The 72,089-nt window shown below is 40.8% G+C and overlaps 1 protein-coding gene across 1 annotated transcript; it reads left to right on the top strand.

Moving 5' to 3' along the window:
- Positions 1-21,768: 21,768 nt before the first annotated feature.
- Positions 21,769-64,782, top strand: LOC103591936 (tyrosine-protein kinase transmembrane receptor ROR1-like). The gene is made up of 4 exons (XM_008574512.1): positions 21,769-21,886; positions 24,037-24,108; positions 63,730-64,017; positions 64,748-64,782. The coding sequence occupies exons 1-4, from the start codon at positions 21,769-21,771 to the stop codon at positions 64,780-64,782; spliced, it is 513 nt and encodes a 170-aa protein (XP_008572734.1).
- Positions 64,783-72,089: the final 7,307 nt, after the last annotated feature.

Raw genomic sequence — 72,089 nt, 5'->3', positions numbered from 1 at the left:
GAAAATAATAGTGGAGTAGTGTGAAGAGCGTTGACTATCCAAGCAGATTCCTCGTTTACTAGATAAAACCTAGGCAAATTATTTAATCTTTCTGTTCCTTAGTTTTCTTATTGGTAAAATGGGAATAGTAATAATACCTACCTTGTAAAGCTATTGTGATGATTAAGTGAGTAATTGGAACTGTGCCTGCCATGTAGTAAGCACTCAGTAAAAGTCACTTCATGCTATTATTATGCTTTAGTAAGCACACAAAATATTCATGAACAACAGGAGAATAGAATGGTAAAGATACTAAATTAAGCTGTAATAATTAAGGGCCTCCAATGCGTTGGGTATCGTGCTCCATACTTTGTACGCATTGTCTCATTAATCATCACAACAACTGTCAGAAAGAGATTTTATTACCCCCTTCTGCATTTTACAGATATGGAAACTGAGGTCCAGCGAACTCTGTGTGATAATCTGAATTGCTCTCTAAGATTTCCTTATCTTTGCTACCTCCCCAAACTGCCAAAGCCTGGCAGCTAGTAGCAAGTCTTCTGTTCCTGGATCTAATTGATGTTGAAAATCAACAGAGAATCAACCAGAACTGTCTGGTGTCCTAAGACCCCTCCAGATGTGATGGCTGAGAAAGCTGAGACTGGCCTTTTGTGCCTTTTCAAGGTTCTAGAGCTGATTGATGATTACTATCCCCATTTAGGGCTATTCTTGAAGATGTTTTAAGCCAGATTTTAAAGTTTTAGAGATATTCAGTAGGGCAGCAGAGTGGGGCTAGTACCCTGCAATCCCTCAGGAATGGTCCGATTTCCATGGGTTGATTTAGAATGATATCACATCAGTCCACAACATTAAAACCTCCTTTAGCTGCCCATTGTCCAAAAGGAAAGTGTCCCGATTCTTTAATATCATGGTTGAACGGAATAAGTTTGGCCTTCAAAATCTAACAGACATAGGTCAATTTCCATGGGTTGATTTAGAATGATATCACATCAGTCCACAACATTAAAACCTCCTTTAGCTGCCCATTGTCCAAAAGGAAAGTGTCCCAATTCTTTAATATCATGGTTGAACGGAATAAGTTTGGCCTTCAAAATCTAACAGACATAGGTCTAAATCCTGGCTCTGTCACTAACTAGCTGAATGATTGTGAGCTGAGAGTAATTTCTCAGAGCCACAGTTTCCTTATCTACTAAATAATGCTCCCTTGCCAGGTTATTGTAAAGATAAAATAAGATGCAAAGGGATGCAAAATTCTCCACACCCTGTGTCTCTCACAGTAAGTAATGACTAAACATTACCATCTTTTTTCTTAGCAAGGCACACATAACCCTTTCTAAATAGGCCCCAGTCTATTTACTAATATACTCTCTCCATGTGTCCTATGTTCATGAAGTCCAAGTTGAAACATGCCATTCCCAGCTTCACCACAGAAATGAGATCATCCATGTGGAATTGCATAGTGTAATGCCTGGGACAAAATGGGCTCTAGAGAAGGTGGAATAAATAGGGTGGCAGAATGGTAGGAGACAGGGAGGTTGGTAATGTTTTCTCCTGAAGGGTCCCTGAGAACCTCAAATTCAGGGAAACCTCCAAAGAGGGATTGGGGGTTTAAGGGGTCTGGTCAATGAGAAACAGAGCTCTGGGGCCTGTATACTGTCCTTCCCCTGCTAAATAATTGTCTCTCACACCCCACAAGCCAGACCACAGCCAGTCACATTTAAAGCTTGTGGTTTGTCCATCCTTGGAAGGGTGCCATGTGGAATAGGATTAAATTAAGTGCATAGCAATTGCTTTGTGGCTCAGACAGAGAATTGTCTCTGGCTAATTCCACGTTGAATTCTAGTCCTGTAAATGTTATTAGGGTGTGTGAGATAGCTCCTCCTGTTGACTTAATATATCAAACATAAGCTCGGGAAAGAGTCCCTCCCTGTATAGAGGGCCATTTAAGGGCTCATGCAACCTTCAAAAGTTGGTTTGGGGATTCATGGGAATGCAGTCTCTCCTGGAATTGCATTTAGGATCCTGACTTAATGTGTATTTTCATTCTGATGTTTCTTTTGGTCCTTTTCCATGTGTTGGATAGCTGAAAATGGACAGATATACAATATGAAGTCTCTTTGGTTTCTACAGTAACACATTTTATCTGGCATTGTCAGCTCATTAGCTGTTCCACCTAAGTGAATTTTCCAACTAATTGAAACATTCCCCATTAAATGCCAAATGGTTTGCTGCTTAATGGAAATCTTTCTTAATGGACTGCCCACATACCTCTGTCTTCCTAAGGAGGGGTACCCTTTCACAATACTGCATGGTCATCATTGTGAGTTATTGGATGGTGCTGCTATATAGTACATGCCCAGAGGCTGTTGAACCCTGGACTAGTTCCCAAGATGTTAAGCATTTTGAGCCCTTAGAGACTTGAGTCTTTCTCCTCACAGGAGTTTCTAGTTTATCTGCCTCCATCTCCTTTCCTGATCTCAATTTGTTGTGTCTAGTCAACTCCAGACTGAGAAATCTGATAACTAAGCTTGTGAAAAGTACATATCAACAGCTTCTGAGTAAAGACCTTTTGAGCATTTCTAAGGAGGAAGAGCTTCAGTGCATCAGTTTGAACTGGCTCACCAAAACAGAAAGCATCCTGCCTTGGACACTATTTTGTCAGATATTTGTTTACATAGTCCGCCAAATTTGAGCCCTAGGAACCCAATCCAAATGTTGACTGGGAACTTCCAAATCACCGCAACCTAAGCATTTCCTTTAAGTGGGATTTTATAAGGTCTACAAATAGATTCATTCAATCATTTGTTATTTACTGCCGGATACTGAGATAAGCATTGGTTGTCTAGACACAGTCCCTGCCCTTGGGATGCTCAAAGTCTCGGTGGGGAAAAAAGTGTAGAAATAGATAAACTTGAAAACCAGTATGAAGGGGCGTATGACTGTAGCTCAGAGGAGGGAATGGCATCTGCTTGCAAGGCTGAAAGACAAGAGGAGACACTTTGCTCTCTCTCTACCTCCCTCCTTTCTGTCACCTATGTCTTCGTATATTTCTCTCATTCCTGTATTCAATAAGCATTTATTCAGCACCAACTATATTCCTTGCACTGAGATTACAGTATGAGACAAATATGATCCCTGTTCTAATTTGAATATAAAAGAATGAATGGGGATGAGGGGCAGAGAAATGGAAATGGGTACTCCAGTAAAGAGGACCAATGGACTGAAAGGGCAGAGTGTGTTTAGAACGGTCAGCTGTGATTTAGCATCCATGGAATGGTGAGAAACAAGCTTGTAAAGGACTTTGTGTGCTCTTCTGAGGACTTTAAACTTTATCTCATGTGCAAGAGATGCCCAGTGCAGGTTCCATCATGGGTTCTTAGAAAAGTGTAGCCATATGATAGGTAGAGAGTGACGTGGAAGGTGGACAGCAGCAGAGGAGAATCAAACCCCTAGTAAATTATGTGTAATTTTCATCATCACCATTAGGCCTTAAATTTTAGGATTTCTGTTTCAATTACCCAGAATCCATCAATGGCTTTTCTGTTGTCTCCGCCTTTACTCTTTTTTACCCCTAAATGCTGTTACACAGATCCAAGCAGTCAGAACTTGTAGAAGATACTAGGCTGTCTGACTCCAGGAACGGGCCAGTAGACGACTCAACCATGGATTTGCTGTGGAATGATTTCAATGGAATTTATTAATGGCTGAATTACCCATGTTGTACTGGTTCTTAAGCCACATCATAAGGATTAAATGAGATAATGAGTATGAAATTCTTATCCCTAACCCATAAGCACTAAACAAACAGCAGTTGTTTTTAACCATGCTTACTCTGCTTTGTCATGCTGCCTGCCAATTTAACACACTTTGCCTTTTTTTTTAGGTATGTGTTCTCTCAGCTTATCCTCCTTGTATTTTTAGCACCTCACCTGTGGGAACTGGGAATGTTCATCTTTGTATCATACTGATTTTTAATTTCGATTATTTAAACGTGCCATTCTGATCAGTCATGCAGACACACACATGCTTTCGGAGGCCACCAGAAATTCAGTTTTAATTTATCATTGCATTTAAGCTGGGAGAAAACCTGAGGTTTTAACGAGAACAACATTCTCTTTGCATTATCAATGTTCCTCAGTCCCCACTTGGCTGGAGCAACTACCTCTGGCTTCAGTTAGCTATTTACATTCCTCTATTTTTATATAAATTGTGCTATATTAGCATATATTTCACACTGTGACCTAGTGTTTCCCAGATCCTTTAAGCCAGGCTATTTGTACATTAGTCAACGTCAACGGAAGTAAAATTGCAAATTGAGTACAGACTATAGCCCTGCTACATTGCCCACTCTGTCATGCTGAAATGGATCCCTTGTTCTAAGAAGATTTGCTGTGAAATACAGTCTATTTACATTACAGAGACCTCTGTATATTTAAGGCATAATTGTTTCAGGGCCTTCATTAATTCTTGAACTGCAAGACCTAGATTTTCTTTTCTGTATCTTTTCTATAACAATGGAAGTCAGGGCTTTCCTAAAAAATAATAATAATAACAAATTGGACCTCATTAAAATGAACCTGGAAATGGTTTTCTGGTAATGTGCTTTACAAACAATGAGAAAATCTGATAGTAAATCAACTCCAAGACCCAGCTGTCTCAGGGTCTAGGCTGGGAAGCTCCAGGATAAAAGGTAGTCTCTATTTTTATGGGAAAATAAAACAATTTTTTACTTCTGTAATTGGTGAAGTGCTTATCTTGTCTTACAGTTGTAGAGTTGGAAGGAATCTCAGTTCATTTAATCCAGCCCCTTCCTGGAATAATAATCCCTTCCTCAGTATCTCTGACATATGAACATCTAATCTCTGCTCGAACAGTTTCAGCCATAGGCAGCTCACTCTTTTTTTGTAAGAAAATTGTGGTTAAATATACGTAGCATACAATTACTCTTTAAACAATTTTTAGGTATATAGTTCAGTGGCGTTAAGTACATTTCACATAGCTGTGCAACCATCACAACCATCCAGTTCCAGAACTTTTTCATCTGTCACAACTAATATTCTATACTCAGTAAACACTAACTCCCCCTTTCCCCCTTTTCCCCAGCCCCTGGCAATTGCAGTTCACCTTTGTGTCGCTATAAATTTGACTACTGTAGATACCTAATGTAAGTGGAATCATATAGTATTTGTCTGTTTGTAACTGGCTTATATCAGTTAGCATAATATCTTCAAGATTCACTCATGTTGGGACATGTGCTAGAATTTCCTTCCTTTTTAATGCTGAATAATATTATATTGTATAAATATAATATTTTGCTTAACCATCTATCATTGATATACATTTTAGTTGCTTCCATATTTTGGCAATTATAAATGCTGTTATAAACAGGGGTGTACATCTTTGAACCCTGCTTTCAATTCTTTGGGGTATATATACCTAAAAGCAATTCCACAACTGGAATTGCTGGACCACATGGTAATTCCATGTTTAATTTTTTGTGGAACCATCATATTGTTTTCCAGAGTGGCTATACCATTTTACATTCACACTAGCCTGCACAGGGTTCCAATTTGTCCACATCCTTGCCAACTCTGTTATTTTCTGTTTTGTTTTGTTTTTAACTCCTTTTTAACATTATAACATAGTTGTAAGAGCATGGACTTTGGCTTTGAAAACTGGCTCAGCCACATACTGACTGTGTGAATTCGGACAAATTATTTAATCTCTCTGAGCCTCAGGTGTTTGGTGTTTGTTTTTTTTTAATGTGGACAATAAAGGCAATAATATTAATCTTATAAAATTATGAGGATAAATTGAGAAAATTCATGTAAAAATACTTAGATCGGTGTCTGAAAATAGTAGGCTATCAGTGAGTACAAATATTTGCTGTTGGTTCTTTGGTGGTCATTGATTTTTGCCCTATTATATTTTGGGGCTTTCTATGGGTCAAATTTGTCCCCCAAAATTTATGTATTGGAAACTTAATCTTCATTGTAATGGTGTTAAGAGGATGGGAAGTCCTATTATGGTAACTGAAAGGTGGGGCCTTTAAGAGGTGAGTAGATGCTGAGGACTGTACCCTAATGAATGGATTAATCCATCAATGATTTAGTGTGTGGCCATGGATGTGGTTATGATGGCTTTATGAGGACAGTGAGTGAGAAGCTGAGCTCTCTCTTGCTCAGCCCATTCTTGCCATGTGATACCTTACATTGCTGTGGCGAGTCACCACCAAAACCAAGACCCTTACCAGACGCACCCTCTAGACTTTGGACTTCCCAGCCTCTGAACTGTAAGAAATAAATTTCATTTCTTTATAAATTACCCAGCTCCAGGTAATCTGTTATAAGCAACAGAAATGGACTAATACAGGGCCACTCTGTTAGGTTGTGTTCTTTATTTTGAATTAAAACCTACTTTGTTGTAACTTCTGTAACTTTGTAATGGTTGCCTTCAATTAATCAGTCCTCATTCTGCTCATTATGATGTCACAGGATAAATAATATCTTCCTTCCACATGTCACCTATCTGATACTTGATGGCAGCCATCAGTCATTCACCAGTCTTCTCTTGCTTTGGTCAAGCATTTTGGTTTCCTTCAACTATTTGCTAAGCAATGTGGTTTCTAGATCTCTCATCATGTGTATCAACCAACCCTGGACTATAGTTTGCCTGGTAGAATAGGGTAACTGGAAACCACACCATCTCTCCCGTTCTTTTGGCTTTCCTCCCTAACTGATGTCCACATGAAAGAACATATGTGTGAATAATGGCAAATCAGTTCAACAGACTTAGATCTTTGCCATGCTCCTAGCCCTCATTCATTCCCAACTTCTCTTTTTCTTCGTTACTCAAAATGCTTGATGTCTATAGCCCTTGCTTTTATTCAATTTAGGATCAGTCTTGCATCATTTCAAGTTTTCTACATTTTTTTTTCTATCCTAACTTTTAGCTCCTTAAGAGAGGGGCCAGGGACTACCCACTGCCAATACCTTCATCATGGTCCCACAAGCACCCAGAGGGCATGAGGGCTATACTTTTGAAATAAAATTTAGTTGCACTCTCAGACATGGAGCTGTGTCTTCTGACACAATCACAGGAAACGCTGAGGGGATAGGCTGGAGTATGAGCCTCTTCCATCGTGGAAGTAAACACCTAAAGACTTGCCCAGGAAGAGAAGGCTGGGGTTGGAGGGTATTTTGGCTGGAATTCCAAGGAGCACTTTGAACTGGGGTCTTCAGACATAAAAGTCTAGGGAGGGCTTCACCCCACCACACCCTGTCCTGTAATTCATTGACTCTCCAATGCCACGCGAAATTGCCAGTTTCCAAATTTGCCCTTAGAAGAGTGAATAGAATGCCTTGGAAATACTAGTGCTATTTCTGAAAGTTCCCAAGTAGTTGAAATAATTCTGCATTTTCTGATTTACTTGCCTAAATCATCTAAATATCTTTTCTTTATGAGCTTGTTGACATTCAAGGAGATTTTTTGGTTTTATTACGAGCCTTTCTACCCTTAAAAATAAAAATCCCCAACCTCTTTTCCTGAGAAGGGAAGTTATAATTTTGTCAAGAATAGAATATTTGAGTGCTGCTCTCTCCCAGCTCCTCAACTGTGTGTTTGAAAACCTAGTTTCTCATGTGTTATCCTCCCAAACACATGTCATATGTTTATGTTAAGAAAAGGTAAAAGCCAGATTCTCTTCCTTTCTTTAAAAACAAAACAAAACAAAAAAAGTGAAGGGGGGGGGAAGATAACTCACTTTCTTGGCATTTTAATAGAGTACCCAGAAGGAATCCTTCTAACATAAAACACCATTATAGTCAAAAAGCGTATTAAAACTATGTGTAAACTAAAAGCCCTGCCTTTAGTAAAGGACTGGTAGATTCACTTACAATTGACATGGATGAGCTTATGACATGGGTTGTGTGACTTTAACCATTCAGAACACTGGAAAACCTTGTATCTATAGTTCACAGCCATTTTTCAGATATTTGGAGTTGCCATATTGCTGACACACAGGTTTTATTTTCAAATAAGTGGTCCCTTCTTAGTTTTCCTGTTTGCCAAATATGCATTTGGAATGATGCTCTTCTGCCTGGTGATGAGCACCCCAGCACAGGCATTACCTCACAGTATAGAAAACCAGCCAATCACCGGGCAAAGGCAAGGAGAGGCAGGTCTTCTTTGCCCATGTGATCCCCATTGTCTTCCATGTCTAGTTTGGGCTGTGGTTGGTTTATCTGTGCGGCAGACTTCACTTTTGTTACATTAGTTGTTTGTGATATGCCACCTGGGGAAGTTAGTTAAAAAACATTATGAGTTAGGGCCTTTGAGTTTCTTTAACTTGAAGAAAGTAAGGGCTAGAAGGGGCTGGCTGGTTAACTCAGTTGTTTAAAGCGTGGTGCTGATAACACCAAGGTCCAGGGATCGATCTCTGTACTGGCTGGCTGCCAAAAAAACAAACAACAACAACAACAACAACAAAAAACCAAAGGGCTAGGAGTGCCCTTTCAATGAAGGTAGCTGTTCATGTTTAAGCATGCTAAAGGAAGCCAGTATACCATCACTAACATGGTTGTCATGTTTAGTGACACACATTTCACATTTCAGTGTGGAGAACATGAAATGACAACAGGAAAGGAGAATGTAAATAGTAATGTCTGTCCAGTATGATCAAAATTCCCTGACCTGTATTTTAATACTGTAGCTTTCAGGGAGAATTTCTTTTGATACTTTGTGTGTGTGTGTGTGTGTGTGTGTGTGTGTGTGTGTGTGTGTGTGTGTGTGTGTGTGTGTGTGTGTGTGTGTGTGTGTGTGTGTGTGTGTGTGTGTGTGTGTGTGTGTGTGTGTGTGTGTGTGTGTGTGTGTGTGTGCGTGCATGTGAACTTTAAAGAAAAACTCAACCCTCATACAGGTTAAACAGAGTCTATAATGTAAGTACTGTATGATTCGTCAAATGGTAGAGAATGGAACAATCATCTGTGGAATAGGTTAATTATGTCAGGCAGACCTCTACTCAGGATATTTGTGTTTGAAGAGATGGACTATATACACACATCCTAGTAAAAGGCTTTCAACGAGCAATGTTTAAATAGAAGCCACTGTACAGTGGGGGAAAGAACGATGGGTTCAAGTCTAGTTGTCCCCTTTTTAGCAGTGATGTTTGGCACATCACTCTCAAATCCTTGATTTTGCCATCACTAAAACGGGATAATAAGCATTTCAATAAGTTCTTGTGAAAACATATACATGTGCTTTGGCTTTGCAAACTGTAATTGATATACGGAATGTGACTAGCATGACTGCTCTGCTATGTATATAGTCTTAGCTGAAGTCCTCCTCTTCCACTGCCTGTTCCTCCTGCTCATTACCATCACAACTACCCCTTATTAACCTGTGAGCCATCAGGGTAGGTCCTGTGTCTCATGACCCATGTCCTCTTCTGTCTCCCAGGCAGTTAGATTCCCCAAATATTAGGTATCTAAAAAGTGCCTGACACTGACAGTTATAATGAGCACTCAAAATAAGCAAAAATGGACGTGCAGCACTATATAATGGACTGCTTGCAGTTCCCCTAATTTGCACAGCTCCTAGGGACAGAACAGCCTTTTATCTACCTACCTAATGTCTACTTATCCTTCAGAACTCAGCAGAAGGGTCAACATTCCTCAGCAACCTCTGAAGATCATTCCCATTGCCTTCCTACGTGCTCTGACGAGGTGCTCTTCCTCTGGGTCCCATAACACCCCGGGCGTACCTCAGAAGAAGCACTTGTCATATGAAAGAGGAATCATTGAGAACTCTTTTTTTTTTTTTTTCCTTTTTGTCTTTTTTCGTGTCCGGCAACGGATCGCAACCCTCAGTGTTGCGCCCGTACCAGACCGGGACCTGCAAAAGGATCGCAACCCTCGGTGCTGCGCCCGCACCTCGCTCAGCCAGTGAGTGGGAACCGGTCTGTATGTGGGATCCGAACCCTCGGTGGGAGTGCCGCCGCGCTCCCAAGCGGCACACTGTAGCAGTGCGCCACCGGGCCGGCCCAAGAACTCTTTTTTTTTTATTCTCTCATTTTGCACATGGTATAAAACCTTAAAAGTACAAAAAATATACAGTAAAAGGTAAGTTTCCTTGCCCCTGACCTGCAGTGACCAATTCCCTATCTCAGGTGTAGACACTACTCCCAATTTTTGAGCATCCTTTTTATAGATATTTTATAAGAAGGTATATTTACACATGTAAGAATATATATATGCACAAAAAATTAAAATAAAAAATGAAAAAATAAAAAAGAACATATATATACAGTATGCACATACATGTTATTTGTACATACGTATAAAAGAACATACAAGCACTTTGTTTTTATGCAAATTATAGTTTTCTAACACACTATCAATACTTTGCTTTTTTCTTAGATATATCTTGGTGATTGTTCCAAATCAGTACCTACCAAGTTTCCTTATTCTTTGTAACAGCTGCATTGTGTTCCATTGTAAATTTTGGATACCCCAGACTTTATTTAACCAATAATTGCCATTATTGCTGTTGCTGGACAAGTAGGATGTTTCTAATCTTTTTTCTATTATAGACAATACTGCCATGAAAATCTTGTGCTAGTAACATGTCAAACAAGTTGAGGACATCTGTAGGATTAAATTCCTAGAAGTGGAATTGTTTTCCACATGGTGTTTACATTTAAAATTTTGATAGATATTGCCAAGTTGTGCCAATTTGTACTTCTACCAATATGAGTTCCTGTTTTTTTCATATTCCTCCAAATATAGTGAGTTGTCAAATTCTTTTCATATTTTCAATGAGATTGGGGAAAAAATACATCTCATTGAAGTTTTAATTTACATTTCTTATATTATCAGTGAGCTTAGCATGTTTTCATATGTCTAAAGACCACTTATATTTCCTTATCTGTAAATTGCCTATTCATATCCTTTCCCCACTTACCTATTGCATTGTTGGATTTTTTTTTTTCCTTGCTGATATGCAGGAGATTTGCTTTCTGTATTATGGCAGCTAGCCCTTTGCCTCTGAGCTGCAATAATTTTTTCTTCCTAGTTTGACATATGTCTGTTAATATTATTTTTGATTTTTTTCCTTGTAGAATCTTCTAAATGTAGTCCAATTTATTATATTTGTTTTTATGCCTTTTAGATTTTGTGTCAAACTTTGAAAAGCCCCTTACACTACAAGACTGTGAAATAAAATTTCTCCCACACCCTGGGGATACACTTGCTTGTTGGGGACCTTGAAGCAGCAGGTCAGAAAAAATGCGGACAATAGAGAAGGCTGTGGAGAAAGCCTGTAGAAGAGGGGGGTCCTCCTAATGGAGGATCTCACAATGTGGCACCGACACTTGAACTCAATCAAGGGAGAGGAAGCAAAACGAAACCCATCATGTTGCTTCTCTCTCCCAAGCGGTTCCCCCCACTACAAAAATTCCCCCAGGTACCTTGATCATCCCTGACTGAAGACAGATGACTGCATTCCAGATGGAGAAGGCATACACCTTTCCTGACCAGAGGAACTATTAAGAGCATTCTCTTATCAGCCAGAGATCAAGTTGCCCATGTTGGTAGGTGACACACAAGAGCAAGCAGGCCACCTCATCCATCATGTGCACAGTAGCATCGGTCGTTCCTGTTCACCACAGTCGACCGGAAAGGCCTCCTGCAATGCTGCTGTTTGACAGCTCTGGGAGCAGGAAGAGCCGTCCCTTTTCACATGTGAGTGGCTCTTTGGTAAATCTAAAGCATGGTCTAACATTTTTTGTGAAAAGTTCCCATGGCTGCAGCCACAAACAGGTTGCTGAAAGGCTGCAGGCAGAACTACATTTCATTTGGGATGTAGATATCGACACCTGGGAACCAATTCAAACTGTTTCTATCAGATTTGAAAACCAAAACAGTCTTGACAGATTGGTGCCAATGGGAAGGAATAGTCACAAAATTAATTACATGGAAAACAACTTTTCTTTCTAATAGAACAATGAAAAAAATAAGCATATTGGATGAGGGAAGGACTAAATCACTAAGTTTGAATGGCAATTGTCATTAGTTGAGCTCTGTATTTATGGATGTGAGAATTTAGTTCCTTCCAGAATTGTTTGAAAGAGATCCTGTTCTTTTGCCTCCCCTAAGTTTGATCAAATGAGCTATGAACACACAACCCTGTCGTATTGGGGTCACTTGTTCTAATAGGCAGTTTTCCATAGTGCTTCACAGCAATGAGACGGAGTTCCTTCCTCCATTTGTCTTTTGCCTTTCGTTTCCCAAACCCATTTCTGAATGCACAAGAATATTTGGAATCTGGCTGATTTATTTAGTGGAAGGACTATGGACTTGGGAGTCAGAAAGAGTGTATTCAAATCCTTGCTTTGTCACTCTATGGCTTTGGGCTAGTTCTGAACTGCATTGAGCCTTAGTGTTCTCATCTGTAAATGGGTATGCATTACCCATAAAGAATTCTAAATAACAAACCACCCCCAAAATGTAGTGGCTTAAAACAACAAGCATTTATTTAGTTCATGAGTCAGTAGTTGAATGGTTCTCTGACCTGGAATGAGCCACACTGATCTCAGCACATTCTTTTAGCCAAAGTAAATCACAAGATTCAATGGTGGGGAAACAGGCTTCATTGGAGGACATGCAAAAAGAAGTGAGTACAGGGAAGAGGGAGTTGTGCCCATTTTATAATCTACTACACTACCTTATGGGAGTAAGTGTGGTAATATGAGGGTGCTACAAAAAGCTCACAGAAAATAGAATTTAAAGGTAATGTGAATCTTTTCATGAACTTTCTGTAGTATCCCCGTATATGGAGAGTGCAGCTGTTATATCACCTGTGCATTCAGAAAACATTTGCTGAGTGCCTACTATGTATTCAGTATAACAGTTGACACTGTGAGTAATGTAGAGATAAGTAAAATCTCATTCCCAACCTCAAGAAGCATACAATCTTAGTAAATAAGATGCACCCTGAAGCAATTGTAGGTCACCTCACAAAGTGCAAAGTGTCTTAAGAGAGACATAGATAAAATACTGTGGGTTTTCAGAAGAGGGAGAGATTAAACTAAGAGGCTCTGGGAAGGAATTCTTGTCCCAACCTATGCTCTGCTTAATGTTCCCTCTATTTAATTTTAATTATTGATCTCCCCAGGCTATCAATAATGACATGGTGCAGGAAACCCAGTCCAGACGGGTGAAATGTTTTAAACTGGAGCAATTTGAGGCATATTAAATATTTGAAAATTGCCAGCCACCTAGATTCTACACGCCCATGCTAATATGGTTGGAGCAAAACCATCTTACTGTCTTGCAGGATAATAGTAATCCTCCTAAATTTACCTCTCTGATTAAAATAATTTCTACTAATCCAGGAGTCCCTCAATCCCATTAACTTAAACACTTAATTTCCAGGGACAGCCAGAAGGTACAAATTACACTTTCAGTAGGTTTTTCTGAAAATAGTTCTCCTTTTTTCTTTTACTCCTCACACTTTGGAACTTTCAAAATGACTGAATTAACAGTGTGCTAGAGGGGATTAGAAAAAAACAAATCTTAAAACTGGGAAGGGGCTTCACTAGCAGTATGCAGAGAGCCTTAGTGGAGCCAGAACTGGGTGGGGGGAAATCATGGTTATAGTCTTCTGGCAGTTGAGGACATGTCAGGGGACCTTAGGCCATTTCTCTGCCTGAGTCTGTGTTTCTTCAAATCCAACCAGGGTATGATTATCTCAGGCCTTGATCCCTTACATGTGGAGTCATGAGCTAATGTCTGTTCTGTGTACGGACTTTATTGAAAGGAAAAGTGCTACCTAAATACAAGGTACTTGTATTACTGTAAGGTGCTTGGAATCTTAATAGCTTTCTCAACTGCATCCGAAGAGGGGTTCTCTTTGCAAATGCTTTAAGTGGCAGAGAATCAAGGCTGAAAAAGGCATTGTTTCTCTCTCCTATGCCTAGAGTAGGATGACTGCACATTTTTAGAGTGTGCCCAATTTGCCTGTTTAATGGAGGGCTCCACAAATATCTCAGTCATTGAAATTCTACGTAACTTAGATAATGGTTAAGACAATACTGCATTGCTCTTTACAAGATAATAATTTTCCATCTAAAAGTCTATTTGGCTAAATAGATGATCAACCAATTAAGAGAACCTTCAAGTTACACATAAAATATTTGGCTTTGAATAACATTCATGAGGTACCAGTTTTGTTCTTGGTTAATATTCATTGAGCTGTCTCAATATTAAGGTTGCTGCCTGAATTGGAATTTTCAACAAAAATAACAGTAAAGTTTTAGTCTGCCAGCTTTCTTTCTCCTAGATTCTTAAATTACATTAAACTTCTCAGTTCATTTAAACCTTTTCGTGTTTTTAATTTTTTTGCAGGCATGTCATTATTTGAGTTTTGCTACCCTGGTGGTTTGTAGAGGACCAGTGCTAGGCTATAAGTTATGTAAGACTCACTTAGGGAGGTTCAATAGTTTAGAGATAATGGTACAAGAATCTATATTTGTTTAACATGCTCTCCAGCTGGATTTGGGAATCACTGCATTAAACACCCTTCAGGCTGTACCTATGGTTAGTAAAAAAGTCTTCACCCAATAGTGATTACTGCTACTTTGCTGGAGGCTTACCATTTGCTGAGCATTGAACTCATCTCCAAATATTATCCCAGTTAAGTCTCATAACAGTCCTGCAAGGTCATTACTATAATTCCTATTTTATGAATGGGGAACTGAGGCTTAGAGGTGTGAAATAATTTGTCCAAGGTCATAAACTAGGTGACAGAGCTGAGATTTGAACATGTCTGACTCCAAAGTTGACACCTTTCATCCAGTGCCTCCCATCTAGCCTATTCCAGAATCATTTAGAAGTCAGGTAGGACACAAAGGATGCATGAGACATGATCCTTATTCTCAAGAAATTACTCGCTGATGGCCAAAGGAACATTAAGTGGAAAATTGCACAGTAGAAAATTAGAGCAATTCCAGTTTTTTCTTGTCTTCCCAATAGTAAACTGAATATCATTGAATTAGCAAGTTTATTTTATTCTCCTATTGAATTGCATGCTTGTTTCGCTGTGATTTATACACAGCATGAAACAGAAGTATCCTGTTTCAGGTTCAATCATAAGAAAGATTTTATTGAAGTCAGCATTACACTCTTTCAAGGAGATGAAATTTGTGCATCAAAATATTCTATTTCATATATTCTGTTTTGTCATTGGTTTCTAAACAAGCTGGCTGGAGCAGAAATCATTTAACCTGTGCATAGTACTATACTGAATGGGCAATTATTTTCTGTCCTTCAGGGGCCATGTATAGACTGTCTTCTCTATGATAATAGGAGTCTTTCCAGGAGGGTGATATCCTCACCAGGTCTCAGCTTATTGTTCCTATGTCGTAGAAAATCCTGTTTTGTTTAAAAGAGGAAATTAGATTATCCAGGCTTCTGTGTCTATCTAAACATCTGGCTTGCCATAAACTACATAAGGCTCATCACCAACATCTTTGGTCAAGACAAGATCCTCCAAGATTGTGCTAAGCCCTTCGCCTCCCCCCATTACAGCATTTATCATACCATATTTTAATTCTTTGTTTTCTTCTCTGTGTCCCTACCAGTGAGCTCCACAAAGTAAGGAGCTGTCTTGATTTTGTTCACCATTATGTTTCAGCACTAATCTAGCACGTAGCTAGTCTGGAACAGAGTTGATAAATATTTGTTGGACAGATGGATGGATGGACAAACAGTTGAACATAACAGCATTGAATTAAATTGAACATAAGGAGTTTTTTTAACTCCTCATGTCCATGTAGTTTCCCAAAGTGTCTGCTAATATATTGTGGCTTTAGGAAACACCCAGTACAACTTAACTTCATTCGCGTCGTACATAGGATTTAACCAAGACTTCATTTTTTTGCAAGACTCAAGAATAAACTCTCAGGCTGTCGTGGAATTGCACCTATGGAAGCTTCTTTCTTGTATCTCTTGTTCCTTTTGCATGACAGGTGACTTTGAATTGGCCAGAAATAATTACTAGGTAATAGACTTCTATTACAAAATGGATTGTAGAATATGAAATGAAAGTGTCCGTGGGCCATACAAAGGGGAAAATGAAATGGCAAATACCATAAGACAAAGACAGATGACCCAGAAGGATGGGTAAGAAGGAAAACTTGCCAGGAGGCACTTTTGAGGGGAAGAATGCATAATGAAGGGCAGTCAAGTGGAAACAAGAAGAGAAGAGTGAAGTGTGCTGATGTCATTGGAAACCTGTGGTGTCTGCAGCAAACGAAAGGAGATGAAATGGAACCTCTGTAGGGAGACAAGACCAGCTTCTGAGGCAGGCATTCTTCAGCGTGCCTTCTCCCTCCTTTTACTCAGTCTTTGCTGGGCTTCTCTGAAGCCAGGAATAAACAAACTCTTTTCTTGCACTAAGCATCCATTGGGTACCTAGAGGCACCGTGGGTGAACAAAGAAGAACTAACTTTGGGTCTACTCATTTGAACCTCTCTTTGGGGAGGAAACCATTTTGAAATTTCTCTGAGGACCTTTGCACTGTCCCTGAGGATATTCTGCCTCCTTGGTAACTAGCTGGGATGTTTCCTTTTTATCTTTAAGAAAAATAAAAACAAAACAACAAAAGCTAGAAGCCCTGAATTTGAAAAAGTTGCTATCGCTGTAACTAAAACCATGATTGAGTTATTTGCCCTTACTCTAACGTGCCATGGTCTTCCTAACACACAGGCCTCCTCTCAGCCTGGAACGGTCTTTCAAAGGACCTCTCCCTGTCTTTGGGGGTTCTTCCTCCCCAAACTTGGGTATGCATTCTTCCCCAGTGCTGTCTTAGAACTCTCTGCTTACCTCTCTTGTACCTTTTATTGTATATTTATTTTTAGAGCCAAGGCTTATTTAAAAATTTCAATGTATTTCCTAATTTATTTGTTTATTATTGCTTCTGGCATACAACTCCTTCCTTCTGGATTCAATTTCCTTCTTACTGAAATAAATAATTTACCACAGAAGCCTGTGAGTGGGTTCTTAACAGCTTTACTTGTAGTAGCCAGAAAATGGAAACAACCAAGTGTTCCAGGCGAATGGTTAAACAAAGTGTGGTATGTCCATACCATGGAATAGTGCTCAGCGACAGAAAGGGACAAATGAATGGTACACACAGCACACTGGATGGATCTCAGGGGCATTCTGCTGTGTGAAAAAAGCCAGTCTCAAAAGGTCACATACTGTTCGAGTTCGTTTATATAACATTGTGGAAACAACAACATTCTAGAGATGGAAAACAGATTAGTGGTTGCCAGGGGTTAGGAATGGTTGGGAGGAGGGGGCTGGATGGGACTGTAAAGGGGTGGCATGAGGGAGCTCTGTGTTGTGATGAAATAGCTCTTTACCTTCACTGTGGTGGTGGTTACATGAATCTACATATGTGATGAAGGGACGGAACTATATGCACATATTGTAATCAGGCCAAACTCCTGGTTATAATATTTTTACCATTATTCTGTAAGCTTCCACCACTGCGAGAAACTGGGTGAAGGGTTACACAGGACCTTTCTGGTCTTCATGCACCATTTTGATATCTTGTGGAGGCTTTTTCCCCCATCCCACCCAAGTCCTGTATGGACTACAAGGGGGGCCCAGCAGCTTCTCTGGACCATCGGAGGAAGTGTTTCCAACCCCTTCCCATAGATAGGGTAGCCCTCCCAGGCCCTAGTAAAGGCTTTCTGCAGGCAGCTGGGATTTCCCTCTCTCTAGGGCCACATCTTTGATTTTTAAATGAGCATGAAAACTGCAGACCCCAGTCCAGAGGGCATGTATTCGTGGGCACCTTCAGCATCGGCTTCCGCTGACCAATCTCATCCTTCCTGGCACTTGAGAATTTCCTTTTCTCTCTTTCAATCTCAGCTGTGCATCATATTTTTTCTTGTGATATATTACTCAGGACTCTTAGTATTCTTAGCCTGGGATGAGGGTGGGGTGGCTAGTGGGATGGGGAACCACCCTGTCAGGCCATCATGCCATCACGCCATCTGTAACTGCCTATTTGCCTTCCTACACTCCTCCCCCACTAGACCCTAAGTTCTGGAGGTGTCAGGGACCAGGTCAAGCTTTTCATCCCAGTTCTTACACCTAGAAAGTGATAACACACACACACACACACACACACACACACAATGAATGAATGAGTGATTCTCTGTAGTTCCGTGGAAGAGAGCCCAAGTGTGACAGTTTTTAAGATAGTTCCCAAGAATATATGTAGGTTATTCTTATTTACTTTAAGAAGATGTAGGTCTTTGCTTTGTGAAGCATATTTCCTTTAAATACAAGAAACACATGTGATCCATAGATTAATTTAATAGATTTAAAGAAGGAAATAGTATTTCCAAAGGAAAAAAAGGCATTTGAGTGTGATTCAAGAAGCATTTCCTCTCCTCCCTTTTATGTCTTCTGGCATCCTTTTTGGGTTTTAGAATTGATGAACCTAGGACTGATCTGGGGAGGAGTATGGTGTCTGGTACTGTTTTGCAAACCATGTTCTGCAGAAGTTTGAGTTCCACAGGGGACCTCTGGACTGCTGGAGGCTTCATCTTTCAACCCCCTCCACACCCCCCACATGGTACAGTTGGGGACTCTTTGGCTCTGCTGTCAGGCTGCCTGGGTTTGGTCACGGTGCCCAACCCCTCCCCGGCAAGCTGAGGCACATGTCTTCATTTCTCTGACGCAGGTTCTTCAATCACAAAATGGAGATAACAATGGTACCTACCTTCTAGAATTTTTGAGAAGATCTCTGAGCACAGGCAGAGCCTCTCGGACATTTGAAAAACCTGGGCACCTTTCCTTTCTTGTCTTTTCATTTTCCTTCCCTTCCTTCCTTCCTTCCTTCCTTCCTTCCTTCCTTCCTTCCTTCCTTCCTTCCTTCCTTCCTTCCTTCCTCTCTCTCTCTCCTTCTCTCTCAGTTCCTGCTATATAAAAATATAAATCATATCACAAACTTTGGTATATTTTGAATTTTTCTTCAACAAATTAATGGCTTTGTCGCATGTACAATATTGTGCTGTTTACAAAGCAATTACATGTTTTACCAAAAAAAAATAAAATAAAATGACTTCATAGTACAATATAGCCATGGGGTGAGTAATTGAGCAGGAGTTTAAAGTTGCAGGATTGTGCCATCTGCTTTCTTTGTGACTATATTGATAACATTATTTTGAGATTACAATAGAAATCCAAATTTGAGGTCTCTAAGGATTATGAAGTCCTCACAGATAATTTGTGAAAAAATGATTTATGTTTTTGTATAGCAGGAACTGAGGAGGGGGAGAGAGAGAGAGAAGAAAAGAAAGAAAGAAAAAGGAAAGGAAAGGAAAGGTAAAGAAAGGAAAGGAAAGGAGAAAGTATTTTCCACTCCCGACTGTCCCCGGTGAGTTGAAGGAGTTCTACCTTTCCTCTCTCCTAAGCAGGTAAGCTCAGTCCCCAGAGCAGAGAGGACCCTCACTCAGGACCTACATGTGGGGTGATTGTGGACGCAGGGCTGGAGCATTGCCCAGGCTGATGGAGCATAGTCAGCCTGCCCTTCTAAGACAAGCAGAATGTTACCTTTTCAAACAGGCACCACTGGGTAAGGTGATTTACTTGGCTATGGGCTTCTCCATGAGGCAGCAGGGAGAGGAAGGAAACAAAGCTAAGAGCCTTCATCAAATAATGTGTAAAATATCGCTGCATACCAGAGATCCCAGAGCCATCAGCATCTCCCCCTCCTCCCCTGCCACCTTGCAAATGATCACAAGCAGAGGGTCTTCTTTTACCACAGGAAAAAACTGCATCCTGTTGTGTAACTAAACCCTGGCTATTCAGAAATTTCTTGAGTATCTCTTGGAACTCAGCTTCAAAAGATACATATCACATTTTAGTGACACAGACAGGAGAAAATGATGCTCAGTGAGAAGTCAGCAGGGGTTTATTTCAAAGCCATCAGTTAGGCCTGAGTCTGACTTAGAACTTCTGTGATTTTGGCAAAGCCACTTGACTGCTTTGGGTCTCACTTTCTTCATCTTTAAAATGAGGAGATTGTATCACATAATTTAAAAAAAAATTTTTAAGCACTGGAGCCTTTTCCACAACACCTGAATACGTAAAACAGATAAAAGTAGAGTTGTCCCTGTGAAGGAAGTTCTAGAATCTTGTACTCTTGTCCTCCCAATATCCTCTAATGTCCCCATGTAAATAGCTCCAGAAAATCCTATTGCTCCAAAGAACACAGTTTGGTAAGTAAGCCCTGGGCACTGAGGTAAAACATTCCAGGTATAATCACCCAGACAAAACATTCTAGGACTCAGTGACTCTGGTCAAGAAAGGCACTGGGGTAGCCAGTTGTATGTCTCGCACTCGGCCTTTGTAACCACAGCTGACTGCTAATATGTGCCTGTGTAACCTCACGCATCACTGAATCAGGGATACAGGATGTGGCGTGGCTGGGTGCTTCTTGGAAGAGCTTCTGTATCCTGTGAGCGTTGGGTCTCTACCTGCCAACTGCTGAGATGAACCAGTAAGCCTTTCAGAGAGCACAGGCTTTTATCAATGAGGAGGATTCCAGGCTTTTTTTTTTTTTTTTCTTCTCTCCAAATAACACTCCCACTGTTGAGGCTTAAATACCAAAACCTTATGGTTTGCAGAATCAGTGCCAAAAAGTCAATCCTCAGAGAAACTGCAAAGATAATAGCTCCTATTGATCAAATTGGGAGAAGAAAAGCTTTTGAGGTTTGCCCTCCTACAGAGGTTGAGAAAGATAAGGGCTGAAGTTTTCTAAAACATGCTTGATTTGCTTAAATTGGATAAAACCACATAAAAAACAGTTAGGCTGTTAGAGAACTGGTGACCAATTCAGGAAAACCTCACAAAATGACAAGATTGGCTTGGATTAGTGAGGCATGTGAAATACAGTCTTTGTCAAAGAGTGGTAAATGTGTTATTTCAAATACAGACAGTGACATAGCAGCTAACTAAGTATGTCCGTGTAGAGGATGGCTGCCTCTGCCTTACTTGACAGAGGAGAAGCCACAGAAGATCTTGAGTCTCTACTCTGTGCTGGGCACCCTGCAGGATCCTTCTGGTCCATTACATAATTTAATCCTTATTGCAGTCCTGTGAGATGGTATTTATTGTCTCATTTTACAGATGAGAAAATAGAGGTTGAAGATGTTAAATAATTTACTGGTGATCACAAAATTAATAAGTGGCGAAATTAGTACGTTAGTCTAGGTGTATATTTCCATTAAGTGTTCTACTGTTTCCTAAATGACACATATTAATTTGCCCTTGCCACAATGATATTATTCAGAGAGGCTACTAGTCTAGTAGTGAATATACTTGGAAATGTCTCATCCTTCCACCATAGTGAGGTGAATAGGAGCTGAGTCTATCCGTGGAGATCCTACAGGGTCAAACCTGGTAGCCATGTCTCTCTCCAGAGCTGCTGGTGGCCATGCAATTGAAGAAGCTAAAGTTGACACATGCTCAGTTTTTTCTCACTTATAGTTCAGTTTTCCATTCAGGAGGTGGGGGAGGGAAGATTATTAAACATCATTCTGTGAGAGGGAATTATTAATGTTAAACTTTCCACATAAATTGTCAGCCTTTTAAAAAATGTGGCCTTGGAAGATGATATTTTTCAGGGAGGTCATTCATATTTTAAAATATTTTATCTGTTTTTATTATCATTTTATCTGAGAAGCTGAACATGTGGTTATCTAAAGGAATGGATCTTAGGGCAGAGAACGAAATTCCTCAGAATGAGCACAGTCACTTAATGAGCTTGAGAATTGAAATTATCTTTGCTGTAGCCCAAGGACTGAGGGGTAATTAGTATCCAGGGACACGTGGGGAACAATTTCACTGTTAGGTGTGCCAAGAATCTATTCATTTGTCATCAGTCCCAAATGATATTCAATCAGCAATTCAAACTCAGGTTGAAAAAACCAAGCGACATATAGCTACTTTCTATAACATTAATACCGTAAAAGGAAACCTGTATTTCTGGCAATTGAACTGTGAGCAGCAGTAAGAGGAAGCCATGAAAATATTGAATGTAAATGCTGTCAAGGTCTGTCTTAATCCCACCACTCCCCTCCCTCTTCGCTTCCTGGCCTGAAGCACCACGATGGCTGCCATGCTTCTGTTCCCAAGCTCCCCGAAGCCTGGGTGCTGGAGTGCTCGATGAGCCTTTTTATAAGGTGGACTGCAGGAGTCCATAATACTGCAAACAAGGGCTGTCATTATCGAAAAGAGCCAAAGTGGGCGGCAGCTGGATGGAGGTCAGAGTGGAGGGCCCCAAGATGCAGACAGTTAGCCAGCCCTTCCTGGTGAGATCAGCTGCATGAAATACCCATTTCCAGGACAAGGGGTTGAGAGCAGAAGCGCTGCCTTCCAGTGTGGTTTCGTGTTAATCATTTTTCCTGCTCCAGTAAATTTTTCTTTTTGGTTTCATATGTTGGGATTTTAGGTGTTGTAAGATCCCTGTCATACTGCCCATCTGACTTCAGGTCCCCTTAAGAGAATCTGTGCTCTCTTTGGCTCAGGACATTGGAGAAGACTGGGGCTACGCGGGGTGGGGAGGGTATGTGTGGTTTGATTGCTTTCGTTCCCACCTGCTTCTGGGACAGGAATAGAGGTAAGCCAAGGAGGTCTGCACAAACCAAGCAGCCCTTTAGTCTCTGCTGTGTGTGGCAGGTTGACAAACTAGCAGTGGGCCTTTGCAAGGTCTCAGTGGATAAACATCCTGTTCTAAGCCAAATTCAGTCAGTGACAGTGATATGTGGCTCCTACGGCCATTTGGCAGACGGTCACCATCAGTAAATACGGAAATGAGGAAAGTGTGCTTATCTCTGTGAAAAGGTGAAGCCAGAGGTAAGGTAGAGAAAAAGTCAGGTTTCACGGACTTCAGTTAGAGTAGCATAGGCTATTGGGAGGTGTGTGGGCGGGAGAATCAAGCAGACTTGGATCTGAATTACAATTCTAACACTTATGAAAGTTTATCTTGCATTCCAACTCAGACCCATTTCTAGTGGTTACCTGGAGCACTGCGTTGAAAAGACTCTATGGCAGATCTCTGGCTTAACAGGCAAAAAGAGCTATAATTGGTTAATGAAGTCTGCACTGGATGGAGGTTGGGGACTGACAGCATGTGTGCCATAATATATTTATTGACCCTGGGCCTCTTAGACCCTGTCCACACCAATGCACTGCAATAGGGTGTGTGTGTGTGTGTAGACTAGCCTAAGGGAAGGTTAGTGTATCGCTATTAAAATATGTTAATAGGATGGTGTTATGGCTTAAGTTTTCAAAAACAACAACAAACATTATTTGTATATTATAGTCTATTATTAAAGAGTTTTTAAATCTCCTTAGTGTATTATGTCTTTTAGAGTGTTGATTTGCACTTTTGCTTTACTTTATGGTAGTTTTGAAAATTATCTTTTAAATTTGATGACTCTCTGTATTCAAATACTTAGCTTTCATTTGTCTTGACTTAAAGTTCCATTGTAGAGAAATCAATTTCTCTATTCATAGAAATGCTGCCAATTCAAAAACACAACCAATGAAATTAGCAGCAGGAGCAACATTACTTTTATTTCTCATGTGAAGGCTATTGAATATATTAGCCTAAGACTGGTCTTCTAGCAATAAAAAGGAAGAGTTTATGTTTGATAATGTGTGGTCATTTCTGCAAGTTTGTTTTTTTATTAATATTATATTTTTAAATTTAATTTTCAAGCCAGTGTTTTCAAGTAGAAATCTTCAAATCTGGCCTATAGATTGCTCATTTGGATGGCCTCTAAAATGCATGCACCTCTGCCTGGCAGCCAGAGCAGCCATTCCAGTTTAATCTGCTATGGGATTGCAGTGATCGCTCTCTTTTTGGAAATCTCCAGTAATGCTTCTAACAGCCTGTAAGTTACTGCATTTAATATTGCCCTCCCTTTCTCCCCTCCCTTTTTTTTCTTTTCAGAAACAGAGTTGTCAGTCACTGCTGAATTAGTGCCTACCTCATCATGGAACATTTCGAGTGAACTGGACAAAGGTACACAGTGGGGACTTGGGGAAGGTGAGGAGGGAGGTGCAAAACTCCATTTTTAATCCTGGCGTGTCCTCCTTTGAATTCAACTGGTTTTCAGATCATTGGAAGGAGGTTGGGGCCAAAATAAATCCCCATCTTACTTTGTGATCATTTAGCATTTAATTACTTGGAATTCTATTATTTCTGGAGAGTTTTCCCCCCTCTTTCCTTTCCCTTCTTTCTCTAAAGTGTTCCACATGGTAAAAATGCTTCAAGATGTGAAATAGGGTCGTTTCTGACCCTCCTGACACTACACCTAGTGGATCTTATTTAGAGGATTTGATTCAGCCTCAGCCAGGATTGATCAGAGCTGTTTGCTAGGTGACCTTTTACAGTGAGCATTTGATGTGTTTGCAGAGTTCAGGACAGAGTATTTGGAATGTTTGTAATTGCCTGTGCATATAAACGGCAGCTTCCTGTGTGCACATGGGGAACGGGTCCCTGCTATGAAGAGGTTGTTTAGCATTAATTAAGCCCCACCATATGCTAAACACCAGCTACTCTATAGTGATACTACATCCTGGAGTGGTAAATGAGGACACATCCAAAGCCCTGCAGTCTGCTCTATCTACCTCTCCAGGCTTTCTTTCTTTATTCCCCTTTATGCCCCTGTATGCATTTCCAGGCAGATTTCTATTTCTTCTTATACATCCTGTGCTTTTCTGTCTTTCTGCTTTTGTCTGTCATTCTTTCTCCCCAGATTGCCCTTCCTTCTGTATTAATCCATTTCTGTTGCTTATAACAAAATACTTAGAACTGGGTTCTTGTAAGAAAATGAAATTTATTGCTTACAGTTTCAGAGGCTGGGAAGTCCAAAGTCCAGGGAACACATCTGGTGAGGGTCTTTCTTGGTGGTGGCTTCAGCAACACAGGGAATCACACTGTGAGATTGCAGAAACAGAGAAAGAGAGAGACGCTCACGTGCTCTCCTTTTAAACCCCTCAGAACCAAACCCATGATCACCATTATTAATCCATTCACTAGGGCATGATCCTCAGAATCTAATCACCTCTCCAAGACCCTCCCTTTCAATGACCATAATAGGATTTCCCACCATCAACAGTTACAGTGGGGATTAAGCTTCAATACACAAAACTTGGGGGACACAATTCAATCCTTATCATTCTGCCCCTGGCCCCCAAAGTTTATGTCCTTCTCACAGGTAATTACATTTATTTCGTCCCCAAAGTCTTAACTTGTTTCAACTCAAAAGGTCCAAAGTCCCATCTGTGAAATCAGAATAAGTTATCTATGCCAAGATACAATGGTGGGACAAGCATAGTGTACATATTCCCATTCAAAATGGGAGAAATAGGCCAAAAGAAAGGGGTAACAGATCCTAAACCAGCCAAAACCCAGCAAGGAAGGCATCAAGTTTTAAAGCTGGCAAATCATGTACCTTCATTTCTTGTCCAGTGTCCTCTGCACATGGGTGTGGGGATTGGGCTTCTGAGTCCTCAGGCAGCTCTGCTTCTGTGGATTTCCTGGTCTCAGGTGATGTTTTAGCTCTTGCAGGCTGGGATTGCACGCTGGTAGCCCTACAAGTCAGAGGTCTCCACAGCAGTACCACTCCTACAGCTCCAATAGGCATGGCCTTAGTGGGGTTTTTCTGCTGTAACTCCGACCCCACATTTTTGCTTGGCATTGCTCTAGCGAAGGTTCTATGCGGTGTCTCAGTCCCTGTGACAGATCTCTTCCTGGGCCCCCAGGTTTTTTTGTACATACATCCTGTGAAATCAGTGTGAAGGCTCCCAAAACTCCACAGTTCTGGCATTCTGTGAGCCTGAAGACCGAACACCGTGTGGATGCCACCAAGGCTTCCAGCTTGTGTCTTCTGAAGCTGTGGGTCCAGCCACACCTGGCGCCAATTTAGCCACAGCTAGAGCAGCCAAAGCAGCTGGGGTGCTGGTGTGGGAAGCAGCTTCGCGAGGAGGCCCTTGGCAGCAAGCCTGTGGAGGACACCTCGGGCCTGTTCCCCAAGAGTATTCTGTCTCTCTAGGCCTCAGGACCTATATAGAAGATACAGCCTCCAAGATCTCTTAAATGTCTTCAAGGTCTTTTTTCCTCTTCTCTTAATAATCCCTTTCCTCTGTATTAATCTCCTTAGCAAATGGTCACTGGGCTGCACCATTGCATTTTTCTCCTGCAAATGCTCTCCACTTTCTACCACATGGTCAGGCTACAAATTTTCTAAATCTTTACACTCGGCTTGCCATTTAAAACTGGCTTTACATCATGCCTTTTCTGCCATAACCCAGCATAGGCTGTTACAAGTAACCATGCAATCTCAAATGTTTTGCTGCTTAGAAATTTCTTCCACCAAGTACCCTTGTTCAGTACCTTGAAGTTCCGTAAAACTTTAGGGCATGAACAGAATGCAGCCAAGTTCCTTGCCAGTTCATAGCAAGAGTGATCTTTGCCCCAGTTTCCAAAAAGTTCCTTCTCATTTCTATCTGAGACCTCCTTAGAATGGTCTTTACAGTCCATATTTCCATAAGCATTCTGGTTACCACCATTTAACTAGTCTGTAAAACATTCCAAACCTCCTCTGGTTTTCTTTTCTTCTAAACTTTCACCAGCATCTAGTCTTTTCTTAGTCTGTTCCTCCAAATTCTTCCAGCCTCTCCTCCATACCCAGTTCCAAAGCTGCTTCCACATTTTCAAGTATTTGTTATGAGCAACACCCAACTTCTCTGGTACCAATTTTCTCTATTAGTCTGTTTCTGTTGCTTATAACAAAATACTTGGAATTGGGTTCTTTGTAAGAAAATGAAATTTATTGCTGTTAAGAGGATGGGAAATCCTATTATGGTAATTGAATGGTAGGGTCTTGGAGAGGTGATTGGATTCTGAGGACCGTGCCCTAGTGAATGAATTAATAATGGTGGTCATGGGCATGGTTCTGAGGGCTTTAAAAGGACAGCACGTGAGTCTCTTTCTCTGCTCTGCTATTCTGCCATGTGAGACCCCTGCATTACTGTCACCACCAAGGCCTTCACCAGATGTATTCCCTGTACTTTGGACTTCCTGGCCTCAAAATCTGTAAACAATAAATTTCATTTTCTTACAAAGAACTTCAGGACTGAGCATAAATTCTGTTTTATCTGCATTCTTATCTAATCCCTCAGCAGAAAGTGGTCTTTCCCTCTTTAGAACTCTCATACCCTATTCTCTGTTCTTCTCTTCACATTTTCTATACTGTATCATGGTGATATTTATACCTGTCTGTCTTGCCCTTAAGCCTGGAAGTTCCTTGTAGGTAAGACTTTGTCTTGTTCCTTTTCTTTTTTTTCTGGTCTCCCTTATGAAATCTAGCACAGACTCTTGTTAATAGGAAATCCTCAATAAAAACATGTGAAATGAGTCACACCTCATCTAGTGAGAACCCACATCCATACATATGTGTGCAAATATTCACATTCAACAAACTTACTGAGTTTTTACTTTGGTTCCAGCATGATTCTAGGTTCTGGTGGTAAAAGGAGCTCAGAAATCATTGTAAAAAATTGCCTTTCATGATCAGCTCTCTTTTGTCTGCTACTATATTCACTGGGAGTTGTGTTTGCTTTGTGAGGTGAGATAACTTTATTTTATAAAACAGCGATAGGTGAAGTTATTTTGCTGGTTATACTTTATTAAGTGTTTTTAGCGTGGCAGGATGAAGTGAGATATATTTTACCTTAAATCGAAGGACATTTAGGATAATTTTTTTCTATTGCCAAATTTGATATGGACATTCTTTTTCTAATTAAGGATTAAAACAGGGACTGTGTATTATTCCTCTTCTCCAGCACAAAGCGCAATGCCTAGGAGGCAATAGATTATCTACAAATGTTTATAGAATTAATGGATAAGAAGAAATAAAGGGCACTAAATGTTAACTTAGTGCCTACTCTGTGCTAAGTGCTTTCAATACGTGAGCTTGTTCTACAAGCTCTTTATGGCGTGAAGAGAAAAATTATGTCATTGCACAGTGCGTGTTATTGATCATTCTGGACTTGGAATTTCAACCAGACCAGCAGCGTAATTAGCAGCAGTTACAGTTCAAGAAAGAAGTAGTGTCAATAGCATGTACCTGCTGGCCAAAGGGCAGGATGAAGCCAAAACCAGACTCCTTGGTTTGTTCAGCGCAGCCTTCCAGTATGGATGGCTTTCCAGACATTCTTGGCATAATCTTTCTCTAGAAGATAATTAGTGTATGGTCTTTAATTTCTATTTAGAATGAGAGAGAAAGCAGATTAATTCATTTATTCATTAATTGATCGAATCCTTATTTCTTATCACTCTGATCAGGGCACTGTATGAATAATTAGGATCTGAAGACAAATCAAAGTCTCCTGTCCTCCATGAACTCAGACCCTACTTGGGAAAACTAATATCTAAATACATAATCAAAGTCTTCTGGTCAATTTGATAGATTGAGCTATCAAGAGACTTCCCCTCACCAGTTGCAGAGAGATGCTTAGGGTGATATACATTGAAAAAAAAATCCATTGCCAGGCTGGTACATAAAAAGGAGAAATCCCCAGGTTCTAGAAATGAAGAACAATTTGAATGCTATGATCAATGAGGAGGAATTAAGCAAAAATTCCTATGAAAATTTGGTAAGTGTGCCTGCTTTCTAGGGCCTGGAGTTTCAGTTTCCCATGGGAATGAGAGTTGAAACCACAGGAAATACACTCCCTGCATTAGGATGTGAGGGAGGAATGACTGGCCCAAGTTTGAAATAAGGAGAGTTCTGCTGGGGATGTGGTATGGAAATCTATCAACCACCTTGGGCCATTGGGATCACCCATGAGATATCAAAATCCCAACCCGTGCTATACGTGGGCATGGGGTTGGGGCTTATTCTCGTATTGCACCAGCCGCAAACCAAGAAGATAACACAAAAACCCGGTCTGGAATTGATTAAACTATGAGACCTGACAGCGGCAAATCTAAAACCAGTTCATAAAAATGTATCAACATCCCAGTGCAGGAGGGTCTCCCACCAAAAACAAAATTTAAAAAATCAAAACCACAAAACAACAGCAGCAAAATCCTGCTGATCTTGAGTTTACTCTTAAAAATTCCAGTGGGAGAGGGAAAATAAGCCACCATTAGCAAGAGTCAGCAGACAAAACACATGGAGGAGCTTAAACCTTAGGAACTAATGACAATTGACGAATTTGAGAGAGTATATGTTTTAAATGTTTCATGGTAAAAGAGAAAATAGAAAGCCTAGGGAAAGTACAGGATAATATGACAACAAAGTAGACATTTCAAAAGAACTAAATTGACATTCTAGAATTAAAAAATGGAGTTACAGAAATTAAAAATTCATCAAATGGATTGAACAGTGTATGCACTCAGCTGAAGACAGAAACAGTGAACAGGAAAATAGATTTGAGATAATATGGTGCTTTAGAGAATGGACTCTGGAGCCAAGGTGACTGACTAGCTTTGAATTTTGACTTTACTGTTTACTGTGTGACTTTGGGCAACCTCCCAACCTATCTGTGCTCTGGTCTTCTCATTTGTGAGATGGGATAATAAAAGTGCCTATCTCATAGGGAAAATGTATCTGACAAGCAACCTGATAAACAAATCGGAGAGTAAGAAATTATAGCTGTTTTGGGTTAATACGGTTATTACTTTGGGCTTGATAGTAAAAAATCATGATTACTTTGGCAGTGCTAAGGCAGGCATACTTTAGGTTTGTGGTAGAGATTTCAGATGGCAGGAGCTGCGCGCTCTGGCCTTCCACATGTGAGTGTTCACCCACACAGGTGACACACTTTTTGGCTTGGAAACCAGGTTCTCCATGGTCTCATCTGCACTGACTCCTCTCACCTCACCCCAGTCCCCATACTTTATACTCCATTTGTTTCAACAACCTGCCTCTAATTCTGTAAACGTACCACGCTCTTCCCAGTCTCTATGCCTTTGTTTATGCAGTTTTCTCTGAGTGAAATGTATTTAACCTTTTTTGTCCACTTGGCTAACTCCTTCTTTACTTAAAATCACCTTAAATATTCCCTCACCCCTCTTTTCCCCGCAGTGCCTCTAATGGACATACTGCTGAAAAAGACAGGCAGTATTCCTGCCTTGGTGGACCTTCCAGAGGCAGAGACAGACAATTAGCAAATCCTTCCATCAGCCCCATTGACCATGCCATCAACAGTGCCCCCAAATATGGGATACCATATTACTCCACGTCTATCCTGATCAGAATCCTCACCATGCTATAGTAAAATTCTCTATTTTGTACGTGCCTCTTCAAAGTCGGGGTCTCTCTCATCTCTTGCTGTGTTCTGATTGCCTAACACAATGGTTGGTGTGTATTAGGAAGCTTAGTATTAAATCACTTGGGTTCAAATCCCAGCTATGTCATTTCATAGCCACTGTGTGTGAATATCTACCAGGTGTGGGGCACTTGCTAGGCATGTTGTATGCATTGTTTGAATTCAGTCCCCGCTGTGCCACAGAATAGATAGGCGACATGGCTGAGGAGCTCAGCTGGCGAGTGGCAGTGCCAGGTTTCCCACCAAGACCTCCAGAACCCCTGTCTGCCATGACAGCTCTGTGCACTGTCTCCCTTGTGTTCAGATCCCCTCCTGCTGTGGGGCCAGTCCCCTCACATGGAGAAGCAGTAGAATAAAAGCCATCCCTTGGCATGCTTCTAGACTCAGCCACCTAGCCCACCCACCTCTTCCCCCAGAGCATCACCATCAAGGGCTACGACTAGCTTCTCTACTTCAGGAGTGGCTGCTTCCTCTTGTCCCCCTTCTCTGTGACTTAATTTGTCCCTGGCATATAAATAGTCTATTTAAAACTGTAAGGACGGGCCTATAGCCCAGAGCTTGGTTCCTTGCTGGTCCATGTGGGGCAGATGAGTCACTTTATTGTGCTCTTAATTGTATAAATTTGGAGCAGTGGCAGTGGGTGGAGGTGGCAATCCAAGTTCTGGGGAGGGACTGGATTCGGAGCCTTGGCATTTGGCAAGCTGATGAACAGTCCTCCTGGAGCTGAGGTCTCTGAGAGCTTATTCATTTTTATGTTCTATCTTCAAAACAGGTAGCTGGTGGGAGGAATCCCTTACGGAATTCCTGGGGTAGCCATGTGGTATTCAAGACTGTTCAAGTTCAGAAGGTTTTGGCCTGAGGTAGTATCTTCCTAATATTAATAGCATCATGTTCTTTAAAAGGCATCACCTTGCCATTGTCAACTACTGAAGCATTTGGAGCTTCAGTAACTTCATACGAAAATAAGAGAAGCGAGATCAGCTTCACAAGGTTGCTGTCCATATTCACCACCGCAAACATTTATCATTTCTTTGTGATGAGAGTATTTGAACTCCTTTCTTCTAGTCATTTGAAAATATACAATAAATTATTGTTGATTGTAGACACCTAGCTCTACTATCAAATAGTAGAACTTATTTTTTTATATAGATGCGATTCTCATTTGATCACACAGTGTATCCATGTATTGAAATAATTACTCTGCACCCCATACATATGTACAATTATTATGTGTCAACTAAAAAATAAAGCTTAAAGAAAAGGATTGTTGCAAGGACTAATAAAGTATAAAGCCCCACCACCATCTCCAGCACAGACAGGTGCTCATTACTGGTAGTTCTCTTGACCCCCCTCACTTTCTTACTTTCATGGGGAGAGCAGGAGCAGTAGGACCTGGGGAAAGAGCTCTTGAAAGAAATCTAGGTTCTAGTCCCAGCCCAGCTTCACCACCAGGTCAGTGACTCACTGCCGCATCACATGCTTCCATGCAGCTCTCTCCTGGACCCTTGTTAATCTTCATTACTGGACAAAAGACAAAGGAACCTCCAAGATGAGGGCTGTGGAATCCTGTCATAAAATAGAGGGAAAACAGCCTTTCATGGTCCACCTTCAAAGCCTGCTCACGAGGAAGGGGTTTGCCATTGCCCCATTGCAGGAGCAGAGAGGGCGTGCCTCGCCACTTAGGGGTCTTTCCAGCCGGTCATTCTAGCTTCAGCTCTTGACACCCAGTCCCTCACATCATTCGTCACCTCCCCTGCCTGCTGCGGTCAGTGGGGTGCTCAACTTGGAGGAATGAGGCCCTGAGGGTGCTCTGCACATGGCCAACCCAGCTGTGTGAGGAGCACAGACCCCCAGCCCCTTCCTCCCAGCCACCACCACCCTGGTCGAGACAGAGGAGCAAACAAGCTTACAAACGTTTATGGGCCTGTTTTTACCGTTTAGAATCAGGGGAGAGATTTATGGACCTCCCATCATCGGTCTCAGATTCTTTACTCCCTTACCATTTTTGGTAATTCCTGGCTAAGACAAGGCACATTTTTGGACTTATAAATCATCAGGAAGTGACAGAGAAAGAGTTTCTTGACTTTCCCAGGCTGTTTCCTTGTCTGCATGCCTTTTAGTTTGGATTTAAACCTGCCTCCTGCTGAGGGAACGTCCCAGTGCACCCACATCAGAAATGGTTTTGGAGTTTGGTCTCAAGGTGCTTCCAGAACCTATGAACTGGAGTCCCACTACCAGGGACCATAGACAGCCTTTCTAGTCCTGGACTGATGGCTTTGGTCCACCCTTGCTTAAACACTTGCAGGTTCTTTTGGACTTGGAGTCCTCTTGGCTGAGGGGGAAGAGCGATTCTAGAAATACTTTACATCTGGCTCCTACCTTAGTTTCGACAGCTCCTTCTCCACACTTGACTGTTATGCTGTAAAACCAAACCGTTGATTGTTCCCCATTCTGGCATCTATGCAAACTTTGCTGCTTGCCATGATATGAGAATAACCTCCCCACTCTTGTCATCCTTAAGAGCCAGCTCAGACTTCGCCACTTCCAAAAAGCCTTTCCTGACCCCACCTTCCCCCATAGGTAATCACACCTTGTTCCTCTCCACGCTGCTAGGTGATGCTTGTTTTCATGTGTGTTCTTCCTCTCCCTTGCCATCTTCTTTCCTCATGCAAGAAGTATTTATTGAGCATCTTCATTTTAGGCAAAGCCCTCATGGATGTCCCATTCTAACAAGAGGGTCCAGCAGAAAAGGCAACGTGAAGAGGGCTTTAAGAGGGGTGAGAACAGTCCGCCAGACTGAACAGCCTGAGATCAGGAATTGTTCTTATTTATGCATCCATGTGACTCCAACAGCTAGTACAGGCATTTGAATAAACGAATAAGTGGGTGAATGGTGAAACTCAGAACATGGGAACTAAAAGGTACTTTAGCTGTCATCAAACTTTGGTGGTGTTAGAATCACCTGGAGAGACTCAGGTTCATTGACGCAAGCTAGATCGTAAGCCTATCCATTTTTACCAACTTTCCAGATGATTCTGATGCCCACCAAACTTTGAGGACCACTGACAGAGCAGTAGTCCTTAACCTCAGCTGTAATTGGAATCACCTGGGGAATTTCAAAAATTACTAATGCCTGGGTATGCCCCCCCAGCCCCCCATTCTGATTTCATCGGTCTGGTGTGCAGTATGTGATATGAGAGGTTTGAAAGTTCCCCAGGTGATTCTAATCTGTCACAAATTTGGAGAACCACTGCTTTTCTAGGCTAATTTGCTCCGCAGTTAGGCTCCTTTCATAATACTAAGAAATGATTTATCCAGGTATAGGTGCCTGGAAAGGTCTTCATTTCTGTCCTTAATTTTCTGAGATAGTATAGAAAAGACCTGGGCTTGCAGTGAGAAGTCCTTGGTTTACAGCTAAGCTCTGTGGCTAACTCCAAGTTTTTGAAAATGGAGCTTTAGTTATTTTGGTTTTGTTTTATCATGAGGAAGAAGATACCAGTCTTCTAGGGTTGTTGTGATTACGTAACGTAGTGACACATGTGTGAGGACTGAGCTCAGGCCCTAGCCCTGATTAAATAAATATGGAGATGGATAGATTGAGAGATATATATATATATATATGTTTTTTAAATGTCTGAATGTGTTGGCATAACTCTATCACTTTTTGCATATGGACACCGGAAGTAATACTTCCCTGCCTCATGAAATAACACCAGCTACTAATAGCTACCATCTAGTGAGGGCTTTTGATGTGCCATGAACCATCTTAAGTGATTTAAACAGATTGTCACATTTAATCCTCATAATTATCCTAAGAGATAATATCTTCATTTTATAGATGAAAAACTGAGCCCCAGAGAAATGTAGTAGGTTGACTGGTGGCCTCCCAAAAGATAAGTCCATATCCTAATGCCTGGAACCTGTGAATTTTTACCTTACTTGGAAGAAGGGTATTTGCACATGTAATTGAATTAAGGATCTCAAGATGGGATCATCCTGCATTATTCACGTGAACCCTAAATGCTTACAAGTGTCTATATAAGATTGAGGCAGGGAGATTTCATGCAGACCCACAAAGGAGAAGGCTAGGTGAAGACTGAAGCAGAGCCTAAAGTGATGGCCTTTGAACTATGGTTGTGAGAATTTAAATTGACCTGCAAGAATTTCCCATCCATGGCCGTTACTTGTTGTGTTCTGAACTCAGGGAGCTGGGTTCTTCCCAGAGATCCTTCCCAGGACTTTAAGTTCAACCTTTTCCCCTTCCTTGATATTTACATTCACTCATTCGTTTAACAGGAATTCATTGAGTGCCAACCATGTTCCAGGCACTGTGCTGAGGACACAGTAGTAAAAACAAAATTCCTTTCCCTTGAACCTCATTTTCTGTTAGAAAATTCTTGTGTGGGAAGTCTTATTATGGCTACCACGTCCTAAGCACCACTTAATGTGCCATAAAAACCCTGCAAGTTAGATACTATTATGTCCATTTTATAGACAGGAAAACAAGTTTGCAGTGAAGTGACTCTACTAGCAAATGGCAGAGCCAGAATTCAAATTCAGGTTTTTTTCTGGCTACCAAGTCCGTATTCCCAATGAGTACCTAATTCTAAGACAATAATTCATGTTTATAGGGAGGAAAGAAAGAATGGGATTATAAGCCTATTGGCTGATAGAATACCCTTTCAGGAAGAGGATATTCTTAATTAACCTCAGGTGATTTTTCTTATTTATGTTTTTCCTTTAATTCCCACACTTTCTTCAGTAAATATCCTATACTCTTGTACTCAGATAAAAAAAATAAGTTAAATAAATAAAAATAAGAATTCATATATGCCCAAAAGAATTGACAACAGGTACTCAAACAAATACACATACACACATATTCACAGCTGTACTATTCACAATAGCCAAAACGTGAAAACAGCCTAAATATTCGTCAATGGACGAATGGTAAATGAAGTGTGGTATAGATATACAATGACAATACAAGACATGCAAGACATATTATTTCAGCCATTAAAAGAAAAGAAGTTTTGATACATGCCACAACATGGATGAACCTTGAAAACATGCTGAGAGAAAGAAGCCACACACACAAAAGGTCACATGTTGCATGATTCATTCATGTGAAATATCCAGAGAAATATAAGGACAGAAACAATTGGTTGCCAAGAGCTGGGTAGAGGGGGAATAGGGAGCAACTGCTTAAAGAGTATGGGGTTTTGTGGGGGGTGATGGACATATTTTGAAACTAGAGGTGGTAGTTGTACAACTTTGTGAATATATTAAATGAATTGTTTACTTTAAAATGGCTAGTTTTATGTTATGTGAATTTTGCCTGAATAAGACAAAACCAAGAAAACTCTAGATAAATAAAATAGTACTGTGGATTGAATGTCCCCCCAAACTCACTGAAGCTTAAATTCTGTCCCCCAAAGATCCAGATATTAGAAACGTGGCCCCACTGTAACCATTGAGGGTGAGAAATCCTATTATGGTAATTGAAAGGTGCCTTGAAGAGGTGATTAGATTGTAGGACTTTGCAGTAGTGAATGGATTAATAATGGTGGTCAGGGGTGTGGTTCTAAGGGTTTTAACAGAAGAGCACATGAGAAGCTCTCTCTCTCTGATCTGCCATTTTCTGCCATGTGAGACCCCTGCATTGCTCTAAAGCCACCACTGAGAAGACCCTGACCAGATGTGTTCCCTGGACTTTGGACTTCCCAACCTCCAAAACTGTAAGCAATAAATTTCATTTTCTTATAAATTACCCAGTTCCAGGTATTTTGTTATAAGCAACAGAAACAGACTAATACAAATAGTCATATTGATAAGCTTTTGTCAGGCTATTCCTCTGTACTGCTAGTGCTGTGAGATCTACAAAAATGGATTTAATGTCTCCATGCTAACTATTTTTAACTACTGCTACAGCCCCAAATTTGAGTAAGACCTCTGGCATGTCCACTAACTAATAAAGAAACCTCAGACCAGTCACTTAACCTCTCTGTTCTCATCTGTCATACAGGAGTAAAAATGTCCAATGAAGTCATTACCAGATCCTAATATGATAATGTTGTGCTTTATAAACTATAAGGTGATAAAGTGACTTGAATATGTTTATTTTTACATGGAGAAACACTAGGTAATCGAAATAATCTCTAACTGCTTACCAAGCATTTGTGTTAAAAGAACTGTGAGAGTAGGGGGTAGAATCTTGGTAATGCATGTATTTAGAGACCGTGCTTTCTGTTATTGGTATTACTGTTTTTTTTTTTTAATTTTGGGGTGTTTTGTTTGCTTTTTTGAACTTAAATTTTATTCAGGTAAAAAGGAATGTTTGAGCAGGGGGTGGGGAATGGTTGAGGTCCTAGAAAACTAATAATGCAACCACACATTGAATGCCTTTCTGCTGGTGATGGGCAATTAATTGTCTGCTAATGATTCCCGATAGGAAACAAGTGCTAATGGTGACAGTCCAATCAGACTTTGGGCCCCGGCACAGGTAAATCCCAGGCAGACTCAAGATGCTGGCCTTGAAATGAGTGCCACTTTGGTGCTCAGTAACAAAAGAGTGCAAGAGCCTGCCTTGAGTTGGAGCAGCACCCTGTGGCCCATCCCTGCAGTGCCCCCAGACCTTCTAGATAGTGCCCTCTCAGTTCTCAGCAGCCCTCATCCTGCCAGGAGAGGACTTGGAGAAGCCCTGGAGAAACCTTGCAAGACCACTTCAGAATCCAGCTAAACGGTTTGGGCCCACGGTCAGTTGAAGAAAGAGGCTTCTGTTAGGAAGATGGGTCACAGCAACTCAGCACTTTTGAGGGGAGGTGGGCCTGGTTGGTCTCCTGTACCTTTTATTGCCCTTTTCCTTAAATCTTTTTCTCTCTTTAAAAACAAATTAGATTTTAAAACACTTGTAAAATCTAAGCGTATTTGTTGGGGGTGGCGGGGGAACAAGGAAATGAAATTCAGCCAAAATTATAAGTCACTACTAACATGTGTTCTTTTAGTTTTCTTTATGATTATATTTTTACACATAAGAGTATATTTACCAAAAGGGAATCATATGGGGGCATTCTCTTTTGGAAATGCCATTTGTCTTTTAACAACAATATCACAAACTTCTTTCTGTGTCATTAAATATTTTTAATGACATTTTTATTGGCCATATTAAATGTGTTTCATTGTAGAGGTGTTTAGTAATTTATCGAACCTGTCTTCTACTGTTGAAAAGTTAGGCTAACTCCAGTTTTTTGTTGTGATGAAAATGGGCCTGGGACAGTACCTGGCCTCATGAAGGTACTTACTACATGGTGTTATAAATCTATGTGCATATTTAAGTCCCTAGTAAGAGTGCAGGAGAATTCCCCCTTCTACTCCTTATCTTTATCAACACTAGGTATTGTCATTTTCTTAGTCATTGTCAATTTTAAAATCAAAAATGGCATGTTATTATTATTTTAACTTTCATTTCTTTGATAACTAAGGTTGAATTTTTATGTTTAGTGGCCATTTTTTCTTTAATAAATATTCATTTCTCCTCATTCTACTATGAATGTATTGATCTTTTGTTACTGATTTGAAATCTGCATTTTTCCCCCTAGTTTAACTTTTAATTTTGTTTATGGTGTGTGTGTATTTAATCATGGAAAAATTTTATCTTTATGAAATCAAATCTATGAATCTTGTCTTTCATGATTTTTTAGTTTGGTGTCATGTTTAGAAAAGGCTAGGGCCGGCCCGGTGGCGCACTGGATAGTGCACCGCTTGGGAAGCGCGGCGGCGCTCCCGTCCGAGGGTTTGGATCCCACATACAGACCGGCTCCCGCTCACTGGCTGAGCGAGGCGCGGGAGCAACACCGAGGGTTGCGATCCCGTTGCCGGTCCCCGGTCCGGTACGGGGGCAACACTGAGGGTTGCGATCCGTTGCCGGACACGGAAAAAAGACAAAAGACAAAAAAAAAAGAAAAGGCTTCCCTTCTCCAAGATGATAGAATTAATCACTTATATTTTCTTGAAAGCATTATAAGTAATCACTTCTTTTTCAAAGTTGATAAAATTAAGCAATATTTTCAAAAATTGAGCCATAGAGAGGATAGCAAATTTGTATCACCAAGTCGAATGACCTTAGAGGTCATACAATCCAAACTTATAGCTGATATATGACTCCCCCTTTCCAAAAACTTCATAAGTGGTTATCCCTTCTATCTTAATGCTTTCTTGAGTAACATTACTCAAGACGAGGCTATTCTTTTTTGAGAAGTCCTAAGGTTAGGAAGGTATTTCTTATGCTGAGCCACATGGTCTTAATTCTTACTTTGCTGTCTGTATGTCTTCTGTCTTCCTCGAGGAATGAGGCTGGAGGCTGTTCTTTGGACTTTGCAGTCAGATTGGCCTGGGTTTCTGCTCCGGCACGCAGTAGCTTTGGATAAATTACTTATCCTCTTTGAACCCCAGTTTTATCATCTGTAAAATGGGGATTCAAAAATTCCTATGATTACATATTTTAACTTTGAGACAGGCCAAGCAAATGAGCATCAACTCTACCTTACTTATCAATCGTGCACGGTTATTCAGACTTGATTATGACCCAAGTTTTTCATTAGTTCTCAACTTCTGCGGTGTGTATGCTGTGTTTGAAGCAGTGTCTTATAGCCTTATTTATGATTAATAAAGAAAGCCAAGATGCATCTCTAGATAAATTTATAAATACTTTGAAAAGAAGAATCAAAATCAATGTCATAATACATGAGTACCAAAAATCTGTGATGAAACATTGTTACATAGATGTATGCTCATTAGTTCTGGTGTTACTTTGAACTTTGGAATAAAATGATGAATAGCCTCTGAGGTCTTGTCTGTTCTTAGGTAGAGGACTTGGTATATGGACACGTAGACCTCATGAAGTTGCTCTGAGCATTAGGGGAGGTCATGCATGACTCTGATAGTGCATTATCATTATGACATTATGTCTCATAGAATCTCCTCTTTCTCTGGCCAAACAGTTTCCAATTCTTTTCATTATTTCTGCTTCTAGCTTGTTCTCCTGATCCTTTCCCCATAAAAGGTGGCCTCCTGGAGTGGGCAGTGCTACTTCATTTTGTCCTTTTATTTCTATAACAAAAATTCTCAGCTGCTGGATAGCATCTTATTGTTGACTTATGGTGGAACTTGGAGTTAACCAAATCTCCTGTGAGTTTCTCACAGCTTTTGCCATTTATCTGCATCTCTCTTTTTTCATATTCTCATTGTGTAATCAGTATTTTGTGGCCCAGTACTCACTGTAAGCTATTCCATTTCCACATTAGATTTGTCTTATTATTTAATGCTATCATTTAGCATACTCATAACATTCCAACTTCATTCTTATATTAATTTGGTTTTCATCTAAGACATTGACATGAATGCTGGCAGGAAAAGGATGTAGACAGAGCCCCCATTATGACTATATTTTGTCTTGTTGCCAGTGTGGAGAACTGCCTCTCTTACAAATGTTTGAGTACATAGTTCAGATCTTGTTTTTGAGACTCTACAGACCGATTACAACATCTTCCTGTTTCTTGGAACTTTTTAAAGTCAGCATTCCTATTTTGTCCCATTAATTCATTTCAGAAGCATTTGTCGAGCTATGTGCCAGAAAATGTGGCAGGCGCTGGGTACAGAAATAAATGATATGCATCTAACCTCAAGATGTCCACAGTCTACTGGAAGAAACAGACTAAATGAAATGGGTGCATAAAGAGTGTGGGAATTGTGGATAAGCCTTTATGAAGGTGGTGACATTTGAGCAGGGTATCACAGGATGCATGGGAGTTTGCAAAACAGGGAACAGGTCAAGGGCACATCTGGCCATGCCCCAAATCCCCTCTCCTTAGCTCATATAAATGCCAAAATTGCATGCCCATATTTTCTCATAGTTCCTACTGTTTTTCTGTGAACAGTGTTTCCTTGTTCAGAATTAGATTTCTATTCTTAGCATTCTAGGAGATGCAATCGCCATCCAGGAATGTTGAGAAGTAAGAATATGCACCATCCTTTAGCCAGGGAACACTTTTTTTTTGTCTTTTTCATGACCGGTAATGGAATCGCAACCCTTGGCTTGGTATCGACCGTGCCGCGCTCAGCCAGTGAGCGCACCGGCCATTCCTATATAGGATCCGAACCCGTGGCAGGAGCGTCGCTGTGCTCCCAGCGCTGCACTCTCCTCAGTGCGCCACGGGGCCAGCCCCAGCCAGGGAACACTTTTAGGAAGTATTCAGATCATTCGACATTCTATATTATTCTATGTCTTTCCTCAGTACCAGTTTGTGATCAATAATATAATAATTATATATAATAATAATGGCTAACATTTATAGAGTACCTTCCATATCCAGTCACTATGAATGGATCCTTACATATATTATCTTTTTATACCATTAACAAGAAAGAAGTTTGAGCTCAGTGAGGTTGAGCTACTAGCCTAAGGTCACACGACTAGTAAAGCAGCAAAACTGAGATTTGAGCACTGGTTTCTCTGTCTCCAAAGCCTGACCGTTTACATTTCATCATTCTGGAGAGTTGGTCAGTATACCTGCTCACTCTGCTTCTTGGTCTTTACCCATTGATTTTCCTCTGTAATTGCCCTTTGCATTAGCCGGCTGGAGCTGCCATAACAAAATACCACAGACTGTGTGACTTACACAACAGAGATTTATTTCCTCACAGTTCTGGAGGCTGCAAAGTACAAGATCAAGTTCCAGGAGGAATCAGTTTCTGATGAGGGCTCTTTTCATGGCTTGCAGATGGCTGCCGCCTTCTTGCTGCACCGTTACATGGTGGGGGTGGTGGGTAGAGGAGTCAAGATAACTCCTCTTTTTATAAGGCCACCAGTTTTATCAGATTAGGGCCCCATCCTTATGGCCTCATTTAACTTTAATAACCTCCTAAAATCCCTGTCTCCGAATACAGTCACATTGGGCTTTAGACTTCAACATATGAATTTTGTAGGAACACAGCTCAGTCCATAGCACCTTTCTTAAAACATTTCATACACTTTCTCTTCTCCATGGTTTTGCTTATGCTGTTCTCCCAGCATAAGCTTTCTGCTTTTCAAAATCCTACCAGTTCTTGACTGTCCAACCCAAATGGCATTTCCCATGAAGCCTCCTCTGGTTTTCCAATCAAATTTAGTTGCTCTTTCTCTTCTGCAATATGATAACTTTGATTGTATCTTGATTTAGCACCTATCTTACCCAGACTACATTATTCATTTAAGCTCTTGAAAGCAGACACCCTGCCCTAATATGCTCCCAATTTGTCTGCTCCCAATTCTATTGGTACTCCATAAAGTTTATGACTTGGGCAATGAAGGTAATTGGGTGGGTTTAAGCTGGACAGGAGAAGACTACAGGAAGCCTTGTGACTGTCTTCAAGTGTTAGAAGAGATGCCTTATAGAAGGGAAGCATAGTGGTTCCATAGCTCCTGACAGGTTTGGACTGCGACCACTGGGGAAAAGTTAGAAAGAAGCAGAATTCAGCTCAGTATCTGGAAGACCTTTTTAATAACAATTTTTTTAAGGGAAGAAAACTAACACATTGATAATCAAGGGCTAAACTGCTGCTCTCTATACATTATGTCCATTCCTACATAGTCTTATAAAGTAGTTCCCTTTTTTTATAGATGAGAAAACCAAAGTTTAAAAAAAGTTAAAGACCTCGTATAAGGTCAAGTAGCTATCTCCTTCGACTGTTCCTTCATGAATAAGCCATCTCCCACTCCCTAGAGGAATTGAAGCCGACTGCATGACCATTTTTCAGGAATGCTATATTAGGAATGCTCTGTGGGTATTGTTATAAAGAATGTTTCAGTTTTTTTCCATCTCTAAAATCTTATGATTCAGGAATTCAGTCCCTGACATGAGTTTAATGGTAATAGGCTCATAAAAACCTAACTTCTCTCATCCTTTCTTAAGAAAAGATATATTATAAAACTCTTACACATTATCTTTATGTTATTTCATTACATTATCATTTATTACAAATTATCATTACATTATTTCATGTGTTGTTAGTCCTGTCAGTTGGTATTTATGAAGCCATTTGGAGGACACAGCTTTGGAAATATCTGCACTAATAAAATCGACTTAGTTCTGGCCAATAGAGGCTACATTTTTCAACCAACGGTACTCAGTCTGGGGGAAAAATGGTAATATGCATGAGTTGTCACCTGACTCTCGAAGTCAGATGGATGAGGTACTTAGCCTTGCTATCCTGATTACATTCCATGCTGAAGGTGGGTCCCTGCAGACTGAGCCCCCCAGGGTCAGCTTCTGGGGCAGGCAGCCAATGTTCTGAAGCAGCTGCCATTTTTCTTGGGTGATTTATGTGTGAAAGTGTCTCCCCCATAAGAATTTGGGCCATCTTGCTCTTCCTGGAGCCAGCCTCTTATCAGACCAGAAGCAACTCTTCATATAAATGCATCCCAATTGAAAAGTTTATGAATGCGAAGGAATCGTTCACTCCAAATACACAAGCTTGTGGCATCTTTTATTTGGCTACATTGCCATTTGTACTCAACAGAATTGGGCTTTGGAATTCTGGAATTGGTGTATATTTTAGTGTAACTAAAGAGATAACTTAAAAATGATCATGTATCTCTACCTTCTCAATTTAAATAGTTTAACTCAGGATTTCTCTTTCCTATTGTGAAAGCACAGCCTTGTATTTGAGAATAGCCTTTGCTTGTGTGTGTGTAATAACATTTTTGCATGTGCTGTGAAACTCCTCTCTATTCTTTTGTTTGTTTCTTTCCTTCTTTCTTTCTGTCAGAGGAGAGATGATAACACTAAATCAACTGCCAGGAACATCCAAAACCAGTTCTTTTTTTTTTTTCTTTTCTTTTTTTGCTTCTGGTTTCTTTTCCCAGGAAAAATATCAGAGGTATCTTCCTCCTCTTCTTCTATTTTCCTTATACAAAATATGTTGCTCCTGGATAGAGATTGGGAGAGGAGACAATGACATTTTTTAGTGTCTTGCAAGATAGAGATCCCATCGAAACACATGAATATGAAGTTAACACTCACTTTGGAATCATTTAGCCCAGTCTGCCTTGAGTTGAACACACCTGACCCAGAGAAGAAAATCATTCAAACAGTACCAAGTAGTACTTTTGTGGCAGAGGTGGGACCAGACTGCATTCCCTGGTCCTCATTGCACAGTCTGTAACATCACGGATTCTCAGAGGTATTCTAAAATTGCAATGGAGATCAGCCTTAGTAATCAGCCCCATCAGTGCTAGGATGCTGTCAGGACAGTGCGTCTTTCTTCCTTAATCACAGTCCTGTAGTAAACCTCAAAGATTTAGAACCCATAAATTGAAATCCTCAATTAACTGCCATTATTTTCTGCACTCAGTGTTTAAAGACAAAGATAGAAAAGGTGAGAAAATAAATAAGGGATTTATTTAAAAAAGCAATATCCTGTATAATTCCACTTATATGAGGTACCTAGAGTAGTCGAATTCATAGAGACGGAAAGTAGAATGGTGGTTGCCAGGGGTTAGGAGGAAATGGGAATGAGGAGTTAGTGTTTAATGGGTATGGATTTTAGACTGTCTTATATTTTGTTGTTTTCAAAATAACCTCATATGCATGATGGCATTTGATAATCACCAAAACTGAGAGAAAGGCATGACAGGTCTCCTTATCCCTATTTTATAGATGTGTAAATTCAGGTCCAAAATGACACAGCTGATAGGTAACAGAGTTGGTACTAGAACCCAGGGCTTCTGATTTGTGTTCCTGCAGACATGCATGATCCAATGGACAAAGTTTTAAATTGATACTTAGCATATTATACTTACTAACCCTGGAAAGTAGATTAATACGTTTTAGAAAGATTTTCAAGAACTTTGAACACTGAAGTGGTTTGGAGGTTTTGAACACAAAAATAAATGAACTCAATCACCCATTGTCTAAGTATTCTGATTAACTGAGGTTTTACTGTATAGTAATGATTATGACAAACACTTGCATAGGACTTTACTGTGTACCAGGTACTGTACTAAGTGCCTTAACTGTACTAACTCATTTATCAAAATGTATTTATTTTTGTTTAAAATTTATAACTAAATCTATTGTGACTAGCATGTGCTAAACACCCTCCTAAGTGCATGATGTACTTTATCTCACTTAATCCATGTAACATCTGAGGCAGCAGCTATTACTGGAGATTGGAAATGTGAAATAATTTGCCTGAGGACACTTGACAGCAGGTGACACAGCCAGGACTCAAATCCAGTTTCTCCTGCCTCTGTACTACTACTCAGATGTTGGAGCGTACGTCTTTCTGATCACTGTCATGTCTAAATTATTAATTATGTCATTCGGGTGGCTGGAGCCACGTCCAAGTGTGGATGCCAGTTGGCTCACAGTTTGCTTCTTGAGGGACTTCTAAATTTTACCCTGAAATTCTGGCTGGATATTTGATTCAGCTGATGAAAGTGGAAGAAATACAGCTTTTATGTTCATGCACAATTTGCTTTTTCATTTTCTTTTATTATCCTGAGACTTACTGTAAATCACGCTTTCCCATCAGTCCTGGGGTTCTGATTATGTTCATGGGGTCCAGCTAAGAGCAAGGGCAGTAAATTACTGCCACTTAGTTTGAAAATTTTTTTAGCCACAGTACATTAGCTGCTTTTGTTTGCTTTTCCACTGGTGGTGTGCACATTTTTATTTCAAAATTTGTGTTTCTTGAATGTCTCGTTTGTGAATAATGTCGCTTGCAAAATGGAATGATTAGAGAAAAAATAGGAAAGAGGGTATCCTGTTTGGCATCTGTAAGATTTTTGAAGCATTTATAGTGGAAATGAGTTATCAAGTCTCTTTCCTCTCTCTCTCTCTCTCTCTCTCTCTCTCTCTCTCACACACACACACACACACACACACACACTCATTCTCTGTATTTTCCCTGTTCTTTCCCATTCTCTTTGTTATACTCCATTTCCCAAAAAGCAACTGCTAGGTGACCAATACAGTGGCTAATATCAGGTAATGACCAAGAAGTGCTGTCTTCCAGGCTTCTCTACATATTTTTGTTTATTTGAAAGACTGATAGATCACAGGGTCATGGGACGTGTTTTATTGTATGTTTCTGTTCCAAATTTCCTGACATTTTCAGAGGGGGAAAAAAAGCCTTTTAAAAAGCAAAAATGGGACTAATAAGAACCAGACCCTAAAGTGATTGTCAAAATGTCAAAAATAACTGCTTTTCTTCTATTCAATGGCATTAATCTTGAGGTACCTACCTTTCCATAGAATCTCCCTAATAGCTTGACCTGGTTCTCTTGCTGGGCCATCCACAAACTGAGTGACTTCTAAAGTGACACCCAAATCCTCAGTAGCTTTCAGTAATTGGTGTGGGAGTTCAGCAGAGACATTTATTTATGGTTTTTAAATCCCATCTTTTGATAACGTGGTGAGAAAGGCGGCCCCAGCATGCATGCACTAGTAACCCAGAGCTTGAGTTCTCCTCTTGAGCCTGCACTGTCGTGATGTTCACAAGACCACCCTAACGGTGCTAGGAAACAATGATGTTTGCACAGGACCTACATGAGTTAGAAAATTAACTAATTTTCCTGAAATTTGTTAGAGTTTCTAAAATGGCTTTGGAGAGGATTTCAGTGCACAGGAAGAGGAAGCTTAAAATAGAGAATTTTCATTCTTATCAATAATCCATACAAAACTGGTTATTTCATTCTTTTTTTTTTTTTTTTTCCTTTCTGTCTTTTTTACTGACCGGTGACGGGATCGCAACCCTCGGTGTTGCGTCCACACCACGCTCAGCCAGTGAGCGGGAACCGGTCTCCACATGGGATCCGAACCCTCGGCGGGAGCGCCGCCATGCTCCCAAGCGGCGCACTCTCCAGTGCGCCACCGGGCCGGCCCGGTTATTTCATTCTCTTGGACTTTTTTAAGATACTTTTCAGGAAGGCTGCCTGCCTTATAACAACCTACTATTGCCTGATAAGTGCTCCCATGGCCCATCACGATGGGCCTTCAGCAGCCATGTTTGTGGTACATAACGCATCCCCTCTGCTGAGAGTCGACTGGACCAGGGAGAGGATGCTTTACCCAGGCTGGGCCAGTCAGAGTCTCTCTCCTGAGAATTTGGGGTTGTGACTCTAAGATGGCCATTTATTGTTTGTGAGTTGTTGGTAGTGCCATGAGATCAACTTGGGGTCATGGAATGATCATATTCTACTATGTACATAGAGAAGCCAAGAAAGCTGGTTTGCAAAGAGAGGAGATTTTAATGAGTTATAGAGAAAATCAGGGATTGGGGGTGAAGGGATGGTTCTCAGTAGCTTTCTAGTTCTGCTTCCTGTTCCTCCTGAGGTCTGGCCAGACACATTGTCAGAGTTCCATGAGAAATCCTTGCATCCTATGCTAAATTCCCCACCCACATCATCTGTCCCTCCTCGCCCTCTTAAACAGGCTTGAGTTAGTTCCTGGCACATACAAAGAGAGATTGACTCTCTCTGCAGTGTGTATTTGCTTGATTATAGAGATGGCCAAGTAAACTCATAGATGGGTGTTCATACTCAGTCTCTGGTACCCTAGAAGGTTTGAGTTGGGAACAAACCTCAGAGATCTCTCAATTCTATCCTCTCATTAGACAGATGAGGAAACTGAAGACTACAGATGCAAAGTAAGTGATTTAATCAGGGTCACATAGTCAGGACTTGGTACCTGGTCTTCCGGTCTTCCAAACTAGTCACTGTTCTTTCTAGGCTGGCTTCCTATTGTCTGCCTGCCATCCATCCATCCATCCATGTGTCCATCCATCCACCTATCCACCCATCCACCCATCCAATAAATATAAACCGAGCAAGCTCCTGCTATATGACAAGTACCAGGACACATGTTTTTGTCCTCAATAAACTGACGGTGTGCTAGGATCAAAGTTCTTTATGCTTATTTTCACCTCCTTTCTTGGGGTTCCTCATCTGGAGGGCACGTTGCTAACTTTCCTGGCCCATCATCACAGCAAGTTTATCCAGGGATCTCCCAGAGTATATTCCCATCACATATTCTCTGTGGCACTCTTTTTTAATATGTATGATAATCATGTTTATATTATATCTCCCATGGGAGCTCCTTGAAAGCAAGGACTGTGTGTGAATCATTGTTTTCACTTCCTAGCACAGACTCTGTCACAGGAACATCTTCAGTAAACATCCAATATTCTAGAGAATTTATTTCATTCCTTAGAATCTCAAATGGGGACTGTGTATCAGTTATCTATTGTTAGGTGAAAAACCACTCAATTCAATGGCTTCAAACAGCAGTCATATATTATTATCATCTCTTATGGTCTGGCACTTGACTGGGTTCAGCTAGGTGTCTCTACATCTCTGCATTACACCTCTATATGAAAGGAAATGAACACTGTATCCCTGGCTTCAAGGAGCTTTCATTTGAATTGGAAGCCATGCTTTTCAGGCAATTGCTAGTTTCTGGCTTCACTGACAGCTACATCCATTTGTACTAGTTTGCCACTCCTAGCCACAATTAGTCACTGGGTTTGGTCACTGCAGATTTCGGTGGCCCAGGAGTTAGTATGGGCAAGCAGGTAGGGTCAGGGTCTTATTCTACGATGCAGCTCTTGTTTGCTGGGAATGCTTAGGCACTCTAGGGAAATAGATAGTGAGTACACTTGGGCCCTACTAAGAAAGAGTGAGAGACACTTCTAGAAGTTTAACCTAAGGCAATAATGCAAAAGGAAAAAAAGATTTAAGCATAAAGGTATACATTGTAGCATTGTTTCTTAATAGTAAAGAAATAAGAGGCAGAGTTAAATATTCAGCTATTGGGAACATCCCTTCATTGTGACCTCTGATAGAAATCCATCATCAGAGATCTGTATCTGCTTTTCCCTGGATTTATGAGGTCATATCTACTTGCGGAGGAAGAAATAGGGACACAAAATTAGAACCCCAGCAAACTCCTCCTTCTATCCCCAGCTCCTCACCAGCTCTATCCCCCTTGCCATGGTGGGTCAGCTCATGGTTCCAGAAGGGCCGCTCTGAGTGCAAGTTCCCGGCTCAGGACTGTGTGAGAACTGCCTACTGTTGGCCACATGAGGCACACAATTCCTCATCACTGTTTAAGGTCCTTCCTCAGCTTGGACCCAACCTGTCTTAACTGCCTTCTTTCCCATTACTGCTTTATCCCTAACCTTCCTTGTCACTCCCACCCACTCTAGACACTTCTCCTTTGAGCCTTTGCTCAAGCCAGTCCTTTCCCCCACAGCATGCCATCTCCTCCACCTCTACCTCCCGAGAGCAGACTCCGCTTAAGAAGCCTCCTGGAGAGGTAGAGAGGGACGGGCTGGGAGCTTCCATGAGCACGTCTCCAGCAGCAGTCTCATTTTAACAACATCAAGAGGTATTACATGCACGTGATGGTTATTAACATGATGAAAAGATGCCTCAGGGCTCTTCAATGCGGTTGGAGATGAGTGGTGCTGTTTTTAGTCATCACCATGATTAGGGGGTACAGTTGACGTTTCTTGAGCAGGGGCTTAGGATGTTAAACACCCTGCCATGTGCAGCAGCCCTGCAGGAAGAGGGACTTCCCTACCTAAAATGTCAGTAACGCCTCCACGGGGAAACACAGAGAAGTGAGGAAGCTGTGGAGTCTTCAGCAGACCTGCATGCGACATGTGCGAGGGTCACCAAGAGTGACATCTGGCTTGTGTGTCCCGCTCTCCCCAACCACTGCATAGCTCCTGCCTCTGCCCTCGCCCACCCTCCCCAGCCTTGCTTGCTGACGTTAGAATCTGGCTCTGCTTCTGCTTCCATCAAAGCCCAGCTCAAGCACTGACCCCCTCCCCTCACCCCAAGCCTTCCCTAATTAATACCGTTGGACATGTTTTTTCATGCATCTTCCCTTGTTCTGATTATTTTTATAGGTTTCTTTTCCATCAATATTTTGTGAGGTCCAGGAGAGATGAGACAGGTGCCGCCTCCATGCCTGCCCAGGCGCTTAATAAGTACTTGCTTATTTTTCTTGTTTCCCTCTCCTCTCTACGCCTCCCCTCCCCTAAATGGCTGCACATTCCAGCAAGAGCACAGAAAGTCTGGGGTTTCTCTCCCTCTCCACTCTGCCCTAGGTCTTGCCCACTCTGCCTGATAAAAGGCAGGGAACCGCCTGGCCCCCATGCCACCACCACACTGCAACCCCGGCCCGCCAGTTTTGATGTCAGCATCCCTCTCTCACAAACTCCTTCAGCACTCACCGTCTTGATCACACACTTAGCTTTTACTCTCACTCTGACTTGTACTTTCAAATTATGCCCCTGGAATATCTCTTCTTCTTTCAAGAACTTAAGTGTCTCCTGAAGGACAGAAGTCATATCACCTCCTTTTTAAAAATCACACTGATTGCTAAGTGTTATACCTCCTTTGGAAACCCTTCTCTGACACCTCTAGCTTAGAAAATGGGTTAAGTTTCCCTCTTTTTTTTTTTTTTTAAGATGACTGGTACGGGGATCTTAACCCTTGACTTGGTGTTGTCAGCACCACGCTCTCCCAAGCACTGATTGCTAAGTGTTATACCTCCTTTGGAAACCCTTCTCTGACACCTCTAGCCTAGAAAATGGGTTAAGTTTCCCTCTTTTTTTTTTTTTTTAAGATGACTGGTACGGGGATCTTAACCCTTGACTTGGTGTTGTCAGCACCACGCTCTCCCAAGTGAGCCATGGGCCGGCCCTTAAGTTTCCCTCTTTTAGGGTCCTTTATCACCCTGAATGTACGCAGATCACACTCTATCATGATTGTCTCTTTACCTGCTTGACTCCGTAGTCAGGATAAGAGATCTTTGAACACAAGCACTGAAATCCATTTGTTCACTTGTCCATCAAACATTTTATGCATCTACCCTTAGCAAATCTGTACTAGATTTAAGAAGCTACAGCAATGAAAAGGCAAGGTCAGATCCCCAAAATTCAGTCTTATGTGTCGAATTGATTTTTGCCTCTTGCCACTAAGGAAAGCAGTACCCCCTTGCATTTACATCTCCAGATTCCTCAATGTGTTTCTGTTTTCGTGAAAAAGCAGTAAAGCAGATAATCTCTAACTGATAAGGAATTAGATAACCTAATTGTTGAGGAATTTGGTTCAATATTTGAGGGCCAAACCATCCCATTCATAAGAGAGAACATTCAGGTGACAGGGACTTCACCAATGCACTGCCCGCTAGCAAGAGGTCTGAGATGTAAACAAGTCAGCAGACTCTTTCCATGTTTGAAATACAAATCTTGCACAGTGAATGGGGAAGGGAGGAAAGCATGGTCTGTGTGCCCTTTCGTGTTCTCCAAAGTTTACATTCTGGGAAAACCTGAAACTGGAATGTCGGTCTCAGTGGAATCGAGTTGGAATGCTGACTAGTGCCCAAAGGGGTTCAGGTCCTGTTCAATCAAGATGTGACGTTAGGAAACTGAGATGGTATAACTATGTGGTCCCTATGGAATAGAAATCTATTGGCCAGAATGACAAACCTTTATTTTGAAAGTCACCCAGGCTCCACTTAGAGCCATCAAATGCTTGAGAATTTATTATGACTGGGCAAGCCGCTGCCTCACAGAGTCAGGCCAGGGTAGTGAAAATACACATTGACTTGGCCTTTGAAGGCCCTAGATGTAGCCTGGTTCTTCTTTGCACAGGGCTCCCTAGCAGGGCTGAAAGCACCAGTATCACATTTGCACAATGTAGAAACAGCCACAGGCTTCCACAGTGAAGATTACGCATCATGCTGACGCTGAGGTGTCTCCTGTTCATGGTATTGAAATCACAAGAGATGACTTATGATGTGTTCTGTTTACGTTGGCCCAAAGCCCAAACCAAAAATGTATTTCAGGCTTGGCCTTCTAGATGCTATCTCCAGTCATTTAAAAGTTCATTACACGGACTCACTCATCCTGTCCTGTTATAGTTAAGGTCTATCAGCATTTTTCAAAGGTTTATCACTCAACCATACAGGGAGAGAATGCAGTTTGCAGGTTGCAGTGTGGCATGCAGAACCTAAGCCTGGGAGTCAAAAAAACTTTGCTTTTTTGTTATTTTTAAGTTAGAAACTTACTAAGTTATAGTGAGGCAAGCTGGTGATTTTGTTGTTATTACTTGGTTTGGATTTGCAGGGCTGGGAAAACCTGCAAGCATCTTATTGGAATGTAGGTGTACCCTATACCTGAAGAGTTCTTAGGCTTATGGATTTATTCAGCTTAGCATTCAGCTGAAGATGGGAGTTTAGTTTTTTAAAAATTACCATTTTAAAGTTAAGGTGGATGAGGCGGAAAAAGTCAGAAGCAAGAGAATTGGGAATACTTCTCCAAAACTCAGGGACCAATTTTCAAGCCAGAAAACTTGTGTCCAAAATTTGAGTTAGAAGAGTTTGATTATATCAAAATTAAGTTATTGTCCTGATGGTCGAGTGTGTTTCTGCTTACAACTTCTATGTATTCCCATTATTTTCAAATTTAAATGAAGCATGCACACATGATAAACATGAAGTAATAAAATGTTCCCCCCATCCCCAATAAAAAAAACATGCATGAAAAATTGAGGTAAAATTACCTGGGTACTTAAACCTCAAAACTCCACTGTCTTAGTCTGTTTGGGCTGCTTTCACAAACTACCATTGACTGCTGGCTTATAAACAACAGAAACGTATTTCTCACAGCTATACAGGCTGGAAGTCCAAGATCGGGGTGCCAGCATGGTCAGATTCTGGTGAGGGCTCCCTTCTGTTTCATAGACAGTCATCTTGTTGTGTCCTCACGTGGTGGGAAAGGCAAGGGATCTCCCTGGGGTCTATATTAAAAGGGCACTAATCCCATTCATGAAGGCTTTACCCTCATGACCTAATCACTTCCCAAGACCCCACCTCCCAAATACCATCACATTGGGGGTTAGAATTTCAACATATGGATTTTAGGGGGCCACAGATATTTAGTCCATAACATCCACAAAAGCTTATAACTAGAAAAAGTTGTTAGAGTGACCTCGTTGGTGGTTGCCAATGATCCCATTAGATAACCCGCTCCTGGGGTAAAAATAAGGACTGGCAAGATGATAGCATCTGTGGTGCGAGAAGGAGGTGTCCTAGATGGATTCGGGTGAGTTAATAGTGGAAGAAGTTCTTGATGACGGTAGGGTATAAAATGGTGGATTGGGGGGTGAAGTTGGGAGAGAGGCAGGAGAAGGGTGTCTGGTAGAACTGAGTTCTATTCCCAGCTGTGATGAACCTAGCTATGCTAAAAACACTCTAAGCCTTGGTATCTTCCTTATAATGGGTCTAGAAAAGCCTACATACATCACAGGGTTCTGGTGAGGAAAAAATGCAGTAATATATGTAATATGCTTGATAGGATCAATGCTCAATACCTGTTCCCTTCTTCTCCCACCTTTATTAACTATAGCCAGGACACACAGCAGTCTCAATGCTGGAGACCAGCCGTTCTTATTCTGCGTAGATCATAGCCACTTAAGAGGAAAAAGTAGTTTCCCTGAGCTTTTAAGCACCATTTACATACAATTAGCCTACTTGTAAAAATGACCTTTTCATTAAAACGACCCTCTAGGAAGCAAAGTTTTCTTAAACTCCTTTGAGTCGCTGTGTACTTACTGGGCTTCCTAAGGAAACACCTATAAAGGAGGCTGTCTTTCCCCATTAGTCCAGATTTATAGGAGGTTTTCCTCTAAGTACACATTTATAGAACCATTTCTGATGTGTGCGCCTTCCCTCCACAAAAACGAGCTGCATCATTGGCCATTTGTTGTCTTTGGTCCAATGGACATGCTTTAAACCCACAGTTATTACTCAGAGGCCATTAGCCCAAACTTGTGTTCTCAAAAAAATGTGCATGTTAGGCCAGGACCCAGCATGGCACAGCACAGAACTTCTTTTCTTTTCACTTTTAACCATCATATTCCCTGGTCTACAGCAGCTTTGCGCAGCCAGAAAGTGTTTATCTTCATCGGCCCATCTCGGTACCTAACTGGAGACGTAGGCTCAAGGCAAAGGTCTGAGTTGGAGATGAGCTTTCACTCTTTATCAGTAATAAGATGCTGAAAAACACACTCAGTGTCTCCACATTGGATTCTTCTTCTGAACAGTGGGGATCGTAGTGGAGAATCCTCCTGGGGATTTCTGAGAAGTAAATGAGTTACAGGGCTTAGCAGGAAGCCAGGCAAGGAGCAGTGGTCAGGAAATGGTAACTGTAGTTACTGTAGCCAACTGTTCTCCTGTTGCTGCACAGGAGAATCCTTTGGGGAGGGTGTAAAAAATGCTTATGCCCGGACTCCACTCTGGATCAATTAAATTAGAATCTCTAGGGGTGGGACCCAGATATCAGTATTTTTTTTCTGGAACACTTTTGATGTTTCAGAGGCAGATTATCTCGTTTCACCCCTACAACATTCCTTATGGGTATTAGCCCCATTTTGCAGTTGGGGAAACTGCAGCTCAAAGAGGTTAAGTAACAGCACGTAAGAGATGGTGCTCAGATATGAAGCCACGCAGTCCTCCTCTGGAGCCCATGTTCTTAGTTACTGTGCTGCAGTCCGTTATTATACATAGTGCCTCCAGGAGGCTGTTCAGTGGGAACTAAGATCCAGCAGGAGGGTCATCCAGTGGTTTCAGGCTCCCTCCAAACCTTCCACTGCCCATCTCCTGCTCCTGCCTCCTGGCCTGAATGTTCGGGATTTCCCAGCAGCCCCACGTCAGATAACGAACTGTAGTTATTCAGAAGTCCCCTGCTATTTCGGCTGATTTTTGTTAAACACAGCTTGTGGCTTCGACTCAAGAATGTGCAAGCTGATTTAGATTACGCTTTGCATTGAGTTTATTAAGATAAAAAATATTTGCCGAGATAGTGAGTCAGAAGTATTTATGGTGAAGTGCGCTGAAAGTGAACGCAGGTTGATAGCGTGAACAGAATGTTCTCTCAAAGTCAGATGCGATGACCTAACTCTGTTTGGCAGCCTTCCTTTATGTTTAGCTAAGCATTTTATTTCACGTCAGGGACCACCTCCCTCTTCTGAAAAGAATCGGTCATGTTGGAGGCTAGGATTTGGGCATTTGCCTCTCTTGATACCGAGACCCAGACCCTAACCCTAATTGTGACCGACTCCTCTGCTGGCTGGCTTGGTTGCCATTGGCAACAGACTGCTACACTTTTTATATCTCGGTTTCTCTCACCTGTCAAAATGGACGTATAACTCTCAGCCCCACCTTCCTCCCTGAGGAGAGGTGGGAGGGCATTTTGAATATTAAGCAATAAATGTTGGGAGGGATTTGTGGATTTGTGGATGTGACGTCTTGTCAAAAGGGTAAGTAATAAATGGGGTGTCTCCGAAGCTAATTTGCCCGAAATTCACTTGACCTTCCATTTACTTAATCAACCAGCGTTTATTAAATGCCTACGAAGTTTGCAATAACACATGGAGTGCTGAGGGGAATACAAAAAGGAAAAAAAGGAGGAAATAGAGTCTCAATTCCCAGAGAGCTCGTAAACTAACTTCTTTTTTCTTGCAGTTCACTTTTTAGGTTGATTAAGCCTCAATATAAACGATGCCTGTGCTGTATTTAAAAAGCTCATTCTCAGTGACTTCCAGTTACATCATAAGTAACTTGTGGTGACTTACTTGTTTTCAGTACCTGTGGGTATTGTCACGTGCTGGATGGACTCATAAAAAGGGCAAGAGTATTTTGCAGTGCTGGTTATGGGTGGTGGAAAGGGCAGTGAGAGACTACAGTATGCATTTATTGGGATATGATGCATCAGGTAATAGTATCTGGTGTCCAAAGGCCTGGGTTTGAGTCCTGGCTCTGCCACCTTCTGGCTGTGTGACTTTGGGCAGTTACTTAACTTCTCTGTGTCTCAGTTTCCTTATCTCTAAAATGAGGGTAATAGTAGTGTCTACCTCATGGGATTGTTCTCAAGTTTAAATAAGTTAATGTGTAAGATGCTCAGAATGGTGCCTGACACCTTGTAAATGCTCAAAAAAATGTTAGCTATGATCATCACTTTCTACAGGCAATGGGGGGAAATGATGGTACTAAAAGCATATTGGCATTTTATTTTCTTACGTTAAAAAAATAATAAATCGTTTTTTATTCAGAGTCCCAAACCTTTGCCCAGATCTGACACAATCACATGGGATTGCCCCAAAGCCCCAACTTGCTTGTTCAGAAATTTTTTAAAAAACATGCTGTACAAGCTGCTCTCTGCTCTCTGACCTACAGTCCTCAGGGCCTAAGCTAAACCGTTTTATTCTGAGAGCCTCACACCAGCCTAAGACCCAGAGGGGTGGGGAAGGGCAGCTGTGGAGTGTGATGAAAAGAGCACTGGGATTGGAGTCCAAACCCTGGCTTTGCCTTCTACTAGCTGTGAACTCTGGGATAGGTTTTTAAATCCTCCGAACTGTAGTCTACCCATCTCGACTGTGCAAAAGCAGGGGTGGGTAAAACTGCTGGGGCCTTAACACACATCAAGCTATACCAACCTAGTGCTCATCATATTCTCCACTGCCATGCTCTTGTACTTTAAGGAGAAGAAGAAAAGCCAATTGCATTTAAGAATGTCTTCTGTGAGGCAGTAAAAATTATTAATTTTATTAAATATTGACCCTTGAGTGCATATCTTTTTAACATTCCATATGGCGAAACAGGAAGCATACATAAAGCACTCCTGCTGAATTTTGAAGTACTAATACTATGTGTCAAAGAAAAGCATTTGAGTTCTGAGCTGAACTTTTTATGTGAGAGCATGACTGATGGACAGACTACAGTTAGTTATTCTTGAGTATTCCTGAAAATGAATAAAACAAGCCTGCCACTTCAAGTAAATAGGAGATAATATTAGTTACCAATAATAAAATTTGAACTTTCCAGCAAAAATTAGAATTTTTAAAAACTTTTAGCCACCACCATGAGCTTGGCAGCTTCCCAATCTTTACTGATGAGATTGGTGGTGATATTAATGAATATGAATTTTCTGTGTTATATAGAAAGGTATACATAACTCAGAGTGGACCATTGTTTCCTAAATGGGCAATACACGGTATTACAAAATCATACAAGGGTAGAAGATTCATTCAAAGTGCAAGATAAATCAATCTATTTTATGTAACAGATTATGAAAACTTCACTGATATGGTTTCAGATTTCCCATTGCCACTAACCTTTAAGGTAAACTACTACTTGTTGAATTTTGGTGTAGTATCATGGAAGAATATCCTAAATTATCTGAAAGTCTATTAAAATACCCCTCCCTTTCCAACTGTGAGAAGCCAGATTTCCTTCAACCAAAACAGCATATCTCAAAAACTGAATACTGAAACAGGAGAATCCAGATGTCCACTCTTAAGACAAATAATAGATCTGCAACAATATAAAACAATGTCACTTTTCTTGTATGTGTGTGTCAATATAGTTATTTTTATTAAAATATTTATGTTAAGTAATGGGATTATTTTTTATTTTTAAACAAATTAATAAACATATTTCAAATTTTGCTCTTTAGGGTACTCAATTTTTAAAAAATTTTTATTGAATCAAAATTGATTACACATATTTGGGGGATTCAACATCGAGATATGTTGATCAAATCAATATTACTAGCATATATTGTTACAAATCATAATTATTCTTTATGCCCCTTGTCCAATCTCTCCCTAACCCCCTCTCCTTCCCCCCATCCCCCCTCTAATTACCCTAGATTTCTTCTCTCCTTCTGAAAAAATAATGGTTACTCTGCTGATTTGTTGCCTAGATGATCTATCCAATGCTAAGAGGTGTGATCAGGTCCCCCAATGTTATACAGCAGATGCTTCTTCTGTCATTCTGGAATGGGCTTTGTGGAGAGAGATATCCTCTTCTTTTCTTTGGTCTCTGCTGGTGACTCTCCCTGTGTCAATGCACTCCAGTGGCTGGCGGACCATCTGCATGGTGGTTGTGGGGTCTAGCCACTTTCACAGCAGCCATGGTTATTGTGGTGGCTGTGGTGGGCCACCCACATGGAGGTGATGTTTTTGGCATGCTCCTTGTTGCTGGTGGTGTGCCAGGTTGTGGGGAGTGTCTGGTCTCCAGATCTATGCCTCAGGTCCCCAGTTGGGCCCTGAGGCACTGGTGCGTTGTGCCTCATTGTGGGAGGGGGTCCAGTCCCCTTCTCCATGCCTCAGGTCCCCAGTGAGCCCCAAGGTGCTGGCACAGTGTGCCTGGTTGTGGGAGGGTGGTCTGGTCCCCAGATCCATGCCTTGGGTCCCCAGGAAGGCCCCGAGGCACTGATGCAGTGTGCCTGTTTGTTGGAGGCAGGTCTGGTCCCCTTCTCTGTGTCGTGGGTCTCCAGGCAGGGCCCAAGGTGCTGGTGTGGTGCCTGGTTGTAGGAAGGGGGGTTCTGTCCACAGTTCTAAACCTCAGGTTCCTGGGTGGGCCCCACAGCACTGGTGGTGTGAGTGGTTGTGGGTGGGGGTCCTGTCCCCAGATCCATGCCTCATGTCCCCTGGCGGGCCCCAAGGTGCTGGTGGTGTGCCTGGGCCAGAACTAATTTTTTGTCTTTGCTTACTTCTAACATGGGGAACTTCCTGTGGGAACCAGCACTTGAGCTGTGTGGTTGACCTAAGTTGCTGTTTTGCTGTTGTTTCCCTAAGGAAGGCTTTTTGTGCAGCTCAGGGTTTAATGGTTGACTTTATAGGTACTTCTGGCTCTCCAGAGACCTGGTGCATCTGGGTTGTGTAGAAACTCTGATCCAGGCCTGAGTTTTTTCATCAAACTGCACCCCATGCAATTCTGCATTCCTGACCAGTCTCCTCTAAGTGGTCCTGTGCTGATTGGGGAGTGGATCGGCTGTCCTTGCTGTGTCCCAGTGTTCTCCCAATGGGCCCATCTCCCCTACCACTTGTGCTCCAAACACTTCCCATGGGACAGAGCCTGCACTGGTCCCTTGCATTGCCTCACTGGCCTCTGAATGGTTCCCCTTTTTCAGCTGTTCTGGCTCCTTGCTCCTGTGTGGGTCCACAGGAACCCTATTAGTGGTCTTGCTGTCCTGGGGGACAACAAGGTCCTCTTCTCCCCTGCTGCCTCCAAGTAACTCCATCTGAAGGGCACAGCTACAGCTTCTGCCGGCTCCTGCTTCATGCACTCAGCAGGTCCAGCATTAAAGCAGCTGTGGCCCAAAACACTCACAGCAGTTTTTTCTTTCTCTCATCATGGTTTCTTCTGCCTTCATCAACTCCATACATCTCTCCTCCTCTTCCCCTGAGCTCCAGCAGCCTCAGCTTGGCTGATGTTACATTTTTATAGTTATAAATTGGTTGATTTGTGGGAGAGAGTGACACTGGGGACCGTCTATTCCACCATCTTGACCAGAACTTGGGTCCTCAATATTTGAAAGAGTATTTAGAGGTCTTGAAATAAAAAAGTTTGAGAACTTCTGTCCTACAGCATGGACTCTGGAGCCAAAATAATTTGCTTTAAATCTCATTTATAATTACTGTCTGATCTTGGGCAACTTTCTTACCCTCTCCATGCCTTAGGTTTCTCATGTGTAAGATGTTCATAACAACACCTGCCATGATAATGAGCACATTTAAGTGTTAGCTGTTATCGCCATCATTATTATATCATCATCATTATTACTAGTATTACCTTTGGGAGACATAGTTTGTTCAGGGACACAGAGCTAGAGGCAGAGTCAGTAGAAATGGAATTTTTTTCTCACAAGCCAGATTATCCCCCACCTCTTACTCACCAGTCTGCCATCTCTACATTTATAGTCTAGGGAAGAAGAGAAAAAGAACGAGAAATCTCCCACAGCTCAAGCATACATTGTCAGAGATATTGAATCAAACCACCGGGAAAAGTACAAACAGATTTAAATGTAGAGAGCGAGTTGCTTTGTCTGGCATTCAAGTTTAGTGAGCACCTCCTGCCTGCCATCCAGTGGTTCTGCAGCTGCCTGTATGGAAGCACAAACTGTCCCAGAAGGAGCAGATGCCAAAGGTCCAAGTAGCAAATGATGGATGCAAAGCACAGGGTAGTAGATTATGAATCTAAAGCCCAGGGAAGCAAAGCCCAGCAAGTTCATGGCAGAACTGGTTCTCGAGTCTATCATGTGGATTTCCTCTGCACTGGGACCCTTCCCTGAGATGCCAGTTGTTCTCTGAAGGGAATGACAAGTTCAGACCTTGCAATGGTTACACCAAGCTTTGGGTGTAGAGACAAGAGTGGGTCCCCTAGCATGTCCTATGAGGCTGCTGCAGAAGGGCCCGGCTGGTTCCAGGAAGAGAATGGATCATGGCCAGGGGCTTGTTAACAACAAGAAAGGCAGCAGTGATACGTACGTTTTTATTTATTTTATGTTGTTTAGGCAAAATGCCGTTCCCATGTTTCTGGTCACCAAATTGAGGACCAGACCATTTGTTAATTCTGCTTAGTAAATGAGCAGCTACAGATGACAAACAAATTTGAACCTTTTTCTTGGTCAGTGAAAAGTTAAAACCAAATTCCCACTTTGTGGCAAGGCTCCTTTGTTCAGTAATCACAAAGATTTGTTTGCATTTCCTTTGTTCTCTCTGGAAACACACCGCTTGGCCAGCTACTACACTGATTTCAAGATGCCCTGCAACTGTCTTTTTTGTATTTAGATAGAAATTTTATGGAGCAGGTCAGGCAAGGTACCTGGCATCCAGAAGGAGACCAGAACACCAGTCAGAACCCATGGCTAAAGCTTAGACCCATTAATCAGACAGTCCTGGCTGGAGTTAGGGGAAGAGCATGGTCCCGTAGGTATATGTGTGTCTAGGGACTGCCCAGGTTAGGGAAGAGAAATTCCAAAATTGTACCCAGCCCTTGGTGGGGCTCAAGCAACCAAAGCAGCCTGGTGCAATGGTAAGAGCTAGGTTTTAGAGCCAGGGAGATGTGAAGTGGACTGGAGTTCAGCCACAATGGCTTGGGCAAGTCACTTAACCTCTCTGGTCCTAGATTTCCTCATTATAAAACAGTGATAATAACTCCTCCCTTGCAAGGTTATTGTGTGGGTAAATATTAAGGTAAAGCCCTGGCACATGGTAGAATTTCAAAATAGTCTATTACTGCCACTGTACTGCCTCAGCTGGACTTTGTTTAGGTGCTTGGCTGAGCATGAAGACTACAGGCCCTCAGTGATGGAAGCTTTGGGCACTTTGCTGTGTGACCATGGGGCAAGTCAGCTAATCTCTGAGTCATGGTTTCCTCATTTGCAATTAGGGATCGTGGTAACTAATGTGCCTTTACTACTTCTCCAGATTGTTAGAGGATTACAGGAGATGGAGTATATGAAAACATTTTGTGACCTGAAAAACATTATACCGAAATTATTCTTATAAAAACAATATTGATGGCATTGATTAACATTTTTGAGAGCTCAATTTTTGCTAAACACTGGTTTAAATGCTTCACAGGTGTCACCCTATTTAATTTTAATCCTCTTCTAACAGTTTTGCCAGGTGGAACCCTGTTTATTATTTCTATCTTTCAGTTCGTTGCACTGAGGTACTCAAAGTCTAAGTAACTTGCCCAAGGTCACACAGATGGCAGGGGGAGGGGACGAGGGGGAGGGACAGACCTGGGATTCTTGTTAACAACCAGAAAGGCAGCAGTGATTCATACATTTCAGACCTACGCAATTGAATTTCAGAACCTGTCCAATGGAGTATTAATCATGATGCTTATATTGGCATCACTGCGTGATTAGTATTTCTAACTTTCTACAGAGGGTGTGTCGTTATCCATTCTTAAGGCATGAGATGGGGCTGTAAAGCCATGATAATGACTCCATAAAGCCATCTATTAACTAGTCTCCCTAATTTCTGGCCATATCTCAAACATCTTAGGAACACATGTGCTTTTATCCATGAGCAAACACATTCATGGATTGAATATATACATATACAGATTATAGAAACATGCCCAAAGATAGAGATCAGAATGTAAATGTGAGGAAGCAAGGCATTAGCAAGATCATTTATGGGCTCATGATTCTGTTGTGAAGGATAATTATTCATTAGCTTAATTGAAATGATAAGTGCCATTATGGTAACACAGTGAGTAATGGTCATGTTTAATCTCTTTTCCACTGCATACACGTGACAAATGCCATTCACACTTGTAACACACTCCTGTGGGGCTGCCCAGACTTTGACAACACCCCTCCCCAATTTTTGTGTGTGTGTGTAAAATTAATACTGAATTATTTATTTTTAGCATTGATGAGCTCATTTTACAAGCATTTTGGGTAAATTACTCAGTTAAATAGTTCCAAAAAAGGTTATTTTTCAATAAAGTTCCACTAAACTCAACAAGTTTATTGTGCTGTACCTGTGCTATCCAAAACAGTAGACACTAGCCACATCTGGCTATTTAAATTTAATTTCAAAATTCAGTTCGTCTGTCACTCTAGCCATATTTCCTGAGCTCACTGAGCCACATGTGGCTAGTGGCTACAATCAGAAAGTACAGATAGTAGAACATTTCCATCACTGCAGAAAGTTCTAGTGGACAATGCTGCTAGTCAGTAGTATCCATTGAGGGTGCAGTGATGACTAGAACATTGCCATGCCTGCCCTTGGGCTCACAGACCTGCGGTGAAGACAGCTGCTAAACAAGCCATCCCAGGTTTGGAGATAGGGAGGGACAGAGGGCAATGGGAGGGTATGGCAGGGGATCTACCGAAGGATGGGTGGTCGGGGAGAATAAAACAAAAGAAAACTCCATGTAGATGAATAACAGAGCAATTTTTTAAAAAAGTATTGAACCTCATTTTTAAAAAATTAATGGATTATTTTCTCTGCAAGTGGATTTCACAACTAATATTATTAATATGATGTTTAAACACTATTTATTGAAGAATAAGCTTGAACAAAATTTTTTCATTATTAAAATTTGTAATGCGATAAGTCTTAAAAGAAGCCAAATGCAAAATGTACATACAGTATGATTCCATTTTTATGAGCTTCTGGAACAGGCAAAATTAATCTATGATGATAGAAATTTGAACAGTAGCTACCTGGGAGGGAGTGGCTGGGAGCAGAAACTGACTACAAAGGATTTCACAGGTACTTTCTGGGATGTTGATGATGTTTTATCAGGAAAGGGGCATTGGTTACATGGGTATATGCCTTTGTCCATACTCATGGAACTGTAACTAAGATCGGTACATTGCACAGAATGTAAATTACAGTTGGGCCTCCATATCAGTGGATTCAGAGTCAGTGTATTCAACCAACCATGGATCAAAAATATTTGGCAAAAAATACTGTGTCTATACTGAGCATGAGCAGACTTTTTTCCTTGTCATTATTCCCTAAACAATATAGTATAACAACTATTTACATAGCATTTACATTGTATTGGGTATCATAAGTGATGTAGAGATGATTTAAAGTGTGCAGGAGGAAGTGTGTAGGTGAGACACAAATACTACATCATTTTATATCAGGGACTTGAGCATCCATGGGAGGCCCTGGAACCAATGTCCCCAGATACCAAGGAATGACTTTATCTCAATTTTTAATTGAGATATAATTTACATTATATGTTGAATTGAATCTCTCTATATATAATTGAAAGAATCATATATTGTTAACATGCTATGGCTGATATGAGTAATACAATGGAAATGTCCATTGCCTCATCACTCTGTCTGCCAGTGACCCGGCCTTCATCCCCTTATGTCATTGCTAACAGGAAGGTTTCAGGCATCCTTCCTGATCTGCCATGTGGATATAAACGTGTTGCTCCTGCTTTTTCCAGTTTTTGATGCTTTCTTTCTTATCAAGAGTGGACAAGCTGGAAGAATGTTTGCCAGAATGTTAAGAATGATGTTACTTTGGAATGGGGAGATTTGAAGTGGATTTTACTTTTTTTTTTTTCCTTTTCTTTGCTGTATTGTTGGAACTTGTAACAAGGAGTATATATTATTTTAATAATATGAAGCACAAAAGCTCATTTTGTCTTGGCTTAGAAAGTACATTTATCCATTTGTGCTATGTAGTCATCCTCTGTCTTTGGGTTTTGTACTCTGATTAGTAAAAACTGTCCTTCCAAGCAATCATGGGGTCTTGGTATATATTACCATTTCTTTCCTTGTCAGTCTCTACATGTCTCTGCTGTTCAGTCTCTCTGTGACCCTGGGGACATGCTGGAGTGGATTTGGGTTGCTTGGAGGTGCTCTCCAGTTGTCTGCCCTTCTCACCTGCCTCCTTCCCCCCATGTGCTCACAGATTCTTACCTGACCCTGGATGAACCAATGAATAACATCACCACATCCCTGGGGCAGACGGCGGAGCTGCACTGCAAAGTCTCTGGCAACCCACTTCCCACTATTCGCTGGTTCAAAAATGATGCTCCTGTGGTCCAGGAGCCCCGGAGAATCTCCTTTCGGGCAACCAACTATGGCTCTCGGCTGCGGATTAGAAATCTTGACACCACAGACACGGGCTATTTCCAGTGCGTGGCAACAAATGGCAAGAAGGTGGTTTCTACCACTGGAGTCTTGTTTGTCAAGTTTGGTAAGCAGCTTCCTACTGAGGATGGCCCTTGGCCGCTAGCCTAATATGATGGGATGGCTAGAGCCCATGGGGCAAGGAGGGAGGGAATGAGTACTTACTGAGAATGTGCTATGTGCCCACAACCCTAAAGCTGGTACAATTGTACCCATTTTACAAATAAATGAACCCAGGCCCAGTAGTTAATTACCGTGTTCAGGATTGCTCAGCTAGTAAAGCACAGAGCAGAAATGCAGTCCAGATCCCTCTCACCCTACAGACCCCACTCAAAGTCATCATGCCCTTGAGCTCTTCTTCCCAGCAGGGATGCTCCTTGGGCAGAGAAGCTGGGAACGCTTGCAGCACGCACACCTCTTTTCTGTCCAGCTGCCGTCAAAGAGCAGAAGCCCCTGCTGGCTGTTGCAATTGATGCCCTCGTTCCATCAGTCGGCCTCCTATTGGAAACTCCCTGCATAGTTTCAGGCTGCCTACTCTGTTGACTCATTTTTTAGCACTTGTCTTAGCATTTTTCAGGCCCTGAACTGTGGGATGTAGACACATTCTTACTGGTATTTTTTTTTTTTTTTTCATAGAGGTGGTTGGGAGAAACTGGAGCAAAACAATAAATCCCTCAAAAATAAATATCACCTCTGGGTGGTTGAGAACTTTAATTTGTAGTGGTTTGACTGTACCCACGCTCACCCTCCAGTAACCCAGACTGACTGTTTCTTTTGTTTTTCTTTCATTTCTTCAGGACCCCCTCCCACTGCAAGTCCAGGATCCTCGTAAGTACTTTTTATGTCCTTTCTTGTCATTTGTAAGCCTTTCTCCATAGGTTTCTAGGGCAAAGACAATGTTGTCCTCTGCTTGGGCCAAAACACTGTGTCTCCAGATGTCATTCCATTTTGCTTTTTCTCTGATATGAAGGTTCACGGGAGACCAGCATTGGCAGTAATCTTAAGCGTGGTAGTGTTGATTCCAAATGATCAAAGCAAAAATCTCCCTACATTTACTATTTTAAAATGAATCTAACAGTTAGTGGCAACAATGAATTTGGTAAAATCAAACAAAATGATAGAATGCTGGCTTAGGAACTTTTTACTCTAAGCTAAAAGGGTCTGTTCTACTTTTCTGATTTCTGATACTTTAATTATGGGTCAGGGCAACAATTAGGTAATCACTTTGTTTTTTATTTCCTTTAACGAACTCCAAGGCAGAAGTTCTACCTCATCTAGAGTAGGAAATCCCTGTGCTTGGATTGAGAGTTATGTGGAAGTTTGATTCATTTTGAGTTCCTTGTTAATGGAGTCTAAAGATCCAATCTCTTTTCCTGATACTGTTATTGATGAACTTGTCCTTTATTCCAGCTAAGAGATTTTCATCTTTCACTCTAAGGACATCCACTTGGGTCATTTTTCTTTATGTATATTTTTATTTTTACGGGAACAACCCATTTATTAAAACTCTTGCTCTGTAAGCAATGTTGTCCTCTGCTTGGGCCAATATATTCCATATTCTGTAGACTTCTGAAGTAAAATTCGCTGGGCTCTGACATGACAGCATCAAAATGCCTAACCTAGACTATACCCCTGGCAAATATAAGAGCCACTTAATTTGCTCCAGTCCCCTCTGTGCCACTTTATTACAGTATGGGCCATTTAATCCATTTGTGTGTGCCTGGAGGCCCTGTGGCCCACAATCCCATTGATAAAATAGGTAATGGGTAAAAATAAACATTGGCCTTCAGCCACACTGTTCTGCTATTTCATCGGCCAGTTAAAGGCAACTGTAAAAGAGTCTTTAAAATCACCCAAGTGCTAATTGAATTCTACTTGCTGAGGTAGAAAATGTTGATTGACTTTAAAACAGGTCAGAAGTTTGGTCACTCTGCCTTGCATTTCTCAAAGCTAATCTTTTTTTTTTTTTAATGGTCTCACCATTGGTTATATGTGGAATCCTTTTGAAGTCTTATTTAAACAAAGATTAAAACTTTTGTTGCTTGCTGTAAAAATGCTTCCCACCCTGGTACCTTATTTGTTCCTATTAATCTGTGTTTCAAACATGGCTGATAATCTGTATCCCAGGTTGATTAATGTGGTTCACTAATCTGCCTTTACTGTTAAGCACTAGGCTGTTGACTTACTGCCTATTGTATTTGCAACACAGTTACTTTTTTGTCACAAAATTATTTTTCAACACTTATATGTCCTTACTTCTTGAAGTTTTCATTCTTTCTTTGCTGCCTTCTTTCTGATGAACCCAGTAATTTTATACAAAGATAGTATACCCCTATCTTTGTGAACTGATATCTGTGGTGAGGATATCAAAATTCCTTGTAGATGCTCAAGCACAAAAGTATCCTTTGATGTCAGGCACCTATGTTTTGTGTTAGCTGTCTGATTATCTATCACATTAGTCAGCCGACAGCATGAAATATATAGTTGCCATGTTTGCTTAGAGGGAGTTACAATAAAATACAATCCAAGTTGAAAAATCCCATGGGGACTTTTGTAGTTCAATCTCCACCCTCTTTTTTTGGCATTCCTAGTTGGCATTCTGATACCCTTTTTTTCTTTCCTTTAGAAACTGGTAATATATCCTATTTTCTTCACCTCTCTCAGCTGCCACTATTTACACTGTCTCTAAGAGTTCTGAACTCCCTAAGACTCTCAAATAGAATGCTAGTTTCCATACCTCTCCCCATAGCCCTGGATGAATAGCCCACTCTTGCTACAAGTGGACAGGCGGAAGATAAAATGATAGTCATGGTGAATATCACAACATCGAGGGTCCATTGGAAGCTCCATTTGTCAAGCTTTTCACTACTTTTTCCAAAATAGGAGCAAAAGAGTAGTTATAAATTGCTGTGTTTACTTGAAAGTTACACAGAGTTACTGCAAAGAAAATAAAATAAACATCCCTGAAACAGCCCTAACATTCAGAACGTCAGAACAGTGAAATACATTAGTCGTATGAAACTCAGTGAGAGCTGAGGACCACATTAGGTGGTAGAGCTACACAATTCCTGACCGAGAAGAGCTTGAGGCCCCTTGGACTGTGGCCTAGGAAGGCACTTGTCAGTCTTACCACTCCCGAGAAGGGACTGTATCAAGTTTTCACATGAAGCTTTCAGGATGGTGTTTTAGTTTCTAGCAGGAGCAAGTCTGGCTGGAAAGTCTTGGCTTCTATTCATAGCTTCAGGCTTTATTTCTTCCGTCATTGCTGGGTCCTGCCCACTCCTAACAATTATAGGGCCTGGAGCGTGAGTACAAGTGGAGACCTATATACTGTACACCTAAATATTTAAAAGTTATAAATCTAGCTAGCAAAACTGTTAAATGAAATATGTTCCGTCCTCCCACATTGACGAATATACCTTCATAATGACAAAATTTTAAAATACATGTAAAGTTATGATTTTTCTATGACTGAAAGCCAAAACTATCAAAAATGACTAATCTTTATTATGCATGTCTGGGTGTTCTGTCCATGGGGCAGAGATATTACGTCTAATTCCTAGATTGTTATATTAGTTCCATAAAATTTTTTTTTGCCTTTATTTCAGCAAAATGACTGCCTATATTGTTTTATACAAGATTTTTGAATAATGTGGATTCTCTTGAAAGTGATGCCAAATTATACAAACTCTCATGAGTCATTGTAGTTCTTACTTTTCAAAATTAATTTTAATTTGGAGAAACTTCACTCCCTGGAGCTGGTAGCAACTATAGTTATTAATAAAATTCCTTAAGCAATAATTAAATTTGGAAATGGACTAAGAATTTTATATACTGTGTTTAAACATAGAAATGGGATCATATGTGATAAGTAATCATTATTGCAGAATATATTACAAAATACTATAATTTTATTGCATAAATCAGTATCATGCTTCACATGTTATCCTATGTATATTTAACTTTAAAAGTAGTATGAATTGTTTAATGTATTATATTTTCTAGGGCTGCTATAACAAAGTACCACAAACTGCATGGCTAAAACATCAGAAATTGAGTGTCTCACAGTTCTGGAGGCCAAAAACTTGAGACCAAGGTATCAACAGGGTTCTTTCTGAGAACTGTGAGGAAGGATTTCTCTCTTCTGGTGGTTTGCCAGGATTTTTTGGCATTCTTTGGCTTGTGGATGTATCACTCCAATCTCTGCCTTGATGTTCACATGGCATTCTCCCTGTGTGCGTGTCTCTAAATCTCCCCTTTTCATAAGGACACCGGTCATATTGTATTAGGACCCATCCTGATGACTCATTTTAAGGTGATTACCTCTGTTAAGACCCTATTTCCAAATAAGGTCACATTCTGAGATACTGGGGATTAGGACTTCAACATATGAATTTAGGAGGCCACAATTTATCCCATAACCCTTAATATTGCATAATTTTTCTCAGCTATGTGAAATTCTTACATATATTATTCTAATTGGTGAGACTTTTCAGAAGTACTGATTGGAATTAAGGAAAAACAAGACAATTAATACTTGGTAATATTGGGAATGATAGTTGGTTGTGAAAGAATCTATTGCATTCAAAATGGGAGGAAGATATGCTCTGTGCCGCATGAATATTCATTACCAATAAAAATAAATAAACAAACAAATAAAACAAAATGGGAGGAAGAATTTGACTTGCTGATTAATTTTCTCTTATCAAAGTGCTTCTGCCACTTCAATAATTCCTGCATTCGTCTGGCAGTGGCACAACACACACAAACCTTCACAGTGTGCAGTCATGGTCACATTCTTTTCCAAGCACAGAGGGCAAGAGATGTAGACAAGTATTCCCTGGAGCTACAAAGGTGTTAGTCCTGGGAGCAGATGTTTAAGGCTTTGATTATGCTGTGCCAGCACTGAGTGCCACATCCCAAGAGGCAGAGGGTCCCATGTGTACTCTCTACTCTTATTAAATTTATTTTCTGTGTGTTTTTGGTATGTGGCCCAGGGCAGGGACCTTTCTTTTTTCTTTTTTTATTTTTAAATAACAGTTTTTGTTCAGTGTTCTTACTGTATTTACAGAGTTGTGCAACTTTCACTACTATCTTATTTTAGACCATTTTCATCTCAAAAAGAAACTTTTCTAAGCCCATGGTAACTGCTCATTTACTTTGTGTCTCTATAAATTTCCCTATTCTAGACATTTCATATAAGTAGAATCATGCAATACTTGTCCTTTTGTGTCTGGCTTCTTTCACTTAGCATAGTGGTTTTGGGATTCGTTGACACGATAGCAGGCATCAGTATATCAGTATATATATTTATGGCTGAATAATATTCCATTATATGGCTATGCCACGTTTCATTTTTCCATTCCTCTGTTGATGCACATTTGGCTTGCTTCTACTTTTTGGCCATTTTGAATAATGCTGCAATGATCATTCATGTACAAGTTTTTGTGGGGTATGTGTTTTCAGTGCTCTTGGGTAGTATGTATCCGGGAATAGAATTACTGGAGCATATGGTAATTCTATGTTAACATTTTGATGAACTGCAAAACTGTTTTCCAAAGGGGCTGCACCATTTTATATTTACAGAAGGAAAATATAAGGGTTCCAATTTCTCCACATTCTCTCCAACCTTTATTTTTCTTTTTTTAAAAAAAAAAAATATTTATGTATTATCGCCATCCTAAGTGGGTGTGAAGTGGTATCTCAGTGTAGTTTTGATTTACGTTTTCCTAATGACTGATCCTGCTGAGCATTTCCTCATGTGCTTATTGGCCATTTAAATGTCTGTTCCACTTCTTTGCTCATTTTTTAATTGGGTTATTTGTCTTTTTATTCTTGAGTTGTAAGAGTTCCTTATATTTTTTGGATATATACCCTTATCAGACATATGATTTGCAAATATTTTCTCCCATTTTGTGGATTGTCTTTTCATTTTCTTTTTTTTTTTTTTCCTTTTTGTCTTTTTTCGTGACCGGCAACAGATCGCAACCCTCAGTGTTGCGCCCGTACCGGACCGGGACCGCAACCCTCGGCGTTGCTCCCGCCCCTCGCTCAGCCAGTGAGCGGCTGGTCTGCATGTGGGATCCGAACCCTCGGCGGGAGCGCCACCGCACTTCCCAAGCGGCGCACTATAGCAGTGCGCCACCGGGCCGGCCCAGTCTTTTCATTTTCTTGATAGTGTGTTTGAAACACAAAAGTTTTTAATTTTGATGAAGCCCAATTTATTATTTTTTCTTTGGCTACTTATGCTTTTGAGTAACCATTGCCTAATCCAAGGTCACAATGATTTATTCCTATGTTTTCTTCTAAGAGTTTTAGTTTTAAAGTTTTAGGTCTTACATTTAGATTTTTTGGTCCATTTTGAGTTAACTCATATATGGTATGAGGTACAAGACCAGATTCACTCTTTTGCATGTAGATATCCAGTTGTCCCAACACCATTTGTTTAAAAGACTATTCTTTACCCACTGAATTGTCTTGGCACCCTCCTAAAACCAATCGACCATAAATATATGTGTTTATTTTACAATGGAGTAATTCTACTCCATTTATCTATGTGTCTATCCATATGTCAGTTCCACACAGTCTTGATTACAGTATGTTTGTAGTAAGTTTTGAAATCAGGAAATATGAGTCCTCTCTATCAGTCAGTATTCCACTGGAGAAACAGAACTAGTAAAATTTTATATGTATACACATTTAAAGAGACTTATTGAAAAGAATTGCCTTATGTAATTGTGTGGGCTGGCAAGCCAAATTCAAAATCTGCAAGATAGGATGTCAGGAGAAGCAGGTTAGAAACTCCTGGGAATTTGCTCATGTTGCGTTCTATAGGTGGAATTTCTTCTTCCTCAAGGAATCCTCAGTTCTGCTCTCAAGGACTTTCAGGTGATTGGATCAGGCCCACCCAAATTATCAAGCATAGTCTCCTACAGTTGTTCAGCTGACTGTGGATGTTAATCATACCTATCAAGTGCCTTCATAGCAACATGTAGACTAGTGTTTGACTGAATAACCGGGGACTATACCCTGCCAAGTTGACACTTAAAACTGATCATCAAATTGCTCAATGTTGTTCTTCTTTTTCAAGATTTTTTTACTTTTTGGCTATTCTGGATCTCTTGCATTTCCATATGAATTTTAGGGTCAGTTTATTAATTTCTGCCAAAAAATCAGGTGAGGTTTTGACAGGGATTGCATTGAATCTGCAGTTTGGTTTATGGAGTACTGACATTTAAAACATATTAAATCTTCTGGTCCATGAACATGGGGCATCTTCCTTTATTTAATGTCTTCAAATGTTTTGTAGATGTCAGTTTACAAGTCTTGCTTTTTTGTTGTTGTTGTTAAATTTATTTCTATTTTAGTATTTTTTATACTATTGTAAATGGAATGATTTTCTAATTTCATTTTCATATTATTCATTGCTACTTTATAGATATACAACTAGGTTTTGTTTATTGATCTTACATCCTGTTCCCTTGTTTAACTTGTTTATTAGTAGTTTTTCTCTAGTAGTTTTTCTGTGGATTCCTTTGGATTTTCCCTCTATAAGATCAACAGAGATTGTTTTACTTTTTCCTTTTCAATCCTGATGCTTTTTAATTCTTTTTCTTGCCTAATTTCTTTGTCTAGAACCTCCAGCAAAATGTTGAACAGAAGTGGTGAGAGCAAACTTCTAGTCTTTTTCCTTATATTAAGGGGAAAGCTTTCAGTCTTTCACAATTACCTGTGATGTTAGTGTAGGATTTTTATAGATGCTCTTTATTAGATTGAGAAAATTCTCTTCTATTCCTACTTTGTTGTGTGTTTTTTATTATGAAAGTGTGTTAGCTTTTGTCAAATGCTTTTTCTGTGTCCATTGAGGTGACCATGGAGTTTTTTGGTTCTGGGGGGGTCTTTTTATTTTGCTCTTTATTATATTAATGTGGTATATTACATTGATTTTTTTTTTTTTTTTTTTTTTTTTTTTTGTTAAAGCAAGCTTGTATTCTTGGAATAATTCCCACTTGACCATGGTGTATAATTCCTTTGTATATATTGCTGGATTCAGTTCATTGGCATTTTGTTGAGGATTTTTGCATCTCTATTTATTAAAGATATTGGTCTGTAGGTTTCTTTTTTTGTGATGTCTTTGTC

The sequence above is a fragment of the Galeopterus variegatus genome, unplaced genomic scaffold, assembly GCF_000696425.1.
Source record: "Galeopterus variegatus unplaced genomic scaffold, G_variegatus-3.0.2 Scaffold1055, whole genome shotgun sequence".
Lineage (NCBI taxonomy): Eukaryota > Metazoa > Chordata > Mammalia > Dermoptera > Cynocephalidae > Galeopterus > Galeopterus variegatus.
The sequence above is the reverse complement of the archived record's forward strand: the minus strand, read 5'-3'. Positions and strand labels throughout refer to the sequence as shown.

Excerpts from the sequence above, each read along its gene's own strand:
- LOC103591936 (XM_008574512.1), top strand. The coding sequence starts at position 21,769 with ATGTGGTTATCTAAAGGAATGGATCTTAGGGCAGAGAACGAAATTCCT. Across the intron at positions 21,887-24,036 it reads TGTAGCCCAAGGACTGAGGG|AAACAGAGTTGTCAGTCACT; the intron begins GTAATTAGTATC and ends TTTTCTTTTCAG. Across the intron at positions 24,109-63,729 it reads TTCGAGTGAACTGGACAAAG|ATTCTTACCTGACCCTGGAT; the intron begins GTACACAGTGGG and ends ATGTGCTCACAG.